Source organism: Accipiter gentilis, chromosome 8, assembly GCF_929443795.1.
Source record: "Accipiter gentilis chromosome 8, bAccGen1.1, whole genome shotgun sequence".
Lineage (NCBI taxonomy): Eukaryota > Metazoa > Chordata > Aves > Accipitriformes > Accipitridae > Astur > Astur gentilis.
The window spans coordinates 18,626,843-18,698,931 of record NC_064887.1 but is presented as its reverse complement, the minus strand read 5'-3'; the positions used below and the strand labels follow the sequence as shown (position 1 = coordinate 18,698,931).

Genomic DNA, 72,089 nt, shown 5'->3' with positions numbered 1-72,089 from the left:
TTTTCCTTGAAATGGTCATAATAAACTCAGGAAAATGTAATTCACGGATGAGGCATGATATCTAGTGTTGAAAAAAGCCTGGGTGTTCTTAATGCCTAAAAAAAGATTGTTCAGCAGCAGATCAGCTGTGTAAAAATGTGACCTCTCTAATGCTTCCAAGTTCAAAATGATTTGTTGGGTAAGTGTCATTTGAACAAGTTAAAGCTTCACAGTTTACTAAAGGATGTGTTTTGTATTCCGGTCCAAGTATGACTACACCAGAAAATGCTTTCCCTGCATCATCTGAAATACCAAATGTAAGGCAAAATTTTGCTTCAAACTTCCATGAAGAGCCAAATTCTCTCCACCCACAATAATATACAAACGACATAGTAAATCACCCTTCTGAAAACATTTCATCCGCTTTGTACTTTCAGTCCAATGTTTAAAGGCTTCTGTAAGTAAATCTCTCATTTCTTTCTGGGAGTAAAACTGCTCTGAGCTCACAGACACTTTCACCTTGAGGATCCCACAGAGAAAACTGTTTTGGGGATGGAGAGGTAAGACCATGTCCACGTGGTCCTGGGGCCCTGCTGCTGTCCCATCAGCCAGTCCCTCCAAGAGAAACATCAAAGAAAGCTTCTTCCTGCAGAGGGAAGACCTGTGCCTGGGGCGTGCTGAGGCATGATCAGACTTTTTCCAGGTAAAGGAAATTTGCTGGGGCCAGTCCTCATCCACCTTTCTTCTTTCCGACTTTGCTTCTCAGACTGGGAACGTTTCTGTCTCTTCTCTGCCTGCACAGGGACTGCTTCTACAGCCTCTAGTGAAGTCACTAGGAGCTTTCTCTGTTCGTGCTGTGGGAACAGAGGCTTTAACCACACTGCCCTGGTTACATGGACAGGTGAGCTCGGGTTTTTAACCATTAACGTGATAAAGTTGAGAAGAAGTGGGGCTAGCAAGGAGGTTGGTAAAGGGAATGGTTGTGATTTGCTCAAGATCTTGAGGTGAAGAACGGCATGAACTCGGCAGGAAGCCAGAACAAGTAACTTCATCCATGGCTCTTGTGTTGAGAAATAATCCTCAGCAGAAAACAGAGCAGTGTCCCCAGGCTCCTGTGGCTCCTACACTGAAACCAGTAGGACCATTACAGCAAGGAACGAGGTGAACAAACAACTCACTTCCCTGGGTCAGCAGATATGAGGCAGAAAACAGCTGGACGGAGCCCAGAGCTGCTCCTAGGCTATTGCCACAAGAAAATCCCCTTGTCCTGCCACTGCAGATATGCGAGAGGTTTGAAGAGGTTCACTGCTGTAGGATTAACACTCTTTAAGCACTGATTAGCTGATATCAAAGTTGTTCTAGGATTAAGCATGTATTATCCAGCCCATGAGCCATCTGATGCACTTTCAGAAAAAAAGCACCCCACCAGAGATGCCGTCTAAACGCCAGGTGTAGGTGACGTTTGTTATTATGTAGGTGTTACTAAATGATTTGGGAAGGAAAGCATCTGTAAAATTTAAATCTTATAAATTATTAGGGAGAATCAATAGGCAGGGTTTTTTTCAAAGTTAAGTAATTTCTATTATTAAATCTGCTTTTTGTGTTTTGCAACTTTGAACCAATAATTATCTTCCAGATAGACAATATAACACAACTAACAAAATACAGTCCATCAGACTGTATCATCTACCATTATTTATCTATGTTTGTGTAACAATTTCATCCTTTGATCAAATAATAGCAGATTCCACAATATGTCATTCAAGTATCCCCAGTTTATCTATAATGATTTTCCTCTTGTCAGCTCATTTCTTGAACCTTTGCTGGATCTGGTTTCAATGGTACTATAAACAATCATCATTGCATTGTAAAACTGGAAACTCTCCACTAAAATAGTGTTTTGATCTGGGTTGCCATAGTAATAAGTCTGTGCTCCCCTCTTTGGAGGCCTTGTTATATGAAGTATCTGTGATTTGCTCAGAATGGCCCCAGTTCATCTGTCAAAGTGGGTTTTTCCTTTTTTAAAATAATGATCTAGAAAATCCCATAGTGGCAACAAATATTTTACAACCATAACGAGAAACATTGTATCACTCAAGCTTTGTAAATCTATGCCATTATTGCATTAGAATAAATCACTTTCCTTAGGTATATTACTTAGAAATATGCAATTCTAATTTTAGAGTGTGTATTCAATAGGGGGTATTTATTTTTTATGTAAAGAGAATTATTAACTTTGACTTCAAAAATACATCACATGTCAGATTGTGTTTAGAGGCCCTGCAGCAAAAAGAAAAAACCTGAAATTCTTTCTTATTTCTATCAAAATACCACAAATATCCAGTCAGTTTCAGATTTAGTTACTCTATTCCATTCGTAAGTGCTGATTTTTATAATGAGATCAGATATTACCATAGATTTTACAACTGCACACTCAGATAAATGATATTCAGATTATAGACTTGTAAAAATTAGAAGCCCTGAAAATACATCAATGACACTATGAAAATATATCACTGAACATTATTTTAAATAAAAATGCTCCAGTCAGTTACAGTAATTTGATACATGAACTATGATATTTCCTCCTGCAGGAATGAGAGTAAACAAACACTACATCAACACGCCGGTGACAGACTCCATGGAAAGAAGTGAGGACGGAGATCATATTTTATCTAAGACAAATGGTTAAGTTGGTTACTTTATGTAAGTCGCTACCAGCTACAGGATTACTTCATGTAACTCACTGTCAGCTACTGCCTCATAATACCTGACAGGGGAATATTAAAATCATCAGTGGGAGAAAGTACGGAAGGTATCCATCTGTATTCAATGAATTCTAATTAAAAAGTAATTACTGTATGGTGAGGAATCTGCCAGCCCCAGCCCCCTCCCCACACATGTAACGTTAGTTAACTCTTTGGCAAACAAGGGGGAAGGCGAGCGGTGGTGCATATGCATATTTCCTTACATTTTGCCAGTGACTTAGTTCTAAGTAGCACCAGATCATGGGAAGTCTTCAGAAATAGTTTTATATCATTTTGCCAAGTGGATCCCCAGAAGACGCTGTGGGGGCAGAGGTGCTACACATCTTCTGTTATAATTGACCTGGGCTTTGAGATTTCTCTGTCATGATGTATCCCAGAATGGTGCATGACGGGAAGAAACTTGTTATTCCTCCAGCAGTGCCAAATGGACAAGATCAAGTAGGCCTGGGACTTGAAAAAAAGGAAGAAATATTGACAGATAAGTAACCACTCCAGTAAATGACAGGCAGGCACAGGAAGCTTGATTTCCTTGGGGTTCAGAGGTAATCTATTAACCTTAAAACATTTCAGTGCAAATTTAATGGTTTTTAAAAAAATGCAAAAACATAAGATGCTTAATTGAAATCATTAGGTCTGTCTTGATTTCTTTTTCTCCTTGCAAGTTAGCAGTGCGGGAAGAAAAACCCACCCGTGACCAAAAGAGCTAGAAATAGACTAAATTCGACGCAAAATATTTATTCATCGGATTATCAAAATCGTATCTGTAATGCAGTTCAAGAACATTAAAGGTGTCCTCTGAGAAGCTGTCATTTTTTATGGCATTGTGACTGGCATTGAAACACTTGTTTTGCAGTTCTTTGGATGGCAGCTCATCAACAGCCAGGGAAATGCTAGAACAAATTGACATCAATAAGGTGGGCCAGACTAATTAAGAGCAGAATTTGCCCCTTGAGACTATTGTCTCATTTAGTGTACTCAGCGCCAGTCCAGCCTGTACCAATGTAGTGGCCCAGGGCCCAGGAGGAGCGAGGTTCTCCTGGGTGCTGTGTACACACACACACGTGCTCACACATTCTACACCCCGGATGAAGTGCTACCTCTCCATGCCAGCACGGTCCAGAAGAGGAAGAATACAAGTACTCTGGATTTAGGCTCCATTATAGAAGATTTCTGTAATTTCTACTTTGATATGTTCTCATCTTTCCACTGTTTGTAGCTGGGAGTTTTCTTGCACTGAGAGGTATCCTTTTGGCCAGAAGCAGCTTCGCTGCCTTACCCAAAATTGTCGACATTTGGCCGAGACTCCAAATGGTTAAAAAAAATCATTCCTGCTCTCACCTGCACGTCCCACTGCTGAATTCCTGTATCCTGCGAGGGTCTCTGGGTCAGCCACATCCAGACTCGTGGCACGGCAGCAGCAATATTGTACATCGCCCCCGGCCCCACTAAAGAGGTTGCTGGAACAGAGAGGGAAGTGGGACGAAGAGGCCAAATTCCCTCCACCTTGCGACTCTCTAGACAGACTATATTCCTCCTACAACCCATTCACATCCTCCGTTGCAGGACCGGCATGAGGAAAAAGCTTCAAAACAATGGAACACAAAAGGAAAAAGGGGATGAATCCCCTTGACCTTGCCACTCAGTCCACCTCCAATTATTCTTAATTGACATCTTCCGTGCTACAATTTAAATCGATTACCCTTTGGTCTATCTACCCTTGAGAACAGATTATTTGTATGAATTGAACACAAAGCACAGATTATTCCCTCCTTCCTTGATGTAATTTTTTCATATTTGTTGAAGTCTGTCATACCCCCTCAGTCTTTCTTTTTCCGGGTGAAATTATGCCACTCACTCAATCTTCCCTAGTAGATTATGTTTTCCAGACCACTGGCTGTTTCTGTTGTTACCCTCTGGACGGTTTCTAATCGATCAGCCTCTTCTGGAGATTTGTTTCTTATCCTGCCATCACAACAAGCCAAATAAGGTAACAGTTGATCCTGGAAATGAGTTATGGTGATGAAAGGGGAGAGGTTTACTGTTCATTGAGGTTGACAGAGGCTCGCAAGAAAGATGATACAGGTTTGGTCCCACAGATCCATATTACCAAGCATAGGGTTTAATTCTGGAAGGATCAATACTCTCTGGCAAGACCCCAAAACATATGCTTACCATGAAGTATGGGAGTAATTAATTAAAGTTAAGGAGATACGATGTGTAGTTTCAAGCTTACATCTGAATCTGTACAGCAACAGGCACTACCGATGATATATTCAAAATAAACAAACAAACAAATCCTCCAAATACTGCTTAATATTTCCAATAATATAAAGTTCTAACTTTTTTCCTAGTTCTGCTTATACTTTAGTATAATCAAATTACATTCCCTTTTGATATTTTCTCCTGTTAAGTTACATGACACCTGATTCTCATTTATAGCAGGACTGCTTTTGGTTTGCTCTTGGTAAGTAATAGTATGTAAACTAGATGCAATAAAATATACTCCCACTTAAACGTCCCTCTACTTTGTCAGAGTGATGTAAGATAGCATTAGTGTAAATGTATGCTGGACCTCAGCTTTATAGATCCACGCTGATTTTCTAAGTTTCAGGTCTTAGCACGATCTAAAAGCAGGCGTAATTGTATTTCCAGTAAAGTGTTATTATATTCATAATGCCATAACATACATTTTCATAAAATAGTAATGTAGGTTTTTCAGTGCATCATTTGGTGGCTTTGGGAATATTAGAAAAGGTAATGTGTTGGACTTGGATTCTGAAATATGCCGTAATACCTACTCACTAATTATTATCAGGCCATCTGCAATGCTATGCAGTCAGTTTATGAGAGAGGTCTCTTGACCCATCCCGCGTTTGTCTGCTACACCCACGCTTCCCATCAGCTCAGCATGGACACCGCGTTATTCTCAGTTTTCTCATGCTGTGAGAGGTTAGGTGAGGCAAAGGCTCACGCACCAGAGTCTTACCCTATCTCCTAACTCTTTTTCTGCCCACCTAAAGTCTCCTAATTGTAACAGTGCAGAACATAATGGGAAAAGTGTATCGACTCGTTTAATTTAAAACGGGTTATGTGAACTATCTTTACAATAACTACTTGTTTCAATAATTTATAACTATGATGCTATACCTGACAAAATCATTCAGATAACTAGAGCAATGTGGACTTTAAGTTTAAAGTCAAGGTCTTCCTTGCTCATTTTAATGACTTCTCATGTGCACAAGATATTAATATTCCTGTGAGCAAACATAGCACTGACTCATTAATCAATAAGAGCTGGCTCCTCTACATAATAACAATAGCCGTACTAGATAATTAACTTTTGTTCCATTGACTTTAGTTTGTACATAATTTCCAGTGGCTGGCACTGGATAATAAAAAGGTTTGCAGCTGACAGGCACCTTTTAAAATCCTTTTTACTAGTTTAGGAAAATGATCCACACCTACTGTTATAAGTAAAATACAGCGTATGTGTCAGTGTGTGTCCGTGCCGTATTTAAAAGGAGGCAACTGACAATAAATAAAAGACCTAATAAATATTGTAAGGCTTCGGTGAGTCCTGCTGCTAAATTGTAGCATAGTGAAGGATTTGCATTTTCCTGTCATGTAAGTATAGGCAGACTAGAGATAAAGGTATGTCTACAATTAAATGAGTATTCTAGATTTCCTCAGTCCAGACTGGGATAAGAAACACAGATGTGTCTGCACCAGCTTTTTTCCTCAAAAATGTTCTTAATATTAGGGCAAGTCCAGCAAAGGTGGCAAGACCAGAAACTCTACTGTAGCCCCGAGGGACTTACTGTAGAGTGAGGTACAACGTTGTCTGTGATAGGACACAAAAGAAAAGGTGACTTTAAGTCCAATCATTTCAGTTACTCAGTTGACAAGATGGCTCCACAGACAGCTGCAGTGGCACCTTCCAGGGACCCATGGCCTACGGCACAGGGGCAGGAACAGGCAACAATGGCAGGAGGAAACTCCTAGTGCCCTGGTCCTCACAGGGAGCCACCGTGAGACACCAGGGATGGATGGCTCTTTGTACAGACCATCACTTCCATTGCTTCTATTATTAGGGATTTTTATTCAACAGAGAACTTATGAACTTATGCCTTCTTCCTTAAAATACCCCAGAACACACAAAGGGAGCCAACTTGCTGTCATTAGCAGAGCAGACTGGAGAGGGAAAAATCTACTGCAGAGAGGACTTGGAGGCTTCAAAATCTACTTTTCTTCCAAAATGAAAGTAAATTTTGGGGTCAAAAAAAGAAGTCTCTAATCACTTCAAATGCTTTCTTTCAACATTTTCTATTTTTAAATTGTCATCTAGAATACAATACAGTATTAAATAAACCACACACGAGTATTTTCAAAAGCAAAAATTCAAATACTCTATTTCATAAATATCAATCTGCCTGGCAAATCATGTATTTCTGCCACCCCCATATTTCTTTCTGACTGACACGGGATGTTGGGAAAGTCAGTCTGGCATTCTGCAGAGTTTCAGACGTGATGGAAGAGCATCTTCAGATGGAAAAAATTGTTCCACTGACTTTTCTGCAGTAGATATTTAGCTGTAGATATTAGTTCTGGAATAAACCATGCTTATAATCAGTATAACATATATACCACAGTTTTTATCTAAGGCTTACTCTATTTTTATGATAGTTTCCTTTGTGATATTGAGTGACACAGGGGCCAGACATTTGACTATGTAAATCATTGCAGTCCATTGACATTAAATGAGCTACCATGAGTTGCCCAGATGAAGATCATCCCTTAGATCTGATGTTGATAAAGCATCCCCACAAATGGGAGCATGAACCATTTGTGAAATGTTTCTGCTTTCAATTTCAAAGACCAAGATTCATACAATTCTACATTCATACAAAAAAACCCAGTCAGAAAGTGCCTTGATTAAGCCTTAATTCAAAAGCTAAAGCATGTGAAACAAAGGAGCTTCATATGACCTGCTAAGGGAAAAATGCTAGCTACTGAGTACTTATTTGCATTACACAGTATGTTCTCCAGCAGGAATAAAATGTACTGCAAGACAATGGCCCGTCAGCTTCTATATAGAAGAGAAAACATTCTTGTGTTCAAAACTGTGGAAATGTCAATATTTCAAAAGGTAGTTTTATGGTTCATTCAAGCACTGATAAGAAATCATTACACTTTTTAAGAATATTGATGATTACAGAGAGGCATTTAATGGAGGGAAAGCCTTTTTTTGCAGTTCGTTAGTTTGTGCATGTCTAATTGACTCTTCAAGACTCTTTTGCATGAGTCACTAAGCACAGTTTTAACCAGACTATTTTTGTACCAGTTATAAGCATACTTCTCCAGCTTAGAGAAATTTCCCTTCCATGTCTCCCCAATGAGTACTGTCAAGTTCTAGACAGAGTTCAATTCAGGAAATACATGAAAAAATCAGCAATTAAATCACCTTTTTTTTTTCCTACAGCAATAGGCTACCCAAGGAGCTGATTTAGTAGATTAGACATCAGGTTTGGAATATGCAGGCCTCTGGACAAAGTGGGTTCACCTCTTTGCCTATCTAGATAGGTCATGAGGATTGCTTCTGTGGCAGCTGTTAGATCCTGCTTCCTTTATTTGGGCATCAGGAGCAAGGAAAAAGGTGAAATACAATATGTGACAACTCTACCAACTCCAGTGGCACAAAGCGATGCAAAGGTACCCACTGTCCTGCCTGAAAGATCTTGCCTTCAGTGGGGTTCTGTGGGCACTCCCTCGGGAAGCTTCTCCCACTTAGCAGGCTATGGGGCTATCTAGGGCACGAAGAGGATCGCGGTACAGCGGAAAGCACATGGATAGCTGCAGATGTTGAAGGCACTGGCTGGGCTCTGCAAAACAGCATTATTAAAAATGACCTCCGAGGCTATTGCAAACTTCTGTGGTGTACAATCAACTATTAAGTCAATGAAATCACTTGTATCAAAGACATTGTGACACTGTCTGAACGTGGAAACGGAAAATAAAAAAGACAGCCCTGCATGTACATATGGTCATGGTCCAGTGCAGTGAGCGTTACTGCTTGGTTTGCTCGAGCATACCGGACAAGCTTTAGAGCTTGTTAGTTTTGCAAGAACTACAGTGGGAAAAAGAGCTGATGCATGTCTCCGTCCAAAATACAAACCAGAACCAAGGCAAATGTAAGGCAAATGTTTTGCAGGTTCAAAGTCAAGAACGACAAGAACGACTCTATGCAAAGCCTCTGTGATTACAGAAAGAAATTTCTCCCCCTGTGAATACTATTTCCCATTTTTATTCACCTCAGTTCTTGCTGCTGCCCCAGGGGACTGGAAGCAGAATTACGGGGCTCTGTGGAGAGATCCTATTCTCATGACATTTCTAGCCTCCATTTTGCTGAACCAACAGATGTGGATCATTGGGATAATACGACTCTGACGAGCACTAGAACTTTTAGTCGCTTATTGGCATCCGCAGCCTTTGGGGATTTACTCAACACTAGAAAGAAAAGTCGTGCCAGCCTTATCAGCTGGTATGCACTAGCCCTCTTTGCTCCCAGTTGGATCTGGAAGGCAACATTCACTCCCTGCTCCCGCTGGGCCCGATGTGGCTAACCACACAGCCAGGCAGGCAGCAGGGCAGCGACCCGCGGAGCAGCCATCTCTGCCTCCTCGCCAGCTTCCAGGTGGACTCGAACGCATGCAGATCCCCCGCTGATGGGGAGCTGGCTGCAGAGTCCAGGGGGTTTGGTGCCACCTGGGGTAAAGCACGTGGGGCCTGATGGGTCACCAGGCATTTTTCAAAAAGGTCCTGGACTCCAAAATTAACATGACTCCATAGCCTGGCTATGCTGAGCTTTTGTCATACTTTTTTTCTCCTAGTTCTTTACAGTAACAATGTTACATGAGATTGGCTAATAGCACCAAGTGTTTGTCCCCACATTTAGCTTGAATGAGCAAATTATTTAAAGGGAAAGAACACAGCATTATGCTTGTTGATTTTTGTACTCTCTAAACCCTTTTAAATTCAAACAGAAGCATAACGCTCCCCACCCCCAATAAAATAGCATAATTACCAAGAAAATCTGTGGTGTCTGTGGTATTATTTACTCACTGTGGTATTTTTAAACAAGCACTTTCATGGTTTCTTCCAGCTAGTAGCTCAGGCTGCAGAAAGGTTCTCTACAAACAGCAGCAGTTACTTCACTGATCTTCAAATTCCTCCTTAGAAAACTCTCCTTTGCCTCTAAAAATAAAACCCAAACCACCAGAGACACACATCTGGAGGGGTGGCATGCTTAAGACTACAGGCTATCAGGCTCTCTCTTGTCCCATCAGAGCCGAGTGTGTTTCCCTGCCCTCTCCGTGTGCTGACAGATAGGTGTAAACTCTTTGGCGCACAGAGTCTCATGCTCAGTGCCAAGCGCAAGTTGATTCCTGTCCATAAATGGGACGAGTGCTATGTTAACATGAAGAGTGATTGGAAATGTTTGGTGAACAAAGCATGGGATCCTCGTCTCTTCCAGTGCAATCTCATCACAGTGACATCAGTGAGTCATCCTGAACCAGGTAAGGAGCTGGGCCAATGCCTTCTGATGGTGATATCTGCATCACACGCATCTGCCTGCAACTGCCAACCCTGTAGCTGCTGCAGGCTGACTTTAAATGTGAAGCCTGAAGAAGCTAAACTCCTTTGCACTGCTACTTAAACCACTCCGTAATTGCTCAGGTCTGGTGGAGCAGTGCTCTGTTGTTTTATGCAGTGGAAGTGCCCCACCCAGGCACAATACCATTAATAGAGAAAACAAGATTTCTGTTAATGTGCTGCATGAGTTCTCAAGGTATCCCTTTACCCATGGACAAGGAGTATCTCTTTCTTCTGAAAAGCCACATAGATGTGTCTATATGCTGGGGGCGATCAGAGATTGCAGCCAGATTGCCTGCCTTCCTGTCTGGCTTTAAAGCATATTGGGTTAGTTTCTTACTCTGATTCACACCCTGGGGGGAAAAAAAAAAGAAAAAAATTCTCTTTCTCACTTGATTGTTGATAAAAAATTTTTAAAATAGCCTCTTATCTTTAGGCATGCATGTTGGTGTCTTCAGAAGTGTCTGTATAAAGACTGGTGTAACCTACAACCAGCTGCAGAAATGATAAATGCAGCTGTACCTTTACTTCATCAGCCGCTTTAGAACATACTGGTTGTGAAGAAAACGTAGTGCCCTCATCAGGGGGTTTAATACCCAGTTAAAAGTTTATCCAGATAATCCACACCAGGATTGGCAGCACTGTGAATTAAGGATCTGGCAGCGATGAATACTGGTTGCTCTCATAGAGGACCATTATGAGATACTGATCCCTAGATCTGCACATCTTCCACATGTGCATTAAAAATGTTCTGCTGGCAGCGTTGTGCAAATTTTTCCTTGAAGGTACTAATTCCTTCACACCCCAAAAAAGTTCCAGCCTTAACATATTCTTACAGCAACTGTTGTAGGATATTGAGGCTACCTAAAACCATTCAAGGCTTTTTCTTAACCTGCAGATACTCACTGGCAGGAAACCCACACCATGCTCTGCTGGGTTTGGATTGAAAAGAGCCCTTTTAGGGACATTCATCCTGGGAAGGGAGCCGGCTAAGTAGGAGAAGTTTATTGTCTTATTCTGACTCAGTCAATCCTTGAGACAAGGTTGTATTTTAGGAACACGATGTTAGCATTATGTTGCAAATTTTGGAAGAAACATGTAACTCCTATGACTCCCTGTGCAACAGCTTGGAAGGGACCATTCCCTACACCAAAGTGAGCCATTATTTTATTTTTGATACCTTAAAGCATGTACAAAGTACAATTTTAGGTAGAATATGCTGAAACTGAGAAAAGTATGCACATTTAAATTTTATTCTGGCTAGTTCAGTTAATCCCTGCAAAACAGAAGGACTGCAGACATTAATTTTTCATCCAGCTAGCTCTTATTGAACATATCATCACTAGTTACTTAAAATTTAATCTATTTTTAATAGAAAAATTGATACTGGAATATGAAACATGAAGTAACGCATTATTGTTCTGCAAAAGACTAAGCTTTTAAAGATAGTATTGTAGTCTGGAAACAGACTGAAAACCGTAAAAGGTTATGTCCAACATTAAAAGTAATCTACGTGTTCACCAAAGCCTAGATCATCTCAAAGCAGTAATTATTCACTGACTGTAGATACCCTTATTTTGATATTTGCTGTATGTTTAGTATTCATTACAGCAGATTATTGCAGGATTACTGCAACAAATTTTTCCTTTCAGTGAAATCTTATTTTCAGGTAATCTGAAGTTTTTTTCCCACCCCCCCTTTGCAAAATCTGCTTTCATCTACCTCCAAGCCTGACTAATTGCCAGTGACTTCAGTTTCCACAAGATTTTCACTTCTTGCATTTTATACAGGTGATATCCAAGACTCTTTTTTTTTTTTTTTCCCTGTAGTGCAATGCATACTTTTAAAATTCATAACCACTGAATGTGTGTGTGCATGAAAGCAAGAATGGCTGCTTCTCTTTCATACTACAGGGCAAACAGCCAGACTTTAAAGGCTTCATAATTAGGGACTTTACCAGATTGTAACAGAAGATGTATTTGCTTATTTTTGCTGTAAAGTCAATTATAAATATGCAAAATTCAAAGTGTGGGTGACCAGGCCACAGTTAGCAGAAATAATAAGACTACAGCCAATTAAAACAGAAAAAGGTTGAGTTCTCAGTTTTCCACCCAGTGTGTTTCTGATGCTGACACAACAACAGCTGTGAACTGCCAAAGTCATCCCAGAGAGGTGGCTCAGTCTAGCCCCTGCCAAAATGAAGGATTTGGCCTAAAAGCCAGACGTTCTTGCCACAATTTCCCACGTAGAAGAACTGACAAGATGGTGGTTCAGCGTACATTAATCCTTATACCACACTATAATTTCCTTGTAGGAATATCAGTCCCTTGAAGATGCATCTTAAACAGGAGGACAAATGATTTTACAGCATTAAAATCCTGAAATTTGTGCTTATCTTTCTAACAGGACTATCTGGGTATCTTTTTGTTAATTGAAAACCTGAAAATTGTAACTGAAACATTATAAACATTGTTCTTATTCTTCTTCTCATAATCATGACGTGAGAAACATTAAACTAGACATTTGACTTTATTGATCTTTTCATGGACTAACAGTACAGGGAGTCATTTTCTGCCTAGACTAATTAATTGATAGACTAATTCATTGATTAGGTTCTGTATAGCATACTTGGTATTGACAAACACTGAATCGTTTTCCATCAGTTGTATTAGTTTGCACCAATTACTTTGGCTGTTTCACTTAAGCAATTATGATAGCTCAAAAGCAACAATCAGATTCTCAGCTGGTGTAAATAAGGCTCGCTTTACTGAAGTCAGAGACCTGTGCTATTTTACTCAGCTTAGTTATTGGGCCTTTAAGATTTAATAATGAGGATTAAAATATCCAAAACAATAACAAGGATATCTGAGGCAAAAAACATCATGTTAGCCGAAACATTTTCATCACAGCAATGAATAGTAACCATGTTAAAGGCTTATGTACAGATGGATAACTTTGATCCTAATTTATACACAGTTTTAGAATGCTATCAGGTGCAAAGTAAGGTACCTGCACACACAAATAAACATTCTGAGTCACACAAAAGTTAGATGCTCAGTAGACTCACATTTTCCATGCATCGGTTATTGGGAAATCAGGCCCTAAGAATATCCTGCTTCCAAGCAGATACTGCCTTCCAGATATATGGAAGATAGCCCTGCCAGTTAATTATATGCAAAAATCTGTGTTTAGACACCTGTGAACTTTTATATACTCAGGATTTTAGGAGAATATAATGATTCGTGCAGGGCTTTCTCACTTCTGGATCAGTGCTGAAAAAATGTCCTGATTTGGATGCTGCTGCTCTACCTGTTGAACAGAGCCAACAAAGACACAGGGTAATCAACAAACATACTGACAGTGAAAGGAAAAGAACCATATGGGAATTTAATAACTTTGTGAATTTTCAAAAAAAGACCAAGCAAAAATAAGTAAATTGAACTGATTGTTCCCTGGATAGATTTTCCTTAACAAATTATTCTTTAGGTAACCCAAGGAGTCAACAGAGTACATGGATGTTACACGAGAAGGAGACACTGAGCTGATTTCTAAGCTTATGATAAAGAAAGTAGTTACCCTTCAGAAACAGGCAATCTTTGTCAAATTGGTCAGTGCTGACAAATGTAAGTTGATTTAAACTTTCCATTCATCTCAGGTCTGCTCCTCCTAGAGTATTATGCAAAAAATGAGTCTGTGCAGGAAGTTGTCTTTGTGCTCTGGATCTACCTCCCAGCTCTGAATAACTGAGAGTTCATTGAATACCAGCATTAGCAGTTAGTTCCTCCTTTTAAAGACCCCAATCAGTTTTTCCATCTTTGCATGCAAAGATAGAAAATGATGTACTCTCCAGGGACACCAGCAACAGAAAGAAGTCGTCAAGACTGAGAAGATTTTGCTGAGGTAGTTTCCTCACACTGTTCTAAAACCAATTACGTCCTGTGCTCTACACGCTCATGGAGACTTCCTCTTTGATGCATGGCATAGGGTAAAATAAAGTGCATGGTCTTCATTAAAATGAGTGTTGCTCCCTGGCATGATTAAAAGGAAACTCTTACGTGTGCCCTGTCAAAGACGTTCGCATTTGCCCCAAACCCATGTAGATGTCAATGTACAGGTTGTATTTGTAATGTTTTTGCTGAACACAGGAGAGCCAGAGTACCACATCATTCTGCGTATGAACTCCACGGGGAAGAAAGGCATGTGCAGGCAAAAGTGAATATGGAGAATAGAGTCAGGAAAGAATATGATCTTTCTAAAAGAATGCTTTGCGCCCTTCACACATACAGAGAACAGAGAGAGCGATTTGCAACCCAGAATTCAATGACATGTAATTAAAATCAATAGAAAATTGACATTACAAAACCAAAACAAATTAAAGCACAAATTTAATCTCTGTTTCTCGTTCTGGCATTTGAAATGGAGGATTTGCTCTGAAGATATACTGTAAATGGGCTCATACATACTGGGTATGTCTTAAGCAATCTTTCTTCATGTAGCCCAATTATCATTCCTTACATATGAAAAGGAATGATCTACTACCTTCCTGGCTGATTTGCAGTATAGAGTAACCTGGCCTGACTCTGATCACATGCCGGTTTTACACAGATGCCTCTACTTTATCATAGTGGGATTTAGTCTTTATTAGCATCCTAACAACTGAACAGCAAACACCATAACTTTATGCAAAATCAGGTCCTGTGAATACAGTAAGCCTCAGAATTCTATGACTTTTCCATTTTAAATGTTTTGGGTTTTATAAAGAGATGTAGAATATGCAAAAGCAGAATAAATCTCCTATTCTCATATTTTTCTAATTTTGATATATTACTATCTTTAGTAGTTATGTATGCTGCAGGGCAAACAAATCATTTAAAACATTATGAAACTACATTTTTCTTAGCTGAATTCATATTGTGATGCCTCTGAATGTATTGCCAAACCTCTAAAACTGCAGAACATCCAGGGAAAAGCCATGCTGATGGTGGTGGTTTTTTGTTCTGGAAACACCATCAGCTCAGAACTTCACTTGACCCAGTTGTACACTGGACAGCTCTTGTTTACATGTCAGATCAAGGGCCTTCCATTTATTACCCCATTTATTTTTTGCAGAATCAAGGATCTAAAACATATAAGGCTGATAATGGCCTTTACTTACCAGTGACTGGGTTCTCCAATTGACTCAGAGGATCTTGATAGACAGACAGACTGACCTTGACATTGTCATCACCCATACAACTGATAACCAGTTCACATCACTGCATTCTTTCAGCCCAGCTTTCCATTGCTGTTTGTCCTGGATGCAGTGAAGTCTTGTAGAGCTTCGAGAATTTTCAAATTGGTCCATCCCACCTACAGAACTGCTGAAAATAATACCTTGACAGACAGTAAAGTCTGACTAATGTCAGATACAGTATTTTGTAAATGTAGGATCACTACCATTAACTGTGTTTGTGCATTTTGAGTCAATCCATTGCGATCTTTTATAAATTACCTGGAAAATAAAAAAAAATAAAAACCCAGACAGTACTTCATACTAATTTACATCAAAATAATTCCAGAGCTGATATTTAGTACCTGCAAATTGCAGATTTTTATTTCCCACTCCAATCACGATGGGCAGACTATTCTATATTGTTTGTGCTATGACCTCTTACCTCTTTTGAAACACCTCCTCTTGACCCAGGTCAGAGATAAGACATGGGTATGTAGCATGATTGCTTCTGAATTTCTAAGGCTTTGGCCACAAGCTCACCTCCAGGAATGGACAGAAATGGCAACCACCTGTGGCACCACACTGGCAACCCATGGTCACACATTAAAACTTCTCCTTGCCAGTGTCTGATTGCCCCAGAGCAGACACTTGGATATACAGGATTGTGCTGCTGCTGCCACTGAAGAGAAAACTCAGCTGTGTGGTGTTGGAGATACTGCTGGAGGGCAGAGCTCAGCCCTGCTCCTTCTTTGCCCTCCTCCCCTTCCTATGGGATGCAGGGCTGGGCTTCTGCCTTGGCCCCAACCCCTTACTCTTGGGGTGACAACATTCAGGTTTGCTAGCCTTGCTGAGGTGCCTTGAGCCAGCTCCGGCTGTCACACGTAGTGTCTGCAACCCGTCATTTAGCCCACAGCTGTGAAGTGTAAGAGGCTAAGATTTAGAAAGTCCTACAGAGGCACCGGGTCACTTAAGTTATATCTAGTTATCTTGATATACTTTTGTTCAGGATCTGCACAGAACCACCTCACTTGCATTCACAGCAGCAGGTTTTCCTCTTACCCCAAGGAAATCTTAGGGTCCAGCTTTGTGCTCCTCACTTACAATCATGGTCATTAGAAAACTTTTTTTTTTTCTTTCTTTCTTTCCTCTGGGTAATGTCAAAACACCAAGTTTTCTTACAAACCAAGAAATTAGCTACAGAAAGTGAGATGCAACTCCAACCCTGTTCATTTCTGATTCTTGATTACCAAGATGTAACCACCAGTTGTTTCAGCAGAACTTGCAGGTCAACAAAACCACCAAATGTTTAAATCAATTACATCTCAACATATAATAGTCCTCATGCTTCAAAAATATTTCAAAAATATGCTTGGAGGCTGCCAGAAAAGCAACATGATTTGAATGTATTATTTGCTATTACAGTTTTCACGAGGAAAGTTCATTCTGCCTTCAGAGTGACAGTAAGAAACAATTACTGAAAAGGGTACACAGTTCTCTAATTTAGTTTTCAATAGTTGATGAATGAAATGGGAAGTGTTGATCACACTAGGTCACGGAACAGTCACTTTGGTAAACTTCTGCTCCCCTCTGACAAATAATACACTGAATAAGGATGGTCCTACACATAATGTTTATCCATGCAAAAGCTTGGTTTCTTATTATTGTTGAACACAGCAGAAATCTGCCTGCTCAGTCTGAGCAACTGTTTCTCAATCAATAATTAAGTAACTTTAAGGTCTAGATCTATACAAAGATATTGATATTTTCACTGAAAATGAATCAATATGAACAGGGTAAAGCATCTGAGTAAGCCTTTTTAATGGCAGTGTTTTGGCTGTGAGAAGTAAATTAATTGATTAAATGAATGGCAAATATTGGACAACCAAAGTCAGTCTTTTCACACTTTCACAAACCTTTTAAGCAATTCATTTCAATTCTTTTCTTTGTTTCCCATCTTTTTTCCAACTTTGTATTTTTTTATAGAATTTGCAGGCCTTCCTGTGAGTATGTAATGCAAGTTACATCTTTTTTATTATACATTAATAAGGAGAGTTCAGGTGAATTGAGGCAAAGCAAAAGAGCAAGCTGAGACTTATGGAAGGAAGGGAATTTTCTGGGTGATAAACTGTAAGGGATCCTGCTGGAAAGGCCACAGTGAGAGAAAGGAGATCTGCCAGGAGACTGTAAAGGAAAGATCTAGTGAGAGATGGGAAATGGTAAGGGAGAGAACAATACATCCATGCCTTTTGTTTGGTAGACAAGAAATAGTTCTGGATAGGTCTTTTCTACCATCTTCTTAAGAAACATATTCCCTGGAAATCCAAAGTAGTTGAACTAGACCCAAGGACAAAACCTTCTAGCAGTTCCCATGAAGATGCCTCAACTTAAAAAAACCTCAGGTTGCTCACACAAACTTTCTGGGCTCACAGCGCCCTGGTGCATGTGCACCAATATTGACTCATGCAAAGGCTGTGCTCACACGTGAAACCACAATTGCCCCATCTTCTCTGGGTGAATTCATAGCAGTTTGCTGAAGGTTTGGCCTTAGGGCTCAGGCCAGGGAAGTGCTGATTTTCTCCCAAGCTCTGACATTTTTACAGCTCTCTCTAGATATGGCAGCAGAAGCTCCTGGCCAGCAACCCCACTCCAATGATTCACATGACATAGTAAAGCCCCAGCAAACACTGGGGCTCCAGGGTTGCCTCTGCTTCCCTGATGGCAGGGAGCATTCTGCATCTTCTTGAAGCGGGACTGTGTGTCTGAAGAGCCACTGGTTTGAAAAACTCCCCAGCAGTGGGAAAAACACTGCAGTCTGCAGCCTGTCAGTGGAGGTCACTGAGGCTGGGTGAGTCTTTAATGCCACTGGGAATGGAGAAGCAGGAGGAGGCACCAGGGAAGAGGCCAAGAGACAGAAAAGTGACTCCTTTCTTCCACTCACCCTTCTTTCTCACATTCTGAGCTAACAAATTCAGTTCAAGGCAATGCTATTTTAACTATTGGAAGCAGGTACGGTACAGCCTTACCCAGGGCTGTCCCCAGAACGAGAAGGGAATAGACACCGAAGTTAGGGCATCTCTCTTCAGGTATATATTTACTGTGCAAAGGGAGGGGAGAAATGCAAACAGGTAAGTGGGACAGTAGAAATGCTGTCTTTATTTCTCCAAACAGTCTTCTCGTGGAAGAGACAGTTAGCTTTCTTAATCTCCCTAGCCTTTCTTTTTCTCTTCGTGTTCCCTTTTACCCTTTTCTCTGTTTTATTCAAGTTCATAGTTTTTACTATTAAGCAGTGATTTCTTTTATTGTAAAGAACCAGGTCAAAGAAACCTAAGCCTTGCACTGGCCCTTTGTGTGTATGCAGCTATCAAGTGGCAGCACAGGTTCTTGTGCCATTACTTTTGTTGCTGGTCATAGAATAATTCTCTGCTGCCCATAGCTCTTGTGAGCTATTGTTGGGACCTCAATTTTCTGAAAATATTTTTGAGTTGGGTTTTTTTATTATTATTAAATGGACACACAGTCTCATCTGTAAAGGTTGAAACTCCACTTTTCCATCTGTCTCTGCCCTTTTTGGAATTGTATATCCCCTGTGGTGTGCAGCTCAGAAGTGTTCACTTATGCACTGGTAAGAAAAAAAACAAGAAATGAAAAGAATGAATGTGTGACAGAATGGAAAATATTGAATTACAAAAATGACCTCAAAACTGCACAAAGAACTTGCATGCTACAGACAGACCCCACTTGTAAATAAATATTAATCTGCCTTGCATGTAAAATTGAAAATTAATGTTGGAGAGGGCACACAATCCACTTTTCAGTGTAAAAATATTTTCCCCTTTCTTTTTTTAATCAACATTCAGCACTTTGAAATCACATGTCCCATTTTAAGCACTTAAGATGTGGCTGGTTTGGTTATTTTTAAAAAAATCCTATTTAATATTTATGTAACAAAATCTGATGATTCCTGATGTGTTTCAGTTTTCATCATAATCTAGTATCACAATTCTAGTAAAAAAGTGTGTCTTTGTAGCTGGTTCAACATGGCACAAAAGCTGTCTAGCAGAGCAGATAGATACAACTTCCCTCCCTATCTCCAAAATGGTAAAAACCACATTGCCTGACACTGATAAAACTTTGTTATTTTCAGAGCACAACCTATGAACTAATTAGCCAGCATTTACAGCTTCCCAGACTGGCTGGAATATTATTTCTCAGACATCCAGATCTACAAGAACAGCAGGAAAGAAAATAAAAATCAAAGCAAAAAGCAGAGGGAGAAAATCTAGGTGAAACATGAGATGTTGCTTCTTAATCCTGCGCGGGGGAATTTCATCTTGCATGAGGTCTGTACCCACCCTATGCACACATCTAGATAGGGCAAGTATGAGACCCTTCTGCCCCCTTCCTAACACAGAGCCTCAGCCTTCAGCTGCAATGCTGAATTCAGAAAGGAAGGATGTTGAGTGCAGGTTATGTTCCCTTGCATTTGACCTTCCCAGATCTGTTCACATTCCCTCAGGAATATATGACATTAAGGGATTCTCCACCATGCAAGTGGCATGCTGAGAGCAAGACTGTGTGCTGCTCCTTTGCGCCACCACCCGGGCAGTCCCCACTTGTTTTTGGCTGCTGCTGAAGGCCAATACTCATTTGCAAATCCCTGCACTGCCAGTTGTCTAGGGAGCACAGGGATTACTTGCTCGTTCTCCACAGTTGGGCAAAGCGGCTGAAATTGCTGGGGCAGCTAAAACCACAGGGGCAGTTTACTGAGTACTTGCAACAGGAGTAGGTACCACCAGTAGAAATTGTACTGGTGACACATCTTGGTGCCAGCCTGTGACCTGGTCTGACTCTTGACAGGCAAAAGGTGCCAACTCCTCCAAGCACATTAGCTCAGCTGAGAAGGTCACATACATTGCAAGAAGCCCTTCCTATGTGCTCTGTGGCTGCCTGTATACAGCTCTGGTGGGACAGACCTGATATCCCTACTGAACCCTAGGGACAGCCTGAGCTCAGAGAGTTTTAACATGCCATCTCCTCTCTGCAGCAGGAAATGACTGCACCCTTCTAGGGATCTCCAAGTCCTCTTTTCTGTTTGACCCTGGCACTGCAAAGGCAGCTAAAATGCTGGAGGCTGCACAGGAAAACATAGTGGACGGTGCTCCTACATGAGGTTTGCTCCTAAGCAGGGGGATATGTGACATGTTGCACGACATAATGGGCAAAGGGCAGTTATATCCCTTTACTGTCACAAATAAGCAAGAAAGAAGGAATATGGGTAGATGTAAAGAACATGTTGAGGGGCACGAAAAAAAAAAAGTACTGCCCTGGATTCTGTCTCGACATTCTTTGACCTACCTCCATGGAGATTTCTGATCACCTCAGTTATGGCCTTCCCAGGTATATGCAGATCCTTCTCACCACCTGTCCCCCACCTTGTATGTGAACAGTATTAGCAAGGACAAATGAATTATCTGGTCATTTTTCCAGTTTTTCTTTGTGGAGAACAGAAAATAGTACAGTATAAGTGAAAAAACAATTACAGTTGTTGCAAAATTCATTAAAACAAAGCTTCACTGTACTTCAAACATGGTTCCCAGAGTTTTTAAACAGCTTTTGTTATTAGACAAATAAAATACTGTGCAGTAATCCTTTAACCCTCTTGCGCCAGATTATCAGTTATTTCAAGCAAGTGTTAAAATCTTCATCACTAGCAAAAATGAATTATGTTTTCTTTGTCAAACTTGCATCAACATGCCCATCAAGCTGAGCTGGAAAAGACTCCTTAACAGTACAGTGTAGGTACTGCTGTTTGTGATTCCAAATGCACCTGAACCTAAATTTTGCAGCTATAGTGATCTCTCTATATATATGTATCTGCAAAAGGTGTTTATTTTCAGCCAAAAGAAATTTCAGCCAATAAAATTTCATAACATAGTCCTTTCTCCTCAGTTCTATTAATTGTAAGCCTGATTCTCCCAGACAGTACTTCTAACTTCATTTGATAATCACGAATCATCGTATTTTTTCTATCTACTCTCATTTATGTGGCTTTCAAAATACTCAAGCTATTACAGCTATATAATAAAGGCTGGATTACAACAAGTAGAGTTTATCCTGTTTGGGGAAAGTAAGGTAGATTAGTTTATCTCTTCAGATGACTTTGGCCTCAATCTGTGATGAGAACAAGTTTCTCCATCATTTTTAAATACGCAATGAGACACTGATACAAAGTCCTGACACATTAATAATTTCACAAAGTATTTGGGAGAACTACAGAGATCACTCATGTACAGTTTTCTGCTTTGTAAACCATGCAGACTCGTTCATCTATAGGTTGTAGCTGTTGCTTCAGATGTGGAAAGAGTATTCTAGAAAGACAGTTCTGCCTATAAATGGGAAAGATCAAATTTCAGTAAGAACCCTTGCAGGGATTGGTGTTAATCCTTACTATAAGAATGTACTTATTTTCAGTAGTCTGTAATGGGTGAAAGAAATGGGGCATTAAGATGTCTTATGTATAGAGATATATCAAAATCTGCCCAGTTCATTTCTGTCTAACCTGAAGAAATGGACAGGCTAATACATCACATAAATTTCACTGACGAATGTCAGGACTCTGATACGATACAAACCCATAGAAAGCACCGTAAACAACATCAATCTTTCTAAAGGCAAGGCTGAGACAAAAATATTATTACCATATCCAAGGATGGAGACAGTATGTGTGCTTAATAACATAGAAGAGCCATCCCAGCCCAGTTTAGTGGGGAATCAAAACTCTTGTAAACACCTTTTTTTCCAGGATCCCTAAAGGAAATGCATTCATCTTTTATACAACCAACTAGTATTTGGCAAGAGAGAGCATGCTGGCAGTCTGGAGAAAAAGGAACACAGTTTGGGATGACAGCTGACCTGAGAGGGAGCTGCACGTGAGCAGTGTCTCTCAGGGCTTGGGGTGGTGAGCAGAGCTTGTTCCCAGAGCTGGATTCCAGTGCTGCTGTACGAACACCTCAGTCGTACCCAGGGCAAATCCCCCACCCCACAGCCAGCGGCAAACTTCACATTCTGCTGTGGAGCTCTGATTTTGTCTCATGGCCCTTAATTATCTCAATAAATAAAACATCAGTTCAGAACACCCAGCAACGCCTCGTTTCTGTTTAGTTACTGAAGAAGTACCAAACAAATCTGAATGGGCAGAGATACTGTTGACTCCGAATACTTCAGGACCAGAGAAACTGAAGTTAAATCAAACGACAACACAAATAACCATGAGGTCTGGAGAGAAGGACCAAATCATGGGGAATGATGCAGTGAAATCAGTACTCTAGAGGTACTCCATGCTACTGAGGCAAAAACTGAGTCACTTGAGTCACCAGGCTTCTGAGAATGCCCTGAGCATGATAAATCCAAAGGACTCTGAAATTCATCCTGAAAGATGGTAACAAAACTATTAGACCAGATCACCTACTCACCTACATCACTAAGAGCACAGAGATTCACAGAGCCAGAAGCTTAGATTTTGCCCTGAGATGTTGGCATACAATGAACGGTTGAAGAGTCTTGGACCAAGATGACTTGTTTCAAGTAGCCTGTGGAATACAAAGAAATAGAAACATTAAAATCAGGGAAGAAATGTCATGCTGCCCATGAGAAAATCATGAGGTGGGAATACCAGTTTGCCATTAAATTACTATTTCTGTAATAATTACTGAGCTTACTTATAATCATAGTGTGACCCAAACAAAAACATTTCTGCTTTTCAACTAAATGAAGACATACCCTGCTGTGGTAGACCTTGACAGGGGTATTTATTTCACCCAGCTTCCCTGGTATCTCTTTTGCTTCTATGAAACCCCCACTAACGTGGAATAATGGAATAGCAAAGTGATTTCCTTGGGAAAGTATAAGGCAAGAATTTACGAGAAGTTTTGAAATAAACCAAGCCCTTCTTTAGAAGATAGAACATAGGAGAGAGCTGTGTATTTGGAGGAATAAGGTCAGAAGTATTAAAAAAACTTATCCCTTATTTTAAGCTTGAAGGCATGAAGTTCTGTGTATACAGACTGTACGTAGTCTCCAGATGTTCTCAGATACTTCGTTTTGCTTTCCCATCTGTGTGGGGCCCAGTTTTGATCTCCTTTGGAGTGAATGGCAAAACTTTTACTATATTTTAGCAGAGCAGAATTAGTGTGTAGATTTTACACCAAGCTATCTGGGACAAATCCTTTACTAGAGGGTTACCTGCGAACAGGAAACTCTGCTTTTCAAATTTATTAAATCCAGCACTAAGTTTGTGGCACAGATTTGAGACTAACATGCTGTTTGATTTCTCTTAACATGACTAGATCTATGAAGCGTGCATGTGCGTCTGTGTGTCCCCTCTTGTACCCATTTCTATTGCATTTCACGTTTCTGTCAATATAGCCTCCAATATTTGAATCCACTGATAGAACAGATGCAGTAATTGCAAACAGCTGTAAAGTATTACTCATCTTGCTAATCAAAATGACTTTCTGCTAAATAAACCATGAAAAAAGCTTTTCCACCATCAGTGAAGTGGAGTGGAAATGATATAGACTGTAAAGAGTCCACCATGGAAGTAAAATCAACAGATCAAGTTTTCCTACAACAATGATTTTTTACGTGCTAATGCACATTTCCAAAATTGTTATAGAAATTTCCCTATGTTTAGAAAAATGAATTTGTGTAACGACACAAATGTTCCTCCAGGTATTTTATATGATACCTCCAGATACAGAGGAGCCTTGAAGAACTGCTTTATGCTTTCTCAGGATTCATAATCCAAGGGGCAATAATTGCCCCATATGGTTTTGCTAGATGTGCATTACACACTATATTATTTTTTAAAAAAAAATCAGAGTAATATATATCTACATCAAACGTGACAAGATGACTGTTTCTGAGCTTATGGGAAGCATGGAAGGGGCTGGTGAATCTCCAAAAAAAAGTTTGAGGAAAAAAAAAAAAAATCACTCCTAGGTAAAACTCATGGCTGATAACTTTAGTCATTCATTAGTCTGTCCCCTAATGAGAAAGCTCCTTTTCTAGCTCATTGTGCTTCAGTTATCCTATTTTCTAAGTCATATTCTTTAATTCTTAAAAATGCTATTAGAAAAGATATCATCTCTGGTTATATACTCTTCCTCTATTCCCTTATGCCACTTAAGCACTTATTGCTGTGGGCCACTCCAGTATAAAACACTCCAGAGGAAACAACTTAGCCCTGAGTTATTTCTCTCACTTCTTTGGGTCACACTGAATTAGGAAGTAAGCAATCTTCTCCCACAGCTTTCTGGTACCATAAATGACTTGCTGGGACCCTCGGCTCTTCTGTTATGAAATGCAACTAGAAGTTAAAAGGCATATAAATTACAGATGTGCTGATTTTGTGGAGCATGGTGAACTTCCTACTACCAAGTTTATATATCTGCAGAGAGGGGAAGAAGAGGGAAGACTAAATGAGATACAGATCTGATTATAGCACAGGAGCAGAAAGAGTAAATCTACTTCTTCTCTGAAGCACTAAGTTCTCCAGCACTGGACGCAGTCTGCACCAAAGGCCTCAGTAAGTTCTCTATATCAGTTGCCTTTCTGCTCCAGTTTTTGCTCTCTTTTTCCCTCCCCAGGTCTTTTTTCTTTCTCTTGACTCTTTTCTACTCTCACAGTCATCTATCCGCATTCAGTGCTGTGGCTGCAGCACTGTGACCAAGACACCCCAGGAGAAGCACTGTAGAACTTCAAACCACAGCATTGCTACCACAGGCAAAAGAGACTGTAACAGGGGACACAAGGTCACTGTCCAGGGTAACATAGTCTACAGGGTGACATAACTGTCTCTATTAAAAGGGTCACTGTAAGGCTATGATAGAGTAAAGTTATTTCTCCCATGATATTCCTCTTCTTGAGGTTGAGAGAAAGCATCAAAAGAACTGCTTAGAAAGTTTTCACCAACTCTGTGATTCATTCATTTCTCCCTCTTGCTCGGCCCACTTCCCAGACAGTCCTTTGATTTTTGAGCAAGGAATTAAAATGGAGAAAGGGGGACCATTTTATCAGAAGCTGCATCCTTCTGACAAAGCACACAGTGTACAGAGGACATTAAGGTATGTCAGCAGCAATGAACAAGGCTCAGACACCTTCACATCTCCAACTCCCCTCAAACTCTTGGTAGCAGCATGCGTAATTTTCACTTACAACATAGACATTTCCATGCTACTTAAGGTTGCACCATTTGCGGGTTTCACAGCTAGTGAGTGCATCTTCCCACAATCACTGGTAGTAGCAGTACACCTATTTTACAAACAAACAGAAGGCTACAAAGACCTTTCTGGGTCAGTGAATTGCTGTCCATTGCAGTCATCATACGATCCCTCCCAAAGAACTGAAGCTGCACCTTAAATGTATTAACTGTTTTTGTCCTCACTGCCCCAACTGGAGGCTGTTCCAGAGCCAACATTACTGCTCTGACAGATGCACCCTTCCCATTCCAAGCCCACATTTATTCATGCTTTATTTAGTCTAAGGCAACAAGGCTTAAAATTCTATGGCCTATTTTTTTGCAGGCAGCAATGCAGCAGAGCCAGGCCTAGATCTCACCCTCTCAAGAAGAAGCAGGTTTCAGAGTTTTTTATCATCTTCCCTCATGCAGGTTTTCAAGAACACCATGCACAACTCTAAAATGTCAGCACACACTTTCTAAGTCAGTGCGTAGCAGTGTGGGGTAAAGAATTTCTTTTTTCCAATTTCTCTCCATCTACAACTCTCAAAACAGTCACTGTGGCTCTTTTATTTTCCCTGCCCATTAAATAATACGTCTATCATTCTGCAGCCTCTAAGCAGTCTCCCATTGCTCTGAAAAAAATTTGCAAACTCCATTTCTCACACCTTAAAGCTCCTTTCATGGTAATACCCCCACCATTGGCCTCATTCAGGCTCTGTTCCAAATCCAGCAATTTCCTCCCTAGTATTTGGGGTTTCTCCTACTAGAAGTTTTCAAGACCTAACATCCACCTTAAAGTGTGAGAACTGAATGAACAAGCTCAAACCTTCACGGAGAAGTGTGAGATAGTATGCCCAAGAGAGGCTGAAGACTGGGAACGGAGCTTGTTACTGAGACAGAACTGGGGAGCAGGAAAAGCAAAGGACTTTCTGGGAAAATATTTCCTTTGGGAAACAATGGAAGCTCTAACGCATTTCAAAGTCTCCTCTTACTGACATTGAGAGTCCAAGACAGACTGCAAGAAATACAGGAACAGTCAGAATAAGACTGTAGTGGTCCTCATTTGGGAAGAGCTCCCTTACTGGGCAAAAAAACCCTGAGAACTTTCCTGAACTGAACAAGAAGTGAACTCTACACATTGCCAGCATGGGACCCAGGTAAAAAAAGATCACACAATATGCCCTTCACAGTCTATTAGCAATATTTGTGCTCATTACCAGCAAGATGTGTTTCACGTAAAAGAGCCACTTGGGCAGGAGGGGGCACTTGAGGTAATTAAGAATGTATTTACATTTTATAGAGCCATTGATGCCCTTATGTCCCAGGAACTGACAGTAAAAGTGTGCTCAGGGTATTTTCCCTATCAATAAATATTAAAATGGTTAACCTGCACTTGGTCTGCTAGCTGCCTGCCGTGGCTGCAAGCTGTTAGCAAGCAGTAAGAAGCAGACAAAAGGATGTGTCAGATAAGAAACCAATCTCCCAATCTACTTCTCTTTTCTCGGTAAGTTTCCATTTACTATGTTATACATTGTCTTATTTTTATGAATGTAAAATAGAATCCCAAAAATGGCAAAAGTCTCAAAATTGCGACAGTAAGGAATAAAAAGAGCTCTTGATTTAAACACACTTTTTACTAAAAAATTAGTTTGGAGTGCTCGTTCATTCATTCAGTTCTAGAACATTCCCCTATCCTTCTGAAATCATCCTCAAGTGCAAAACAGATCCAATATTATGTGTCCATTTATTTAAGTTCTGCCTGTGCCTATTCTTATTGTTGTCCCAGAGTGTTCTTGCTAGACACAAGCTCAGGAACAATAAACAGCAATCTAAACTCATCACAAAATCACCTTAAGAAAAGGAGAAACCAACAGGAATTAATCAGCTGAACAGGCAGTCTTCCACTGCAACCCTTGTTATTTAGACAAGTGCAGCTAATATACATAATGTAGCCATAAATAATTAAGTAAAATAAATTACAGCCCAACAAAGTCCACATGAAACAAGACAGGCCTCTCTGAAAGCCATGTGGGACTTACTCTGTGAAGATCAGAGTTAAAAAATGAAAGAGCATGCCTTGCATGATCTGTCTGTTGCTCTAATTTTTAAAGATGATACCTAATCATTGTAGAGACTGTTGCCTAAGAGAACCGGACCATGCTAGAGCTGAACTAAGTCATAAAACAGTATGAAAGTGAAAAATGAGAAAGAAATGAACATGTACATTTTGCATCATGCTCATGTGGTAACTCTTATTGTCATGACTCACAAACCCAACAGAAAGAAGAAACTCCACCTAGAGCTGTAAATTCTGGTCAGCTCAATTATTTCACATGTTGCGGCACGACTTAAGTTATTCAGAGCAGAGAAAGGCAGATCCCTGATGCACCCTTCTGTATTGCTGGACAGGGTGAAAATAATAAATCGGTCATTGGGATACACTGTATGTTTCCTGGATAAGGAACAGCATATTTCATATTCTTCTCTCATAGCTGCCTCTCGATGGCAGTAAATGGTTTTGCCATAGCTGTCATACCTCAGCAGAGAAGTCCTGCAAGCAAAGGAGAGTCTACTTCCACTCACTTTCACATCATCTACAAACCTTTCTTCCACGGCAGCTGATGTCCCATACCCTCCTGGCTCACAAGCAGCAACAGCTCTATGGCTTGTCAGTTTTTTAAAGACTACTGGGAGCCTTTTGCTGAAAACCATCAGGCCACATTGACCTAGACCTACTGGCAAGTCAATAGTTTGGAAATTATTCTGTTTTCCCCAGATAATTGCACTGGATCCCAGGAGTGGAGACGTGGCATTTCCAGTGCATCAGAGTGCCTTTCAGGAGAATCACATCAGGTTTTGATGTTGCTGACTGTCTGCTTCTCCCTCAAGCACTTGACATTCTTAAAAAAAAAACAACACAAAAAAACGGAAAAAGTCTTTCGATGCTCAGGTTTATAATCCATCTCCCACCTCTACTAAAAAGAGAAGTCAGCAATATCTCTATCTCTCTATCCAGAATAGGCTTTGTGACCAATGGAGTGGAGGAGCAAATGACACAGGCTTCATCTTTTCCACAGAAAGATCTGACTCCCACACCCTGCAGATTTGGGGTTTTTTACCTTGGATTAGTCTGTTGTAAAGAGCCTGTGGCTTGATCTTCAGAAGTGCAGCTCTTGCTGAAAATCAGGGCCTCTGAAAATCCAAGCCTTGATATCTCAGTGCTTTGAAAAGGACCTGCATGCAGAGAGGAAAAGAATAATGATTAACGAACTGCCTTCTAAATGTAACAACTATTACCCCAAAGTGGAGTCGTGGTGCCTGCTTGAACTGTCGGCCAGCTCCTGCCCAACTTATTTCCTGCCTGGTTGGAGGGAAGAATGCGATTTGCACAACGAACATGGTGCTTTCTGAAGATTCTTCAGTCCAAGTAAATGATCTTGCACCAGTAACAATTGTTCATCTGATGATAGCTCAAGACTGCATTGGACCCAGTAGGTGCAGCCCACAGCGAAAGGCAATATGGAGCCAACTCACCCCCTAGCAAGAGGATGGGAAAACGTTTCTGAACACAGTTCAGCATTACCTATTTTGGAGGGATGCAGAGAGAATGTTTTTCATGTATCTGCCAGTTCTGCTGGTCAGCAAGGTTGCATGGATGCAGCAGGAACCTGCCTTCTGAAGTTCCTGAAGTGGTGCTCACTCTGTGGCCACAGGTAGTAGGAAAGCCTTCCCTTATTGCACACACATACCACACGCATGGAGACTCCTGCACTTGGGGTTACATAAGGAGTCTCCCCAAAGTTTAACTGAAGGGCTCCTGTAGGACTCCTAACCCACTGCTAGCAGCAAGCATGGCTGAATCAATACCCTGCCCAATGTTTTACATGTCATGACAGTGGATATTGCAAATTATTGACAAAGGATGGAGACAAATACATAGTCACAGAGTAGTGATGAACTGGGGCTGAATAAAATGAGATCAGACTGGGAGAGGACTAGCGGGTGAGGCAGCCATTTTTAGCATGGGTATCCTGACACAGGAATATCTCTTGCTAGAGTTTCTGAAACTTGTCGTTATTCTATCTAATAATTCATGTAATGACATGGGTGAAGAGTCCTACAGAACTTATTTTTGCTAGGTACAGTAAAACTGCCAGGCTATCTGCCAGAATTTATTTCTGATTTGTTTTGAGGTTCAGGAAAACCTACCAACTGAAGATTCAAGCCATAGCTCTGTCAAAAGACATTTACATTACCCCTAAGCATTTCAATTATATGCACCAGACAGGACTGTAAATTGTAAGATATACATAGATAAATCAGATAATATGTGGCAAATAAGGCGTATAGCAGCAACATTAGCTTGCATATCAGAATCTTATAAAGCAGACACAATTAAGAGACAAGGCAAAGAAATAAATATGCTGTGAACCTTTCAAAAGGCCAACTGCATTGTGTTTATTTTAATATTGTTTAACAGTAACACTTAATAAAGAGAACATCATGATTGTGTGAACTAAATTTTCAGTCATAATAAATGCTACAAACTTAACCTCCCAAGTTTAAATAGGCTACAATGCCTTGGGAGAGATGCAAGAGAAATTATTTGATAAAGGTGACGGTTTTTCACACCTGAAAATAATGTTTTTCTTCCAGGCTCTCTTGATCAACGGTCTGTAGCCACACATTACAGATATAATCTCAAGACCTTATGGTGTATACTTGTCACTACTTGCATAACTTACTAGGGATAGAGGATCACAGAGATTTTGAACATAATTTCCCACACTACAGGAGATTAAATAGACTATGTTTGAAGAAGGCAAGAAGCAGCTACAGCCCCTGGATAACAGAAAGTAAACTTCAACCAGTTTCTGCATCATCTATTCAAGAAGTATACAGTCTTGTCTCCTACAAAATTTAGGCATATGTATCCTGTGCAGCAAGGATGCGTATTTGATTTAAACAATTAATTGCACAGGACTGGATTTCTGTTATGGCTTTCCTGGTGCAAACTAAAATCGTTACATAAATCAGCTGGAGAGTGGCAATTTTACCTATATAAAGATTGATTGAACATTCACAGCTAGAGTTTGTCCTGTTCCCCATACTCATCAATACAGAAGCAGCTGTGATCTGAAAGCTTTTCTGGGGTAAAAGGCAACACTAAAGAGCATACTGGAAGAAAACAATCACCCTATCAGAGCTATTCCCTAGATTATTCTTCAGTGCTACAGTTTCTTCTTCATCCCTCATGCTTTCTCTGATTGCTATTCATTTCCTTATTTAATGAATATTGTAATGAATACAACACAAAGATGCACTGTAGATTTTTTTTTTTTTTAATAGTATGTTTACCACTATATATCCTGAGAGGGAATATTAGGAGCTTTGTTAAATGATGCTCTCTTGTTACCCTGATAAATGTGTATTCAGTGATAGATTTAATGCGAAACCCAGTGTACATAACTCACCAACAAACCTAAATCATGCATCATCTATTTGAAAACTGTCAACCTTTTCTAACAGATAGGAAGTATTTTCCCAGTGAATCTGTTGTTTTTTATACTCTGCTCATCAGAGGTACTAGTGACATGGCAGCATTTCCTTTAACAAAAGAAAAATATACAGAGTCATATCCAAATCTTACCCAAAGAGGGAATATTTTTGTTGGCTTCAGTGGTCATTAACAAAGGCACTCAGACTGTAGGAAAGCCAAAGTATTTGTCACCTTTTAATGATTTAACTGTTTTCTTTGCTTATTGTATACATTTATTCTTACGTTAAAGCCCGGAATCCTATGCTGGTAAGCATAAGGTCACTGTCACTGGCCCAACTGGACTAGATTTATCCAGACCAAGACATTTACTGTTAAATTAACTAGAACAGTTCCTTCTGAGATGGTTCTAGTATTTTCTTTTGTTTTCAGGCATTTTTTTTTAAGTTAATACTAAAAAACCCCCTGTATTTCAAAAAAAAAAACCAAACAAAACAAAAACCCAAACCAAACCAAAAAGCTTTCCAACACTGGAATTTTTAGTTTTGAGAACATTGGAACAAAACTTCTTGATTATTACCCTTACCCAAGTTGAAAACTCATCCACATCCTTCCTTTCCCATAGAATATTTCAGTTTGGCTGCCATTTTCCAAGGAAACCGTATGGGCAAAAAAACTGTCTGCCCTGATTCAGCACGCCATCAGACCCTTTTCCAAAGGGGTTGGCTTCCTTAAAGGAACAGAAACCCAGGGGCTGGGGATTGTTCTGCCTATTGCCCTGATAGAGCATAGGTGATATATTTGCCTTAAGATCTGGATCTCTCTCATAAGGTCATTTAAGTGCCCTGACAGCTTGTTCGCTGGAGGTACATAAAGAAAGAACTGCCTGAAGCTGACCCAGAGTATAGGTTGACACACACAAGGCTTTCTTTTCTTGCTGAACACCTGTTCATGAGCACCACACAGCTCCCACAGCCTTACTGCAACTTGAAACACAAGGAATTCTTGGGATAACAAATTATGGAGTAGGATTGTGCTACCTACCACACCAGTCCTACACCCTACTCTTTGCCTCCTTCCACACTGCAGGAGATAATCTGTGCTGCTTTGCTTCTAAGAACTAGTGGTACGGTACCCACCGCCTCTCTGGTATAGCAGTGGGGTGGAAGAAGGTGGAAGAAGGGGTGAAAATGGATCTCTACAAGTTGGGGATCCCCTTCCCCCCGCTTCTGTCCACTGAATTGCTGGAGTAGTGCTGCTCTGTGCATGGAGGGTCTGGGGATGTTTGGAGAGGTGCGTGTACGGGAGAGTGTTGGTCTGGGTAGTGCCTCTGTTCCCAGACAGCAGATGAGAGGCAGATGTGTTCCTTCCCCAAACAACTAGCATTAGGAAGAAGCTCCTTGGCATGCACAAAGGGAGAGACCTGACTCTTGAGAGTCTCCTAGTGAATTTATAATGAGAAAATAATGACAAAGATTACAGTGCTGCACTTTTAAACTCAGTCTTCAGTACTTTCTCTCCCAGTGCCTATATGTGTCAGACCCAGACACAGTCCTGCCTAATAAATGTGTTAATAGTCCCTGTCCAAGATACTCAATGCTAGAGATGCTCCCAATTTAGTCAAAGACTTAGGTTACCAGGACATTTCGCTTCCTGCTATAAATGATACAGTTACTTCTTTTGGTCATTTTTAGTTCTTCAAGTGAAAGAAACAATGAGCCTAAGAGGAAATTCTATGCCTAGTCCTGAGGGCTTGACTCTAGCAGAGCTCACGCTGTCCTCAATGACTGGAGGGTTGCTGTGCATGTAAGACCTTCAGAATCTGGATCAGTACACTTAAGAACGTGCAAAACTGGTACAACGTGCCAGCTGAACAAAAAAGGTGGATCAGAGCTATTTTCATCATTAAGGACCAGGAGCTACCCTATTTTAATGCTTGTTATACCAGCTATTTTTACATCTCAGCGTCTGGATAAGACATGTCTGAAAGAGATGATTTTCAAGCAGTGTGAAATACCTCCTTAAAATTCCTTAAGTTGGTGATGCACACCCTCCAGGCACCTTTGAACATGTTGGGGAGAAATTTGCCTCTATTGAAGTCAGTGAGAGTTTTACTACCGAGTTCAATAGTGCTGCATCTTGCAGCTTTCTACTGACTTCAGTCATTCTGAGTTCTCTGGTTGGCTGTTTTATTTAAAAGGTGTTGAAAGAAAAAGACTGTCTGAAAACAATTTTTCCACCAACAAGACGATTATTGAGTTATTTTCCATTTAGACCATGCAGAAGTGTCACAACTCAGTAAAAGGTGCAGGTTCATACATTATTCCTAACATTCTTCATATTTATAATATATACAGGTTTGTAATTTGACCTTTATTATTCTAGTTATTCTATCTTATTAAGGGAAAAGGATTAATGTAATAAAAGATCCTTTGTATAGGAAGGCGTCTGTAATATTCTACCTTAACAGTCCAAATCACCACACCTTATAGGGGTAGCACTACTGTGTCTAGGTTGTATCTACTGCTGAACAAAGAACTGTTTATGTGGTTTATAATTTCTTCTGGCTTCATTGAACTTTTCTACAAGACTCATTTTAATACATTAAGAAATGGTAGTTCTGTATACATTTTTCATTAATGTACAAAACACACTAACTGTAAAATGTTTAAACTAAACAGTATTTTGTAGGATGACAGTCAGTCAAGCCCTGAAATGCTGACAAATAAGACATCTAGCGACAGACAATGAAACCATAAGTCTTTTTGACTCTGTCACACAAATAATTGGTAAGTGTTATGCTTTCATGGTTGTAGAGGAAATAATATGAGGGGGAAAAACCCAACAGGTACAGGGTCAGTGACAGCAACCTCACAGAAATACTGTAACACTGCTGACATTAATAATTAAATGTACAAGAAATCTCAATAAATATTATTTGCTAAAGAAATCTATGTCAATGGCTTTTTTGTGTGTATGCAAAGTGATTTATATCAGAGAAATGGGGAATCTGTTTTAGTCAATCTTGCTTTTTTTCTCCTCAGAGCTGTAGAATTATAAAGTGCAAATCTGCTTAAGTTGGGCTTTTTTACATTTATAAAGGGCCACACTTGATTTAGCAATACTATTTTTATGTGTAATGACATAGACACATTTATTATACATTCTGCTAATCTTCAGACTTGCATTTTGACAGGATTAGGAATTTATACAATATGTAGACTTTAGGCTGCACAGTAAGACTGAAGCACTTCAATACATTTGGTTTTTTGCAAGCTAAGACTGAGTATTTGAAACAATCATTTTGTGTTTCCTGCTTTCTGAACAATGAACCACAGTAATCCTTCTGATGGTAATCATACTATTTTCTGTTTAAGATTACATTTTGTTTGTACATTTATAGTGTCACTTAAAACAAAATCCAGCAGGTTTTCTTTTTAGGTATCTTTCAAGAGGAACAGAAGTGAATATTTTAAGAAAATGACATAGAAACTGAGTTTTCTAAAAGGTACATACTTCCCAGTATGTATTTTATAAATATTTAAATGAAAGATGATCAGAAATGTATAAATAATTGTTAACACTTTAGGATCTGTTACTGTATTCTACAGCTTAATAATAGATTTCCATACTGAAGGGATTAAAGGACTTACATTTGGTGAATGCAGAAACTGTTCTGTTTTTTCTTTTTCCTATACAGCAGGTTGCATTACTGTTTTTGACACACAGACTGGTTAAATATGATATTCCCATCTACAGAAGGTATATAGTGGAAATTGACAAAATTATTCCATTAAAATATTAATGCAGAAATTCACAACATTGGAAATGTACAACAGCTTATTTTCAGTCTTAATAATGAGAAACTTGTTATTCATTTGCATGAGAATGGCAATTTAGCGTGGCAATAGAGAGCTCCAACTGCATCCCTGCAGTTTATTGCCTTAGGTTTGCAAACTGCTTTAACAGCCATCAGCCAAGAAATGTACATGTCATCTGCAAATCACAAATCACAGATCTTGACTCGAGTGATTGCACAGGGAGAAGTGCTGAAGGGTTCATAGTGGCCAGAACAAGACTTAAAAGTGATGTGAAATAGGGAGCAAAAAGGGCTGCAATTGCCTTGGAGCCTAAAATAGACTGAGCTTCAATGCCATGGAAAAAATCACCAGCTTCTCCATCATTTCTTTAAAGGTCAGAATTTTTGTAGGTGGATTGGGAGTGCAGTGGATTGCAGATGCGTTTAACAGCAGGGTATTTTCCGCTGCCATGACCAGTTAAGGAAGATTTTCAAAAACACATCTGCTGGTAAACAGTTTGGCCCTACTCTGGGTCATCTGCCTTATCTGTGCTCATTGCTGCATGAATTCTTACCTGGATAAAGTCCCAAACCTCACATCAGTCAAAGTTAGGCTTTCAGTACAGTCCATTACATTTTTTAGAGAGGTACCTCCGTGGCTTTCAGTTTTATGATGTGGGTCTGCTTCTTCACAAATGTATGAAGCACACTGGCAGTAGAGAGACAAAGCTTGCTCCTTCCCACTTCCTGTTCACGTTTCACTCGTCAGAAGGCAGACCACAACATGAAAGAATAAATGAAGGGAAAACAGACGACTTAAAGAATAACAAGGACTCAGGGAGAGGATTTCTCTGTGCTGTGAAAGGAGGCGGTTTCCGATACCATTTTGCATCATTTCAGACCACTAATATTATGCAGAAATTGATTTAACAGGAATTCAAACACAAATTGCCTACAAAGCGATCTAGAAGGCAGTAAAACCATTTTACTTTTCAGTCTCCCTCACTCTGCAGGTGACTAGATGCCCCTGCTTTAAGATTTCTCTTCCTCCACTCTGTTATAATAGAATCTGAAGTCCTGTTTGGAACTTGAGAGGTTAAAAAACAATCTTTGTTATTAAATGGGTGAACCAAAATGCCATTAAATAGACAAAGACCTTTGCGGATTCAGTTTTATGCTGGGGAGTGTCTGCACTTTACAAATATTTGTATGGTACTTAAATATCTCTAAGTAATTTAACTTCTCTAAATGTTTATTAATCCATGGTGAGCACACTGGATCTTCTTCTGGGATCAAGATATGAATTTATAAGAAGTGTTAAGTATTTAGATAGTTTCAAACAGATTTCAGAGCATTTGTAACATCTGGGGAATGATTTCTACTTGGCTATTCTACTGATAACTTAAGAGAGAAATGTAGACAGTTCAACCAGTTGAGATTCTTTGTACTAGTGGCAGCTGAGCCTGCTTGGCTAATGGCTATTACGAAGAGGGTATTATCTCCTTTGGAGTTAGTTCCCCCCCCCACCTTGACCTCTGCCACCTAAATTACACCATACAGATATAAACTTCTTAATTTCTGTAAGAGAAATAGAGAAAATCTCCACCAAAAGCACGTGCCGTAGGAAGAGCTGAAAATTCTTCCTGACATACTCTCCTGTGAGCTGAGACATCGGAGAGCCTCAGAAAGCAAAATTAACTTAGGCAGTGAAAAGATAACAGCGCTTTTCATTAAATGCTCTGCTTCGGTTTTGAAAAGACATGTAGCTGGGGCAGCCTACACCTATGCAATCACTACACCTAACTCACGCAGCCTGCAGTTGTGTCTTCCAAAATAGCTCTCACAGTGCATCCGAAAAGATGTCTGCACATTTATTATTTGAAGGTTATGCTGTTCACACCTTGGACTTGAATTTGCAGTTTAAAAAGAACAATGCCATATTTTTGTTCAGTTTTTATCTCACCTTGTGTTCACCTCCAGTGGCAGCTGCTTTTTCTACTACAACCCATCACCAAGTGGCTTATAACGTCAGTCAAAGCCAATAGGTAGCTCAGAGGACCAAGCATTAGTTTTTAACCTAACTGGCAAGCACTGGAGAAAAAAACAGAGGAAAGGGAGAATGGGAAGAAACCAGAGTCCACAGGCACTGGTACTTCAGCACTTCATAGGAAACTTTACCCCAACAGCCTGAAGCCATCATTTCTCTGATACAGTCCAGTTTTGCAGCTCAACCACAGTTTCAGACCTCCTTGCCAGTTTTAAGTGTCCTGCATTTTTTAACAGATGCTGCTGCCACACTGAGGAAGAGCTGTGATTGTACATTATTATATTCCCTCCTTTTGTTTTCACTTACTGAACCTAGAGAGATCTTCTTCCCCTTTTTTCAACTCATCTGACTTCTAAGTCTTCTTAACAGAAAAATAGAAATTTGTGTTGCTTCTGGTTTTGCAGTAAAGCTATTTGTGATGATCATAAGCCCATGAGCCAAGGATGACTTTCCCACATAGCTCTTACTAAAGCAAATCTCCTTTGCTTTATCTGGCCATACTCGCCAGCTCTTCTCCACTGACCTATCACGAGTCCTGAGGGGAGCACACAGGATGTTCAGTGGGGTGGGAAAAGAACTGATGTTCTCCTTGTAGAGGCAGTTTTCCTCACATCCTTTGGCTGTGCTGTGGGTCTCTTTACAGCACAGAAAGTTCTCTGCACCTGTACAGGGAAACAGGAACAGAGAAAAGAGAGCTGGAAGAGCTGATAAAAAAATGTCACAGACATGGGGTAAGAAATGGAGGTAGGGATGGTTGCATCCCAACAATCGAATGGGGCTGATGAGCCCTCACTGACATACGAAAGTAGGAATACTATGGTTCCAACTAACAGCCAGTGGCTGACCATAGCCTGGTCACTGTGAAGACTTCCTAAATCTTTTAGAGTATTTGCATGTGTATTTTCCAGCTCAGTCAAATGGGTTTCTGAGGAGAGAATAATACAGTGTGAAATCAGTCCCACTGCAATTCAGATCTGATGGCACTTCTGAACCTTTGCTTTGCTTCTCCCTCTCTTTTTCAATCTCCTCCTGGCGCAGCCATCCAACTCCCCCTCAGCATGCTCATTTATTAACAAGGGAAGGCAGTTCATGTCATGATTTCTTGTTCCTGATTTAAACTAGATGGTTCCAAAGGGATAACAGTATCAATAACAATATCAATTGGTGACCCCCCTGTGCTTGAAGAAGGATAGATGTGAGAGGGCAACCTATAAGAAGGTCTGCAATTACTGGGAAAAACAGATGGATGGAATATCTAAGTCTGCTGCTCTTTTCTTCTTTCCCTTCCAACAATTATCTAAGGCAGCTACTGAGACCCAACTGCTAAGGATCCATGCAAGTATCTGCTGTGCTTGTCTGATCAATGATTCAATAGGCAAAGAGGGGCCTTTTTTCCATGCTCATCTTTGATTTCTGCACAGAACTATGCTAAGCTTGTGTTTCTCAGATGAAAGCAAGTGATACAGTTTATGCTAAAATGACAAAACAATTTGAAAGTGAATGTGTATAACGGAGAGAAGAACTTAAGCACATGGTTGACATTATTACGTTTATTTCTCAGTGAGACCTGTCTTTTCGTGACACTAATCAAAAAACTGGGTCACCTCACAATGGTAATTTCTTAGGAATCTTGAAATTCGTGAGTCAATTTGATCCCTTTTTAGCTGAACATTCACTAAGCACAGCAAGGCTGGTGGAGCTCAGCTAGCTCATCAGACTTGTCATCGACTATATGTGAAGAGTTTATATCCTTAATGGGATCAAAGGTTTTATCAGTGATCCTTCGTAAATGTAAACAGATGAAATATTTTTCTATCAGCATTGATTCCACACCTGACATTTCTTCTGTTGATCAGTTAATGGTTATTGTCCGTTATAAAATCAGAGACAAGGAAGGTTTATTACTTTCTTAACAACCAAGAACCATGCCAAAGAACATCCCCCATCCCCCCTTGTTTGAATCCAGCTTGCAACAACTGAATATTAATAACATCATTTGCCATTGCCAAGGACAGATTTAAAATAATGCTAGTCTGGACATTATGAGGAACTTTTCAAAATATTGCATGATGTTTTAAAATGCAGATCTCCCATTAAAGTCAAATAGAAGTCAGTCAGCTAAAATCCTAGTCATTCTTCAGAAATTTAGAACTAGAAAGGTCTCCAGACAAGGATTTGTGAAATTAAAGCATAGGCAGAGAGTGCCATGCACTTAGCCTTTATTGTCAACACAAAATTATGCTCTTCTTTAGAGTCCTTTAGTGTTAACTCTGAACATTCCCCTGCAGATCTATGCAATTGAGAATATTCCTGGGAACATGACACATTTATGAAACACGGCTACAGATATCAATGAATTAATGCTCATCATATTCTTCAGCTGTGGAATATTACCCTTGTTTGGCATAAGGAGGAACTAAGTGTGAAAGTGACTTGCCTGCAGTATTAAAAAATTGTAGGGATGGAGAAAACCAATCCCATTTCAGTGAATTATTTTCGGGGGGGGGTGGGGTGGGGGGGGTGGGGGAACGAACTATAAAAAGAACCAGTTCTGGAAATAAATCATACTATTATAGGATGTAGTACAATTGTATTAAAAAGGAAAAAATGGTTCAAACCTTATAAAAACAAAGGAGAGAAATATTTCATTCAACCTTGAGTGAAGGGTTTTTTAGAAAACTTTGATTCACCACAGATATTAAAAAAAAAAAAAAAAAATCGCTCTGAACTGCATAAATTACTGGCTGCAGGAGTGACCAAACCTGGAAATATGGCAAATAGTATCAGTTTAAAAAGAAGAAAGGACATTTTAACCTAGATAGGATCAGACCAGTTTCTCTGGGCAGAGCATGAGTAACTCAGGTTCATGTGAGTCAGAGCCACAAAGGTAGAAGTGAGCCTCTGGGCTTAATATGCAAGAGTTGATCCCTTGTCCCTAAATCAGCATCAGCACTGACAGCTGGATCACCAGGAGTATGTCTACACAGCACAATACAGGTTGTCCAGAGATACTGAGAGAGCACTGACCCAGGACTGGGATGGTGCCAGGTAAGTCTCACAGCTGATCGGGGGCAGCCTTATTAGGCTGGGCAAAGCAAGAGCCATTCAGAGACACTCACCTGCAGCAAGAGTCATTCAGAGCCAGCTGGTGGTTCTCTGCACAGAAGCACATTTTGCTGTGCAGACCTTTCCTGCAGAAATTACCAGTAATCCTTTGTGTTGTATTCTACAATTTCTGAGTCCTGTGAAAGAACATTGCATACTTAGCGTATCTCAGATTTGCATTTTGCTCTGCTCTGTTTATTTTCCTAAAGCAATTCCCATCAAAATCTTCATCCATGCTAGTCTGAAAGTACCCAAACCTGCCTGACCTTAGGTGCTAAAGAAACACCCCCTGGAAACTGATATTGTGGTAGGAATGAGCCAGCAAGTCAATAGAATGAGAAATAAAGCTGTATTGTCATCACTGAGCTGATGTACAGAAGTGAAAAATAGAACATGAATCAAAACGAGACTGAGGTCAACATATTATTAGAGATCAGATTATCATCAATGTTAAATTTGAATTCAGAGGAAGTTAACACTCGTCTCACAGAGCCAACGTAAAGAAAGTAGCTCTCCCCCAAATCTCTAGTTGAGATCCTCTACTGATGGCCTGACTGTACAAACACTTACTGCACGTACTGATGACTAATGCAGATAATATCTCTGACAGAGAGTGTTTCCCCATCTGATGACTAAACATGGACTATTGCAGGAACAGGTCTCAGCACTGCAAAACCCTCAGAGCAGACTCTGCCTTCTTCCTCAGGCACATTGCATCCTGATGGTTTTATGCGTTAAGTAGAATAAACAAGAAGAAAGGCTTCACAGTTTGTCTTACCAGGTTGTTAACTGAACATATGTATCAACATTTCTTCACTAACAAGTATCCTTCTAATTCAATGCTTTAGAACTAAGAGCCATAGCCCAGAAAGCCTAAATGAGCAATGTTTTTCTCACTTCTGCCTTGCAGGAATGCCAGCAATAAGACTGCCTTGGAATGCTCAGACTGCACAACTCCAGCATATGACCTGTTCCAGGGAAACTACTGCATCCTTGGTTACAAGATGGGAAATTTCAATTACTACTTTGGGCACATTTTCAAAACAGCAAAACTTAATCCAGAGTTTCACTGTGGACTCTTTTTACTGAGAAGTAACTGGATATAAAAACTTGTCCTGTTTTCTCCCCCTCCTGCTAAACAGCCTAACTTCTGAGGTGGTCACACTCCTTTGCTTGCTTTCCTTCTGACTGCATGTCTTTTCTATTCTTGCAACCCAGCAGACTGACCTTCAAGGGCGTGGCCACTGCTATCTCCCTTGACTGCTACACCAGAAGCGAGCACCACCTTTACTCCATCATGGAGCCATCTTCTGAGAAGGCATGCTTATCTAGTCACCTGCACTGGGAGGACTCCAGGTTCTGTAGATACCGTGTATGGAAGAGACTAATGGGAGCACAGGTCATTAAAATGCTCCAGCCCATTTCTCTATGAGGTTCATCTCCCTGCCATCTTTAGATGGTGTGTTTCTGTTACAGTTAATCAGATTGTAAAAGTCTTGAGGGATAAGAAATTATTTCATTATGCTCAAAAGTGACTATGGCTTTGATGAAGTCACTGGTCATATGCACTGCCTAGTGCTGGTGACTGCTTTTCAAGGAGGATATCAAAAAGCTGGACATTTTACTCCTTCCTTAAAGGAGGAAAACACAGTTTCCATTGACACACTCCTGGATCATACTGCGTTTATGCACAGTTATTAAAAATGCATCAGGTTCTAGTAATGATCTAGAAAAAAATATATAGTTAAAACCAGCTCTCTGATAGAGTAAGTTATAACAAAATCTAATATCCAGAAAAAGCTAGATGAATTCTGGTTTGAAAAAAGATGTATATTTTAAACAGTGAAGGACATTAGTTTACCATGGTGTTAGTTGAGATGACTTTGTCCTGAGCCATTTTTTTGTCAAAACTGGATCTTTTTTTTTCCAAATCTGTGCTAACAGAGGGGCAGCTCAGCAAGATAATTCATTAGAACAATGCATCCAACCCACAACTCATTTTGGTGGCCGCCTTTCTCCAGGGATGGACTTATTTATGCACTTGTGCTATGCACAGATAAACCAGGTATTCTGAGAAACTCCATGCCCAATCTGCATTCAGACTACAGCTGATCTTTGCACAGATGGACTGTAATGGCTATTTTGCTGGGAAAGGGCCAGACCACACTGTCACCCTTTGTGACTACACTGATTGGTCATTACAGCTCTGTCTCAAGATCAGTCTCTCAGGTACAGTGAGTCAAGGCATCGCTGGGCATCGAAAAATTTTGTAGACACTTTTGAGCATAAAGTCTTAGCACTAGAGCACGAGATGAGGGTTACACTATCTATTCACCTCATGGAGGTGTTTGAAAATAAATCACTGTTTGTGATTACTCAGACACTAAGTTATTCAAGGATTAGTTTTCCTGATTTAAGTTGTTTAATGAGACATGATAAATTACAGAATCTGAGACAGCCAGCCAAAATCCCACCTTGAGTAATAAAAGGATTGAAGTTTCATCTGCAGAAGATTATGTTTGACCTTACAACAAATGTGGTTTTACACATTCTTTTTCCAGTCCTGCTTTTTCCATGACATTATTCTTCCCTTTTAACCCTCTCCCAAGCTAGGACCAGGCTGTCCTATGTGAGTCAGGAGCCACGTAGGACACTCATATTTATGCAACTATGAAATTCCAGTCAAAACACAGGAGTAACCATTAATATGAATACCAAAATCACACAGCGCTGGCATCCATGTATTTACCATGCCCCACATCAGAAGAGCTAATGGTTATAGCACCACTGCTCTGAGTGACAGCAAGCACAACACATTTTTCATCTCATATACCACAGTTACCTCCCAAAGAGCTGTAGATGTGTTTGTGGGGATGCAGTGATACACAAGGCGTGCTGGGGAATGGGGATACAGTGGACGGTCTACTCAGCCGCACATGAGGCCAAATTCCCAAAGTTTTATATTGGCTAAAATGCTGGTGGCTTGAAGGAGAACATGAACAGCACTAAGATCTCAAACACCTTGTGCTTCAGGACTCCGCCACCATGGAACCTCAACAGAGTGATTGAACTCTGACTCCAGGACTCAAGTTCAGAACTGCAGGGTTTTGTATACAGACATCCAGGAACATGCTAGGCCTGAAACCCAGCAAGGCAACAATAAGCAAGCACAGTCCCAACTGAATGAGACAGTGAAATCCTAGTAAAGTTCAGAAACAGGTGCTTTGTCCATTATTAAATCAAGGAGATATGTAGTTTTTCTAATGATTGATAGTGCTTAGGAAGTAGGCATTGAAAGTGAGGGTCATCTCTTGCAATGGCCAACATGTCTGTGCATATGCAGCTAATGGCAAAGGAACATTGCAGATCACTGCTTGACTATGGGACTGAAAGTCTATGAACCCTTGTAATGCTCTAGGGAGTTCACAGTCAAGCTCTTCTTCAATACATGCCCCTGTGCTGGCTGCAGAACTGCTAGTTCTGAAGCATCAGTTCCCCCAAGTGGTAAAGCTGCACTGGGGAGTTGGGAGATAAGCCATGTAAGGCTGCATGCAAGTAGTTAGCTCACAGACACACCAGAGCTGACTCCAACACAGAGGAAAAATGAGAGAAAGACTGATAAAGGCTAGAGAAGAAGTGCAGAAACTTTGTAATATCTAATAACAAGACTTGCAACCCTTGGCACTGTGAAGGGAGTGGGAGAGATGTCTACAAGGCTAAGACTGCTGCAAATGAAAGAAGGTGCACCTATTAGCAAGGTGATACCAAAACACCTGATTTTCTAATGTAAGCCTTGTGTACTAGGAACTTTCTATGTTAAATTCACTTAATTGTAACATCCATGTCCAAAAAAATATGCAATCTTAGGGGAAAAGTTAGGGAAAAATACTTCTGCTATTGCAAGTTTTTCCTCTCTCAGCTTTGTTTCCTCAATTTTTTAATTTGGCAATATCGAGTGAGATCAGGAGACACATGTGCATATCAGCAAAAGGTTGTGTCAAAGGCAAAAAAATTGATGAATTGCCTAGTTATGTACATTTGAAACCTGCTAGATGCGGGAAGAAGTAAGATTAACAGTGTCCTGATGAAAAGAAAGATAAGAGAGCACCAGAGAAAGACAGAGAGCATATATAACATTCAGAAAAGGGTGACAGTAATTTCATTAGAGCACTGGAAAAAATATACCAAAAAATCAGTAGACTGCTCAACCTACTCTATCAGTTTCTCGTCAGCATTGACCTCAATAAATTCTTGCAACTCCACATGACTGTTTCTTTTCTGAAGTACAGTCATCATCTCCTGACCCCTTCTTTAATGTAGTTACTTTTGAAGTAGATAAAAAAGTACAAAAATGTGCTTTCAAAAAGGCAAGATAAACACATTGCCAAATTGAGCACTGGAGACTTGACTGCTTCCTAGCTTAGTGCAAGGAAAGAATGTGATTTACCAGGAAGTCAATAACTTCAGAGAACTCCCAGAGAAAAGTTAAAAAAAAAAAAAAAACACAAAAAAAAAACCAAAAAAAACAAAAACAAAAAAAAAAAACCAAAAAAACCGCAGCATATGCAAATAAATACCTTTATATTGGCATAGCATTCCACTTCAGTTCAGGTAAACATCTGACTGCAAGCAAAACAGTCTTATCTGTAGCTCACTGCTTTGAAAATCAAGCTGCAAATCACTCAAGAACATTTGCTTTTCACCTTTCTCTCATAAGATTTCAAATTCTTTGATTGAGCTGGGCAAGAAAAATTGTCAGAGAGGGCTCCTACACACACTTTTTTTCTACTTTCTCTTCCCTATCTCAGCTGAAATCACAAGGTGTAGATACTGTAAAAAAATACAAGTAGAAATCATTAACTTTTTTAACTTAAAAACTAAACCCCAGTTTCTCCAACCAGCAAGTGGATTGGAATTTGGTTTATGTTTTGACCATAAGCCCAATGTTATGCAACTTTATCTGTCCATATTCACCCAAAGTTCTAGAAAACGTTCCATGATTAAATAGGTTACTTTGGCAAGACCAAACAAATTGAATAACTGCAACATACACACACAACTTGGTACTGCCTAAGCAGCTGACAGGTAGCTGAGACTTGCTTTTTTGTCACTAGTTTGGGAGCTAGTTTTGTCCTCATAATGATACTGACTTTTCTGTGAATTCATTTGTTTCTCACATCATCAGTATTTCGCTTAGTAGCCCATAGCAGAGACAGAGAATCTCAAAAGTGCTACAGAAACACAGAACTAAGGCATTTTGGTTATTTTACTACATAGTCCCATGGAAAACATCTCTGCGATTAGCAGACAGACATATGACACTTACAGATGTGTCACCCGCAGACTTTTCTGTGCAGCTCACTTCCAATAACTCAGTCATGGCTATACTCCGCAAGATAAAACTCACACTTCCAGACAGGGCATGCCAGCTCTGTAGGTTTTGGCCACCACTGGTGCAACACACAGCATAGATGGGCCCAGACGAAGCATTTACTGGCACTTCAGATACATAGAGATGTTTCGAAGGCAGCTGTCAGATTTTGCATGTGTGTGGGATGTCAGGAAAAAGTGGGTTGGTGTCAGTCAAATTAGCTTGTCCATCAGTCTTTTAGGAAATACACTGAGAAGCCTAAAACAAGATGTTGAAAGAGATGGTGTTATTTCTTCTGTGAAATGAGGGGATGTTTTATGTAGCAAATCTGACAATGAATTTCCAACATGAAAGAATCCGCTTACTACATCTTAGCTACCTTACTTGATCCAAGGTTTTAGAATAACCTGAGAGTGTCAATCAGGAAGAAAACAATATAAAAAGCCCTGATAAAAACTCAGAAGTTCTATCAAGCAAAGTCAAATGAAAGCAACCAGAAGGATCAACATATCAAGTTATCTTTTTTTTTTTCTTCCATCACCTGCTGCAGCTCTTCCTCTACACTGGTGGCTCTAATTTGACAAGTGAAAAAAACCCAAACAAACAAAAAAAATCACTGTTGAATCTCAGCTCATTTGCAGAAACCCACCAGTCCACCTGTGTCCACTGCTTATTCACATGTAGAAACCAATGAAGTAAAATAGCATCAAAAGGGTAACTTGCTTCTCTTGGACACAGTAGGAAGGAGGTAGGGATGGGTATTTACTCCTTTCGGCAGAAAGCACCTCACTTGTTGTCCTAACTCCTACTTCTTTCCACTAAGCATGCTCCTAAAAAGCCATCCAGCCAAGATATCTACATTTAAAAGGTGTATCATTCCTCTGCAGTAAGCTCATCCTTGAAATAAATATGATCTGCCCTCAGTTTCACTGGTAGTAACATTTAAATCTTTTCCTCCTAGTGTCAGCTGGCATCATACTTGCACTGCAGGTACAAATGATGCTTACAGCCAATGAGAGACCATAAATACAGAAAAATGGAGAATGACTGATAGTTTTGACAGATAAAAATGGAGAACTTCCACACAGGATATGTTGAAGCTGCTGGAGATATTGATATAACTTGTGACACTTAGAATAATGACAGCAGTGTAATGTCAGTCTCAATAAGAAGCTAAAAAGTCTAAAGATATAAGAGCATGAATTTCAAGACATCCTGCTATTGTTTAAATGCCCTGTTTTGCCGGCATGTCAGATGACAGAATAAAAGGTTGACCACAGCAAACTTATTTCCCAGTAGTTCTACCGAGCTCCTTAACCACCAGGAGCAATCTCTCCACTTCCAACTTGGAAAAGGAAGTAATAACCAACATTTAGGCCACTCCACATTTCACCAGAAGTCTCCGGAGTTTTATTAATATTTCCTGCCACCACCTAATTAGATCCTGTGCTTAAAAAGCTAGTTTCATCCATATCAGTACGGAAAGAACATTTTAGCAAAGCTTTGTTGTTGTACATTTTCTCTTGGGTTGCAGAAAGATGGAAACTTTATTTGTCATAATGTAGTGATCTTACTGTTCCAAAAAATATTTTCATAGGAGGACACAGAAGCACTTGGGGAACTTGTTGAAATAAGACAACTTTTCAGTTCTTGTAGTGGCACATCTGTACTTCATTCACCAGCACAAAGTAAAACACTACTAAATACCAAGCAAAGAGTGCTCATTTGTGTTCAGATCAACAAATAAAAATAGCAGTTGTTTTTAACTACTACAGATCCCTGGATGACTCTTCAGTTTATTTACAGTCTCTCATGACTGCACTTTCCTTGTATGTCTCGCATCCCAAACTTCGAGCATGACATGAAAAAAACCAAACATGCTCTTCTTGCTGGGTCTGGTATCCACCTATTCACATCAAACCTCACTTGCAATTGCCAGAGCAACTTCCAGAGCAAGGTGCTATTCAGCCCAACTGGGGGGTGCTGGAGCTCTCATGAATCACTGCTGGCAGCAAGCATGAAAGAGGTAGGACCTTACCGGTGAGTTTAAACTGCTAGGATTCAGATATATTGTCATAGGACACTGGGAGGCTCTCTGACCACAGTTTCCTTGTGCAGAATACAGAAAAAATAATTTTTTTGCAAATAAAATAATGCTACCACTTTTACAAAACACTTAAGCTTTGATTGTTCAGATCAAAGATTAAACTCTCTCCAAGCTTTCATTTATATTTGTTGTCTTTAGGAAAGTAAAGCAAATGGCAATAAAGAGCACTTACTTAATGCACTGATTCAGCCAGGAGGCCTCAGTCAATCTGAGTAAAGCCTTAACTAAGTTAACACCGAATAGTGCGTTTGGATCAGGGGCTTATACACCTGTTCTTGAATGGTATGTTTAATTTACAACTTCCCTGTAATCTGCAGAATTATCTTAAATTGCCCATTAGAAAGGTTAATGTTTAAAATTTAAAATAACTATTAAATTCAAAAATCCACAAAAAAAAATCCTTCCTCTTTCATTGGATAATAATTTTAATAAGAAATTAAACCACCATAATGCCACCAGTTATTCCATAAGACTTCTCTTGTATTATTCAGCCCACACTCATCTTTCAGTCCTTTTGTGCTGGTTAACTGTAATACAGTCTATCATTCCCCTCATCTAATCCTTTTTTGACACCTATCTTAACTTTCAAAATAAAGCATTATAAGAAAGAACTATTTAGTCTACTAACATAAGCACAACCTTTTTTCCTTTGAAAATTGCACCACTTATATCTACAGTACCTTGCAGGAAACCTGAAGTATAAAGTTTGGGAACACTGGTTTCCCAAGGTCACAACATACCATTGGTTAAAAAAAATAATATACATGCCTATGAGTGCATTAACAACTGTGCCCACTTGCCAACCTGTTTAAGGTTACAAGCAAAGAGAAACGCAACCGTGGTCTTTCACCTTACCACAACCTTAGAGTTTAGCTTTAAATCATTTCTGAGGAAAGGCTTCCTGCAGACTTTTCACTTAAGTAGTTGTAACTACAACTGCAAAACACTGTTGACTGGTGGACTCCAGAGACTTGTTCATTACCTGTCATTAAATGTTTTAAAGTTTGCATAATTGATCTAGCCAATAAGTCATCATTGATTTATAGGGGTCTGTGCTGAAGAGTTGCTTGTTAAAAATTCATAACACTGGTATGTGTCTTTACAATCCATTAGCTGTTTACGTACCCACAGTCCTAAGATTGATTGACCTTGGACTGAGATTCTCATGGACTCTGCTTTTTTCTTTTTTTTAAACTTTTTTTTTAATCATATTTTTTTACACAAGTCCACAGTATAGAAAAGCAATACTTCAGCCTTCTCCCTTGACAGCTATACTTTGATTTTTTTCCTCTCCATCAAAACTGAAACTTTACTTGAAATGATGAATAAATAAAGCATACTCCATAAACAGCTTTCCACTATTATTTAAGCTTGCGAGCTGTGCTCTGTTAGTCTCCTTTCCCCACCATCAGATTCAAGTGTGTAAATGTTCTAAAAGGCTTTGAATGTTTTATGATGATTTCAGGGAATGATGGAGTAATAGCTGAAGAGCGAAGCTATTAGTTTTAATATTTATATTGAGTGCTCTGAAACATTAATGTGACAGGATGTAAGATCAGAGCAGCGGGACATATTTACTTCACAACCACTGCCACGTGGCAAAAATATTTATTTTCTGAAGCTCCGAGGCCAAGTTTTTTTCACAAGAATTTAAAGTTCAGATTGACATATATATTAGCTTTTCCTGAACTTTGTATTTATTTTCAGGAACTAAAGATTGGTTACTGTTTTGGATACAACTTACTTCATTTAGGTAGGACCCAAACGTAATGAGGTTGGCAGTGCATCATGGTCTCTTTACAGAAGTTTTCGAAAGCTGATATTAATTTACCAATTCATCTCTCCCTGTCTGCTGTGTCTGCTTCCCAAAGAGCACCTTAGAGAAAAGAAAAACAGTGATTTGTTAATAAAGAAATGGGAAGGGCTCAAGAACAGAATCATCGTTAAAAGGTTGTTTCATATTGTCTTCCAATATTTCATGCATGAAGTAAACCAACCCTGTAAATGTCTAAAGTCATTGTGCTTGGTTCTTCTGTTCAAACTAGCAAACATATTAAGGTAAGTGATCTTAATTACCAAGGGTCAAACAGTGCTCACCCCACTTGTGTGGTTCTCATAGTCTTCAGTGAACAAGTAAAGGAAGCAAGATGAGATCCCTAGGGAGAAATCTTCCTATCAGATTTGCAGAGTGGATCTGATATAAGTGGAACAAATGATGACTTATTGCTGCTACATTATGAAAATGTGATTTCTCCAGATGCTTCCATGCTCTGTGCAAGGATTCCATAGGCTGACACCACCATCAGGAAGCAGTTCACAGATCTCCAGCAGGAGAAACAGTTGAGTCTATTGGGTACATTTTAGCCAGATGTAACAAACGTTATGTTGGACTACGTCAAACAGGCTTACAAGAACAATAGTGCTAGGCAGAAAATAGCAGGCTTACAAGAACAATAGTGCTAGGCAGAAAATGGAGCATACTCTTCAGTGAGGCATAAAGAGGTAGCCTTAGCTGAAAAAGAGAGGTTACCAGTTTATTATTACATTGTTCACCAGAGTCCTCTTTATACACCCTTCCATACAGTCATGGTGTGCAGGGGTCTTACATGGACTGGAGGGCTGGGGGGGGGAGGGGGGAAAAAAGTCACAGAAACACTCAATTGCAAAGTTGACTAGAATGGTTTGTCATGTGCTTTCCCAACCTTACCTTTCCAGGAAGACAAAGCAAGCTATCCAAAGGTCTTAGTCATCTCTCAAACATTTCATTAGCCTAAATAATTTCTGACTTAGTCCTTGGTGACCTCCTTTCCAAGCTATCTTCCAAACCATCCCCACAACAGAAGTAGCCAATAGAGATGTTCACCAGAGCATCCTTGAGTCAGTTCCAATAGGGCAGAACATGCAGCATTTTCTTCTCAAAGTATATTTCACTGTCCTTCATGTCTAATGACATATAAATGTCAGTTTATCCTCCACCATTGTTTTGAATAATTGAGTCAATCCCCTATGTTTTACAGACATCTATAGCTACAAGTCACCAGTCTTTGTCTTTCCCACATCTGCTTCTCTTCTTAACTTCTGTTGTTTAGGAGGCATTTCTAAATACAATTCTTCTCATTATTAGCTGAATCATATGGTGCAGAAATTAATAGACTAGAATTTTTAAACATACTTAAGAGGAAAAACAAACACACTACTTGCACCCATGTGTACAGCTACTCTACAACTTCTCGGTCCTCCTTGTAACCATCAGAGAAAATTTAGAAGTGTTTGCTTCCACTTCTCTGTACAGAAACAGTCTTTCAAGAGTGTTAGAGGAGACTTTCTATAAGGAAAAAAAATATTAGAAGTTAGCATAGCAAGCATAAGGAGGACGATTTACATCACTGAATATGTGGGAGTCACATTCTGACCCATGTCTGCTACAGCGTTTTTGAAAGGCAGAAGGAAAATGATGAAGTCAAGGTGTTTGCTACCTATCAGGACAACCACCCTTGCAGAACTCCATTAAAACACATTGTCCACCAAGGCAGTTCTTCACCTTGTAACAGAGCAGACATCACCACCGCAGTGTACAAAAGGGTAAAGAAAAGAGCAGCAGCTGCTATTCTAGCACTGAGACCAAAGCAGAGGCCAAGAGAAAGACAGGCTGTGATGAAATCAGCACCCTGTTTTCTGCTAGGGATATTCCTTGGGACCAGAGTATGGCACTACACAGTCTACAACAGCACCCAAAGACTCGGTCTTCTCCTCCCAAAAGAAGACATTTCCAGCAGAAAAAAGATTTGACCTACAGTCTCCTATGGCAAGGGGTTTCCACACGTGCTGGAATCACAAATGATACAATTTTCTCAGCAGGACGTTCACTGACAACTACTGACTCAAATATGCCAATTTTAATTTACAAACTTCATGTTCAGCAACATTTTCCACTTGGAACATGGTGAGAAGTGCTCATCACCATACAAAGTCTCTGTCTGGGGTGTTGAGGGAAATGAGCGCAATTTTAGCTAAAATGGGTCAAATTAATCCCTGCTATTACTCCAATGGTATTGTTTGAGCTACACAAGTGATAAATTTTGTCCAGTGTGGTTAATGGGGTCATTGTTAAAAATTCTGCTTAAAAGAACTTGCTTATTTGTTGGGGTTTTTTTTCATATAGATGAGCATTACATAGCCCAAATCAGAAGTAATCTTTTGTTATTTACTACACAACTAGCTAGCAGTGATATGCACAACAGAGTACTGGCATGTCCCTAATTATCAGGAATGTGACTTGGTAGAGTCTATGAGATATACAAATTGTGACAAGTTTGCTTTCAGAGTGTAAACTTTTAAAAACCACCATAAAGACCCCCATAAAAATATGACTTTGACTAGAAAAAGATGTAAGCTGCATAATGGCTACATGGGTATTTTTCCTTAGAGATCAGGAGAAATATGACAAGTATGACTGCTATTATAGTTATATAGCATATTCCATTTAGCAGCGATATAGCAGAACTGTGAAAGCATATCCTAAGGTATTTTCACTTCATGCATTTGACATTGATATTAGTTATTGCATTTAAGATACATTGGGCTGTTTATTGCTGACTGTTTCCCCTCACTGAGAACGTTAACCACAGCAGAGGAATATTTGATGTTACAAATTATTTAGCTTGCTACTCTTCATTTTCCTTTTAGTATGCAATTATTTGTTTGGTTTCACTGAGCAAATGAAATTTCAAGGGCATTTCAAGGAAAATAAATAAAGTACAACCCAAAAGGGTTTTTTTTTGTTTGTATTCAGGAACAGCACTGAATCATGCATATGTATGAATCAACAAAATCAGGTTAGCTAAGAAATTGGAAATTGCACTCCACACTAGAGCATTTTTCTTGCTCTAGAGATCTTTGCTATGGATTTGAAGGACTAATAAAAAATCAGCAGCATGACTGGAACAGATGTTTTTTATGGACTCGGCTTGTTAATAGTCTTTTTAGCTTCTCCTAAGGACTTAAACCAAGTTCCTCACTTGTCCTGAATATCTGAGATGATGTTAACATTGTCCAAAATGTACACTAACAAGCAGCAGTGAAAAGCTAAGGTCTTACACATGGTTATGAATAAAAATTCAAAACATTGCTGTGAATGTGATGAAACCCTGAAGCGGGCAATGTTACAAAACAAAAAACCAAACTTATTGACTGTATCAAACCCATATAGTGTCATTCTCTTGAAGGGAAGATAGGTTGGTAAAATACTTCTATGAACTGTACTACATGTAATGTAAAAACAAGGGCTCATTACAACTGAAGAAATTCCCCGTATATTTAAATCATGGTTCACTTCTGTATACGAGAACTGAAACAAAATGAGATAGAACCTCAACCAGTGTAAAATAGCCAGGCTTTATTGGCTCCAGTGGCACTGTGTCAATTTATATTTGCCATACAGTCTTTGTGTTCTCATTCTAGTTAGTGAATTTCTGCAGGTAGAAAAGAGAAATGAGATTAATTGGGAAAAACAGAAATCAGAGTCTGTGTCACAGATGTTTCCCTGGGCAAGTAATACTTCGTTTACTCTGTTGCTGTTGTAATCACTCATTTTTCTGCAATTTCTTATGTTCTTCCACAAACTCATACCTGCCAAATACTATATGAGTTGTTCATTATGCCAGGCTCTGAAAAGGAAGGAATCACCCTAGGACTTGCCATTTTATCACACCTTTTAGCTAAGACTCCAGAACAGCGGTGCTAAACAGTAACACCCAGACATAGGAGTGATCCCTTCAAATCCCACTCACTGGGTTAAGAAACTGCAGAGGCACAATTTCCTTCTCAGGCTTAGAGAAGGAGGAGAAAGGGAAGCTCCAAATTGATTAAGGAGCACTTGGTTAAATGGTACTTGAAATATTTCACAATTCCAGCTTGTTGCCTTTTTTTTTTTTTTTTTTAAATACAGGGGCACCAAGCCATTACTGGCATTGAACATTGAGTATCCTAATATCGTTGCTCTGTCAGGTAAAGAGATACACCTTCTTTGACTTCAGCCAAGTGATGCTCAAGCTCAAACACATGGGATTTCTTTCAGTAAGGATGGATTACCTTTTCTCTACATGTAAACCATTCTCTGAGAAACCTACGGGAGAGAGAAAAATAGCTTTTTCCTTGACAAGTGACTTAAACTCAGCTGCAAAATAAGGACAACTATGTCCACTGTCTTCCCAAGTTTTATTGTGAATGTTGTTCATACTCTTCTCTTAGAGGTGTTCTTGACACTCCTGGGAGTATTCCCACAGGAAGGATTTGGAATTGGCCTGGTTCTTCTCTCATGAATTGTCCTAAAGCCTGTGGTAGACAGGTGCCCCTTGGGGGGGAGGGAGGGGTGTCTACTGAAGCCTGTCTTTTAACCCATTTATATTAGTAGCTGAGGCGACTGGGAAGTTTGCTATTGTGCATATCTATCCTCATAAGTGTTTGCTAGTTGCCACTGTCATTTATATACTTAGAACATCCAACTTTGGTTTGTGAGAGCTTTGGTTTGTAAATAGCTTGAATTTGGAATATTTGATGAAACGCTTCCCACAAACGGCTGCATAAAAATCTGAAAAAATACCAGTTATTGGTATTGTTCCAGTCTGATTCAGTAAACCCAAAGTAACCTCATGGACTCTCCCAGATTTATGCAATTTGACACAAGAATTTGAGCCCACTCATCCTAGGCTATGGACTGTTTCCATACAAAAAGCATTGAAAAAGGAGAAAATGCCCTCATTCAAATTCTACGCATTAATTGTCTACTTGCAGGCTCTTTGATACAAATTTTAAACACAATAACCTGCTGCTTCTATTATCTCCTGACTTGTAACTGCTTAAGTCAGCAACCTGAATGCTTTAGTATATAACTCATTTAAAAAACAAAACAAACAAACAAACAAACCAAACAAAACCCAGACAAGACAAAAAGCAAAGGAGAAACAGGTATGACAAATGCACATATGTTTCCTGAGTCCCTCCACAAATTCAAATTCCTCAGGCCCGTGAAAACATTTGCAAGAAACAGTCAGAGCTGAATTTTTCACAAGTGCTGTACACAATGGGCAAACGCTCACTGAAGGGAACCAACTACCACCAAAATGCAGAAGGTTTTAGGGAAGCTGTCCTGTAACATAGCCTGCAACCTAACTGCTGTGCTGCCTTTGGACTCCCAACTCTTGGTTTTTGGGAAAGAAGTGAGCATCCAAGAAGTTCTGATTGATTGTTAACAGGAAACTATCCCACAGAACAGAATTCCTCTTTGGATTCACATTTTAGTAACATTTAACTGAATGAAAATATAAAATCTTTTCTAATTAGCGGGCCATAACATGATTTTCTGGGCAGCACCTTTTGTACTCCACCCCCCCCCCCCCTCTTACGCTGCTTCACTTTTCTCAGATCATAGTTACAATCAACAATCTTTGGCTTATTTCTGCTCTACCCTGGTTTTTTTCCTGACACTACAATAAATCTAGACAGTTGTTGTAGCTCCTTTCCCTGTTAATGTGGAACTTGGAAAAATAGCCTTGACCTGAGCTGGAATAACCCCTTGTTAAGATTTTATACCAGACAAAACTGCTATTTGGTCTCATTTAAATAACGATAAGAACTGTTTCCTTATAGCTGACCAGGAGAGACCCCAGCACATATTCCTCTTTTATAACACTGAAAGTGTTAGTGAGACCTGCTGATTATCTGATAAGAACACAATTAATTTGTGCCCAGACTCATTAATCTTTCTTAATACACATCAGCCCATTACATTTGATCCATGACCTCTGTCCCCAGTCTTGCATGAAAAACTCCCAGGATCAGAATCACATCATGATTTGGCATGGAGCCACCAGCTCCAGCAGTTGACTGCAAAATGCTTCAAAGCCATCAGCAATGGCAGCTGCTGTATTTATGTGCACATGCCCGAATGATAAGTTCACAGCTCCTAAGACACACTGAAAGAAGTTGGCCATTCAAAAGCCTGAATCCCATTAGAAATACAGCTGTGTCCCTATTTAGATCCAATAATTACTCATCTTTACTCTCACTTCTGTTCCCACAAGACACAAGTGTCATTTGGGGTGCTGGGACACTCTAGGGAAATACTTTCCCCATGGCTTTTGTAAATAATATTTGATTTGACGTTAATAAATGTGCAGCAATGCTTTGAAACCAATGGCCCTTTCACATATGGACATTCCTGGATGGAGGAACAGAGAATCTAGTTAAAAGTCACTCATTGCAGTATACCTGGGTCCTTCCTGCTATAACAATTATCTCAAGACAGGGAGGTGTCATTTTTTTTAAAAGTTCAGGCATTTAGATTGATTATATCACCTGGCTTAATAGTGGACATGAACACAGGCCTTTCAGTGCTTTCTGGCAGCCATCAGGTTACTCTCCCATCCATAATTAGCAAGGAAAGTACAAAGGCTCACCTTATTAGTACTCCTAGAAAATAAATGCGCATAAGAACAAGCAGCAAATCTGTGATAGCACATCTACAACCTCCTCATCCTGATATATGCAATATTTTTTAATTGAAGCAAGCATTTCTAAGCTGAATTCTTTAACAATTGGCACCCCAGACCCTTCCTTGTCATCAGCCAATGTTCACTGGTAGGAGAGAGGTAAGCACTGAATCTGAGAACGACAGAAGTTGAACGATCACAGAAAAAACTCTATGCAATTTTTTTAAATGCCATGTTTGATGCCAAATGTCAAAGTTTTAGTTAATGTGAATTTAATTAAAGCGTTCTTGCCCAGTTACATCTAACTCATTTTTGTCACCAATACAGTTTGTGAAAAACACAGAGTCATTCGCTATATGACAGTAGTCTAAATTGCATCACTCAAAAGGAATAGTATACCTTTTCCTGGTTAGCTGATGATGTTTCATTTTGTGCTTAACATATGAAAGCCACAATCCTGCCACACCAATAACATATGCAGCCAGTGGCTTTAGTGGGGGTTCTTCTGAGGGGTTTTCTGTGAGTTTTAGCTCTGTGCATGGCTTTTTACCTTCTCTTGTCTTTCTTCAACCCATGGAAAGAGATAGAAAGCCTTGCAATATAACTGCCAAAGACAGACCACAGACATAAAGTATGTGGTATTTCAAATACAAGTAACATTTTCTAAAGTTTCTACAGAGCAACTTATATTACATATTGATTTATCTGCAACCACAGTATTTCCTGATCATGTCCTAGCAAGCAAATACTTGTTTTATTCTTATTAAAATGTCAAACAGGGTCTTAATCTTATCAAAGTGATTATACTGCAACTTTGAATTACTCTGCAAAAAAAACCATTCATTCATTAATCACTCACTCATGCAATGAAGAAGGTGGTGAGATTGTCAGATACTTACCATGCCTGACGGGCTAATTGTGAAGGGACACAGCTCAGCTGCTTGCCAGCTGCCCAGCATGGTAACTCTCAAGGGGAAGGAAGGGAAGAAAATTTCTCATCTCTGCTCTCCCCCAACAGCGGCCTTTTCACATCTTCAGAAGCCACGTAATCTGTGAAGATGCAGACTAAACTGATACATTCCCACATCTCCAGCATGAGGACGATGAGAGCTATGTCTCCCCCTTCCCCCTCTGTCCACAGACATCAGATTGTGGTCCATCATCTTTAGATGCTTGTTTCTAAGGAAAGAATAAAGCATGAGGGAATACATGCGGTTATCTTTCCAAGCTTCACTGCAGGCACTGTGGAAAGATTGCCCACTCCTCTGCTGGGAGCTTTCTCCAGCTTTAAACAGATCCCTACCATACAGACTGCCAGGCTAGGATCATGAGGAAATCTGGTTTTTAAAAGAGCAGAACTCACGCAGGGATTGTCATAAATGCCACAGAATAAGCAAATTTGGACTCAACTGTCAACCTTATTGCCAGATTGTCAGAAGATCTGAATCAGGAGAATAATTTAAATGTCAAATCAAGACACTGCTAAAGCAGATTCCTGTGATTTACCATGTTGTTCAGAGATAACATGACCTCAGGGTAAAGAGAAAAGCTGGCTGAAAAAAAAGTCTGTTTTTCAGGGGCTTGTGGAACTTTTTGTTGTAAATTCACCAAAGTAACTGGAATGTGTAGGTTTTTTCTCAGGGAAAAAGCACAATGGTACTATGACAGAGACTTCTCCAAAGGGGCTTTGGATCTCATCCAGATATACTTGCCTTGACAGATAATTGCTATTGTGAAAATTAATAAACTAGCTTTTGGGAAGTGCTCTGAAACACTTGGGAAGGAGAAGGTCAAAATGCCAATTATTGTTATTTTTAAATGAAATGTTTTACATGGAACGATGGACATATCATAATGCTGCTGGTATTAGTGTGGACCATTGCAGCATTTTTTATAAAGCTTGGACTGGGAACGTGGAGACTAAAAGACAAACACATATTTATAACAATAAGCCTTTCTCAATCTCTATCATTGTGTTGATATTCACAACTTCAGGGAGGATTTTGCCTGAATAAGGACTGCAGAATAATGCCCATGTTGAGAAAACCATATGAACTGAACTGGGAAAAAAAAAAAAATCCAGGTTAGGAGCTGTCATTCTGAAACTCATTTTCCCCACCATGAAGATGAACTCTTATTACCTGTGAATGTGGAATTCAAATACTATTTTCAAGTTTTAAATGTAGGTAACACTTTACATTATGTGTCAGTGTGGTACCAATTACAGCATAATTCTGATATTGTAAATCTATTGAGAGAGAGGACTGAGCCAAGAAGTTCTGTAGTAGCCCAAACTTCAAATAAAGTTCAAAAAGATTTCAATCTGCTCTTCTTATACAAGCCCATATTTAGTAACCTGGGACACTTAGTTCCTTGGAAATAAGCACATTACGTTTTTAATATAACAAACTTAAACACCTTGCACTTTTTTTTCTTTCTCATCCTTTTTATGGGTGAAAATGAGATCCTCATCTACCCACTTTCACACTTTAGTAGCTATTGCGTAATTTCTTTACCCCTAATAAGGAAAGTCTGCATCCCCTGTTACAGTGTTCTGCAAAGAGCATAGTCTGGGCAAGGGGAAGATGAATGTTGTCCTGGTTCCACAACTGAACTGTCCTCTGTCACTGTGTGAAGCCAGCTATTTCTCTGGCTGACCTATAGTGCTGTAGCTACAGTGACAGCTCTTCAGCTAGCCTGCTTTTGACTAGGACCGTATCTAGCCCTCAGAAAGAGTCAAAAATAGATATGATGATATCAGGGAAGCTGCTTTAAAGAAAAGAAAGCAAGGCTGTGGCTTAATCCCCAAGAGAAAATCTTACAGGATTTAACATTAAAGTACAACATTGCTGTAGGTATCTAACTATTCTTTAGTACTAAGATATATCGCTAATTTAGAAGCAGATGGCAATGAGCACCATATTTTTCATGAAAACAGGTAGATTTTAATAGTCTTCAGAGTAGCAATTAGGACATAAAGCCATTTCCAATGCTCAGTGAGGGCAATGGAGAGATTCTGACACTGGTCCATTGAGGGGCTGCTCCTTCCTGCCTACTAAAAGCCCAGATACAGACCCTGGACCTTACCTGTAGAGCAATAGGGCGCCAGGTCTGAGCTGCATCTTTGCTGTGAAAACATAACAGACAAATAGGTCTAAGCTATTGAACCATACAAGTTATGCTGTTCTTAAGGAAAGGAAACCAACAATCTACATTTACACAACAAAATAAAGTCAAGTCTCCTATGATATATTTCAGCTAGATATGGAAGCTTGGAGTCTGTTTGTTGGACTGTGCTTTTAACCAGAATACTAAATCCCAGTGAACAGGAAATATTATCCATGCAAGTGATTCAGTATTATTTAATTAGGTGCACTAGACTATTTTCCTCCCAGTGAATGGAGCTGGTATACTGGTATCTGCCATTAACACTAAACGGGGCTTACACACGTAAAATCCCTACGGCTTTGACAGGGAAAAAAAGCCTTTCAGTTTCATAAATAATGGATCTGTAGCAAAATTAGCATTTCATGAAAAATTTGAAAAACTAGAATGAAAATATAATACAATTTCTATTTTATGTGTCCCTGTTTGCCAGTGCATAGTGTGATCCAACACACAGGTCATCTCCTGTATGTCTACTACATAATCACATCAAAAATTCTCTCAGTTATCTGCAGACTCAACTACTCACCTATGACCAATGTCCTCTGTGCATTATGATAGTAAAAGTGCCCTTCTCCTACCAGAGCACTGTGGCACTGGGTTAATTTTCTGGTGTATGAATATTTCTGTGATATTTTTTATTGAATTGTAATAAATGCCATGACTTTTCTACCGTGAAGTGTTTCTTTTTCTGTGTATGTTATGTGACATGCTTACACACAAGTAAATAATGGTTTCTCTGCAGGTACAAATACAAGCAACTCTTGCCTGTTCTATTCCAATAAATATTCATATGGAAAAAGCTATAAGCCTAGGCTATTAAGCATGCACACTGCAGACTGTACAGTACACTAAGTAAATACACACCTATTCATGACATCAAACATTTTTACCTCCCAGTCAGCTCATTTCATCCTCAATGCTTTCCAGGGTGACGAACATAGGCAGCGATCTCCACCCATTTTAGCTGTACTCCACACTAAACCTGGCTGCATTTGAATCATCCAGAGGTCTGCCATGAACCTTGGTGGAACAAGGATTGCAGCTTGTTTCTTTTGTAACAAGATGCTGAAGATCTCACCTAAGCCAAGACTTCTCTATGAATTTGCCCATTACGATTAGGAACAGAGCAATGATTAGCCCTGCTAACTCCCATGAAAATCTCCAGACAAGGCCTGTACATGGTGGTGTGATAAAAAAGGGCAAGATATCATTCACATGTGAAGACGAGTGGGAAAATGATTTTAGCAGGCCCACCCACAAATGGTAAGACACTGCCTTTCCCTTCTTTTCAGGATTCTGTATCTCAATCCCATGGCTTTAAAATGTGAAGCAAAACCTATTAACATGGGCTTTGTGTTTCCAATGGAATAGAAGTTGTAATGCCAGCGGGAAATCAAATTCCGAGAGTCATGTTTTTCGGTTGTTCCATATTCTGAGCCTAAATTTTGCTATAGTTTTTCTCTTTTTCTTCCTCAGTGAGTAAATACACATCAAAAGCAGCTAGCTGCAGATTAATTCTGCAGCCCAGGCATACTTACAAATCAGTATTTTTGGTCAGGAAGAAAACAAACAACAATGACTTATTAATTTATAAGCATAAACTCATTGAACGCACTGAGACAGAAGGAAGAAGTTACAAATGCTCTTACCCACACTCTTATTCTGTAACTCCTACCATTAGCAATTCTGCTCAACTGTCCTTTTCCATATTAAAAGAATTTTAGTATGGAAAATATTTATGGACATATTTAAGGATTTTTTTTAATTCTACCTTTTAAATTGTACTTTTTTCTATGTTTTTGCTGTTTTGATGCTATAAACTTGAATATCAAACAGGGGTCATGGTTATATTATTTGATTCTTGATGTCATTATTTGGCTTATCTTTAAAATGAAAAAATGGTTTCTGTTTTCCCAATGGATCAAACAAACAAGCTGGGAAGTCAAAGGAGAAAGATAACATCCCCCCCTTAGGTTGAGCAATGTGATTCGTATTTCCTCCTTCCAGCTTGCTGCCTATAGGAGCATCTGTCAACGCTGAGTCAGCACCTTCCCGGGAAAAACTCATAAACAAGTTAGAAGACATTTCATTTTGTCATCTACCTCGGCACATTGGATTAGTATGCAAATAAGACAGCACAAGAACAGACCACAGCAGCAGTGCTAATGCTCTAAGTGATCTTTCAGTGTAATTAGAATTTGTTTCATCACACTAATTTGACATGGCAAATTAGTGAAGCTAAGATAAGGGGGTTTAGTAGAGCCAAGGCGCTGGTATGTACACAGAAACTTGCCAGTAAGTCCATTTGCACATGGGAGTTTTGTAACATTGCAGAGAAGTGACAATTAGTAAAAGCTCTAGAAAATATCAGTTTGTTTTATTTTTAATCTGGTAACTTGATAGGTTATATTTTCTTCTACTGCTATCTTATAATAGCGGTTTAGAGATCTTAGCCTCTCCGCTGTTGAGAAATCTTTCAAGACTTACGATAAGCTACATGGTACTACAATTATACAAGTTTAGTCAAGTCTGGCCCGGTGGTACACAGCAACATGCTGCGTTATCACGTGGGAATTCAAGGGGCAACTTCACAATTTCTGTTTCACAGAATGAGCTAGCTGAAAGCCATTCCATGGCGACAGCAAAACTCGGGACAATGGTTGGCTTCTTTTCTGCACCCTCCTGCCCCAGGTTGTGCAAGCTCAGGTGTCCTGAACCAGAAATGAAAACTGGTCTCTATTGCTGCAAAGTAGTTCTGAAACTCAAGATTTTAAGGATGGCTGCAGCAGGCAGGAGTCTGGCACAGGTCTGAGGGAAGACCTGGTTAAGATAGAGGACTTGTCCAGCTTACAGGGAAATAAAATCTTTAACTTTCTGATTAATATTTGAGACTGTTCATAGTTTTCCTAAACCATTTACCCCTAATATTAGGGTAAATAAGTTACCTGACCTTTGATGCAACACACTGTTCATTTGGACCTGCTGAGATCATCAGCCAAATGAGAGCATCTAGCTAGAGATGTGATGACACATCTCTCTCAGCTGAATCACAAGCCCACACACCACTCCCTAGAGATGCAGCTTCCTTTTGCATCTCACACTCCCCAAGGGAAAAGGGCTGCATAAGCCAAAGAGGGGCTGCCTTAAAATGTGGTCTACAGATCTGAGACAGAATTCTTATTCTGTGCTTCTTTGTGTTTTAACTGATTCAGAATAATGTCTGTAGATATAATAATGTCAGTTGTTTATAAAATTTGCATCATATAATGAGATGCTAAGATGGGGTTTATTACTTGGAACTTCTAAGAATAATGGAGTAGAGAAAGATATATCTACATAGGCATATTTAATCTGATTATCTGTTCACTGATAGGATAATGACCTATTCTTTCAGTTACATACTTTGGATTCCTTCTATAATTTGACACAGTCCTGACAATATTTGTCTTCAGGAAATGCCAAAGGAGCCAGTCTATTTGGCAGTTAAAAGGAGAAAAATGGTACTCAAAACCAAAGCAAGTTCCTAGGCAATGTGGAAATCCTCACTATGGAGCCCGAACAGAATTCAGAAAGGATCAAGCAGAATAGCCAGAAATGCAAGCTGCCCTTCAAATGAGGAGACATACATTGGTATCTTCAAGTTTTGCACATCCCAGAGTGTTAACATCCAAAGCACCAAAACACAATAGACGCTAGCCAAAGTCAACCAAAGCAACTCTAGAGACCCGGGGTATCAACCTTTTCTTTCCTTTTCAGATCAGGATGTGGTATCTTTGGGAGGAACATCTGACAAGAACACCAAACCCTTCAAAACTCAGAGGTTTTTGGGGTCCAGTTGAAAAGTTGCCTGTAACTACACTCCAGGAAGAAGGCAAAGGAATTCCCCTCCAGAGAAAACTAATTCCTCCTCCCAGAATCACCTTCTGCAACGTTTGTTTTGCTGAGAATTAGGTCTCATGCCCCATAAATTTGAAAGGATGAGGAATTCCTTAGGACCTGCACCCGAGGTACAGCCAAGCAGAATAGCACTGAGAAAGAAAGGTGCTTTTGTGTTCACTCGTACTCAGAGAACCCTTCTTGATTTTAAATGTGGGCTACCTATTATTTTATAAGGATTTTCAAGGCCTATTTTTAACATTTTTGGTCTCTTCTCATTATAGGAATCACTTGCTAAGGAAAAAGATTAGCATTTTGATTCTTTATCCCCAGAGAAGCTTGGCCAAACAGGTACTCGCACACAGAGGCAGACAGAATCTGTTATTTACGATAAAAATAAGCTATCACCTGCTTCTGAAGGTAATCAGATACTGTTCATATTTCAAAGCTCAAAAAATTAATACTAATGCCTGTTTTGAAGATGTTTAAAAGAAATCTAATTACAATATCACTAGAAGTCATGGAGACATGATGGGAGAAAATACTATTCATCATAATATGTGCCATAAAAATGCCTTTTTTAAAGACAGAGGAAAAGGCCATACTGTAGGGAATATTTCATGGCTAGTGGGAGGGTTAAATAAACAAATGATAATAACACCAATCAGACCTCTTTGCTTAAAGCCTGCAGAGTCAATCTGCTTCTGACTGTGGAGCTACCAACCAGCAAAGGCAAACTAATTAGACACAGTCAAACACTTAGGCAATCACACCTTGTGAATATAAGCGTCTTCCTGTCATTTGGCAAGTCTCTCAGCTGCCTCTGAGCGTGAGACAACAAATCCCCTGCAAACAAGTTCCTCACTCTCCCTGTTAGTGAGATCTAACAGAGCACAATGGCTGGAGGTGAAAGGTGGCAGTCTAGTCAGGTAATGACATCGTCTTGAACAGCCCACATTAAAATAGTGGCACTTGTTTAGACTAGCCTATTTGCACCTACCTGCAGAGGGCCTTTTTAATGTAATTATTAGCCTCTGCAGCCCTGCTTAGGATTTGAAAATATCATTCATTTTCATCTTGCTTCAACTACTGCTGCTATCTCCTATTCAATCCCAGTCACCTCATCTCCCCACAAGTAAGTGTAGAAACAGAAGCAGATGAGAAGAGTTGAATTAACAAGAAACAAGTTGGCAGGTGAGCTGTGTGACACAACAATAAAAAAAAAGCTAAAAGATTTGACAATATATTCTAATCACTACCTGACTGTAGCAGAGCTGCAGACATTGAAATAGCTTTCTGGGGAAAAGAGAAAAGACAGCAGGAGAATGGTCTAAAACCTCTTGTGCAAAACTCAAGGGCAGGAACCAATCCTTATGATCCTTCGAACAAATATGTAATTACTATCTCGTACAGTCCACTGACTGACTATTATCCACTGCTGTTGTTTCACATGGGCACCACTGATACAGCTGGGAGCAGTCTGAGGAGTATCAAGAAGGATTACAGAATCATGGGAGCGGCAGTAAGGGACTCTGGAGCGCAGGTAGTTTTTTCATCAATCTTCCCTGTCAAAGGGAAGGGGTTGGAAAGGGCCAGTCAAATCTGGCGAGTCAACAAATGGTTTCGGGACTGGTGCCACAACCAGGGCTTTGGCTACTTAGACCATGGGACTCACTTTGAGAAACCTGATCTACTGGGGGCTGATGGGGTCCATCTGTCAGAGAAGGGGAAGAGCATCTTCAGTCATAGGCTTGCCAAGCTGGTGAAAAGGGCATTAAACTAAAGTTGCCAAGGCTGGGGAAACTCAATCCCTCCCACTCCTACCAGTTTGATGCCAGTGCCAGCAATAGATGCCCAGAGCCTGGAGAGGGATCACAGGTCAGCAGGAGAGCACCTGAACAGCAACACAAAGGAATTCCAGTCAGTAAGTCAGCTTCATCGGGGGCCAAACTTCAATGCCTCTATGCAAACACACGTAGCATGGGGAATAAACAAGAGAGACTTGCACACACCTGCAGGGCTATGGTCTTATTGCCATCACAGAGACGTGGTGGGATGGAAGGATACAGGCTCTTCAGGAAGGACAGGCAGGGGAGATGAGGAGGGGGTGTCACCCTCTATGTCAATGGCCAGCTGGAGTGCACGAAGCTCTGCCCGGGGATGGATGAGGAGCCAACTGAGAGCTTATGGGTCAGGATTAAAGGGAGGGCAGGGACAGGTGACATTGTAATGGGGGTCTGCTACAGGCTACCTGACCAGGAAGACTGAGCGGATGAGGCCCTCTGTAGACAGATAGGAGCAGCCTTATGTTCTCAAGCCCTGGTCCTCACGGGGTACTTCAACCACCCTGATACCTGTTGGAGGGACAGCATGGCAGGGCATAAGCAATCCAGGAGGTTCCTGCAATGCATTGATGGTAACTTCCTTCTCCAAGTGATGGAGGAGCCAACGAGGAAAGGTGATATACTGGACCTCGTTCTCACCAACAAGGAGGGGCTGGTGGGGAATGTGAAGCTCAAGGGCAGCCTTGACTGCAGTGACCATGAAGCAGTGGAGTCCAAGCTTCTTAGGGCAGCGGGGAGGGTGCACAGCAAGCTTGCTACCTTGGACTTCAGGAGGGAAGACTTTGGCCTCTTCAGGGATCTGCTCAGTAGAGTACCATGGGATAAAGCCCTGGAGGGAAGAGGGGCCCAAGAAAGCTGGTTAATATTCAAGGGTCACCTTCTCCAAGCTCAGGAGCGATAGGAGCGATGCATCCCAGCAAAGAGGAAGTGAGGCAAAAATGCCAGGAAGCCTGCATGGATGAACGAGGAACTCCTAGACAAACTCAAACACAAAAAGGAAGCCTACAGAGGGTGGAAGCAATAGCCTTGGAGGAACATAGAGAAATTGTCCAAGGAGCCAGAAAGCAGGTTAGGAAAGCTAAAGCCCTGACAGAATTAAATCTGGCCAGGGACATCAAGGTTAACAAGAAAAGCTTCTATAGGTACGCTGGTGATAAAAGGAAGACTAGGGAAAATGTAGGCCCTGTCTGGAAGGAAATGGGAGACTTGGTTACCCAGGACATGGAGAAGGCTGAGGTACGCAACAACCTTTTTTTGCCTCAGTCTTCACCAGCAAGTGCTCCAGCCACACCACCCAAGATGCAGAAGGCAAAGGCAGGGACTGGGAGAATAACGAACCGCCCACCATAGAAGATCAGGTTTGAGACCATCTAAGGAACCTGAAGCTGCACAAGTCCATGGGACCTGATGAGATGCGTCCACGGGTCCTGAGGGAACTGGCAGATGAAGTGGCTAAGCCACTAGCCATCATATTTGAGAAGTTATGGCAGTCCAGGAAAGTTCCCACTGACTGGAAAAGGGGAAACATAACTCCCGTTTTTAAAAAGGGGAAAAAAAGAAGACCTGCAGAACTACAGGCCAGTCAGTCTCACCCCTGTGCCCAGCAAGATCATGGAGCAGATCCTCCTGGAAACTACACTAAGGAACATGGAAAATAAGGAGGTGATTGGTGATGGCCTACATGGCTTCACTAAGGTCAAATCGTGCCTGACAAATTTGGTGGCGTTCTGAGATGGGGTTACAGCATTGGTGGATAAGGGAAGAGCAACTGACATCATCTACCTGGATTTGCCCAAAGTATTTCACACTGTCCTGCATGACATCCTTGCCTCTAAATGGGAGAGACATGGATTTGATGGATGGACCACTCAGTGGATAAGGAATTGGCTGGATGGTTGCGCTCCGAGTTGCGGTCAACGGCTTAATGTCCAAGTGGAGAGCAGTGATGAGTTATGCCCCTCAGGGGCCAGTATCGGGACCGGTGCTGTTTAACATCTTTGTCAGCGACATGGACAATGGGATTGAGGGCACCCTCGGCAAGTTTGCCGACAACACCAAGCTGTGTGGTGCGGTCAACACGCTGGAGGAAAGGGATGCCATCCAGAGGGACTCTGACAGGCTTGAAAGGTGGACCCATGCGAACCTCATGAAGATCCACAAGGCCAAGTGCAAGGTCTTGCACATGGGTCAGGGCAATCTCAAGCACAAACATAGGCTGGGCAGTGAGTGGATTGAGAGCAGCCCTGTGGAGGAGGACTCAAGAGCGTTGGTTGACGAGAAGCTCAACATGAGCTGGCAATGTGCGTTTGCAGCTGAGAAAGCCACTTGTATCCTGGGCTGCATCAAAAGAAGTGTGACCAGCCGGTCAAGGAGGTGATTCTCCCCCTCTACTCCACCCTTGTGAGACCCCACCTGGAGTACTGCATTCAGCTCTGGTGTCCCCAACATAAGGACATGGACCTGCTGGTGCGAGTCCAAAAGAGGGCCACAAAGATGATCAGAGAACTGGAGCACCTCTCCTATGAGGACAGGCTGAAAGAGTTGGGGGTGTTCAGCCTGGAGAAGAGAAGGCTCCAAGGAGACCTTATAGCAGCCTTCCAGTACCTAAAGGGGGCCTACAAAAAAGCCAGAGAGGGACTTTTTACAGGGGCATGTAGTCAGGACAAAGGGTAATGGCTTTAAACTGAAAGACAGTAGCTTTAGATTAGATGTAAGGAAGAAGTTCTTCACTGTGAGGGTGATGAGGCACTGGAACAGGTTGCCCCAAGAAGTTGTGGATGCCCTATCCCTGCAATTGTTCATGGCCAAGTTGGATGGGGCTTTGAGCAACCTGGTCTAGTGGAAGGTGTCCTGGCCCATGGCAGCGGGGTTGGAACTACATGATCTTTAAGGTCCTTTCCAACCCAAACTATTCTATGATTCTATTTTCTCAGGATTTTACTAATCATTATTGACTAAATATGACAAGAAGTACAGTCATAAGAAGTGAGAAGTTACCACCACCCAATTCTAGCCTGAGAGACCCAGACACACAGCTGACTGCAGAAGGCACAAGCCCATATGAAGAAACTGTGCAGCCACAGACCAAAGCTTCCATCCAGTTTCCTAATAAAAGCGCATGTTGCACTGGAGAGGTGAAGTGAGTAATCTTACCTTCCTGTGTCCTCATTCATGAAAGGTCCAGCAGAAGCTCTCGGAGTATCTCAGAGCATAAGTGCAGCATTTGCCAGATGAGAGGGGTAGGATGCATTTCAAGAGCATTCCAGAAGTATATGGCCAGTGACAGTCAAAAAGCTGGGGAAAAGAGGGACTGGTCCAAGTAGAGAAGCTGTAACATCCATTTCCTCTTGCCAGGGAAGCACAGACCTGTCCAGTGTGAGTCCACTGTTCTGGGGAAGTGCTACAAAGCCAAAAACTGGATGAAAGATACATGGAGGAGGAAAAAGGGTAATTTCTGTTTCCTTTGTAAAGAGAGTAATTTCAACCTATTTTAAAGTGATGTCAACAAGGAATAAATGATTTAGTTCTTGCCTTGTCTAGCATCAGTCTTCTCACAGAAATGACATCTTGTTTACAAGATCAGTGCTAATTCCTGATAAGGACAAGGCTCTCAAACAGCCTGTATGGGAAGTTTGCTCAGTGTGATGTTTTGCCTTTTGGTACAGTTACTCTGGGTTCTATTATTTACCTTGCAAATATATCACAAGTTGTATAAGTGAAGATAATTTCTCTACCTTTGTGCTGACAAGCTAATCAGATTAACATCTCCAACATGCAGCAGTTTCACAGATTACTGTTGTAGTGTAGGTTACCATCTCAACTGGTGCCACTGCCCAGCTTCCCATGCTGAAGGAGTGCCAGAATCATAGTATGTCCCAAGCATTGCTGATACGTACTTTGTTTGTTTGTTTGTAGTTTTTTTTTCCTCCATCTGGCTATGATGGATGAGGGTCCTGTAACTACACTTGTTCTGTAAACTGATATTATGCATCTGACCTAAAATGACAGCTGGAATCAGGGCCACACTTAGAGATGATCATGCCCAACACAAAAATATAAGCGAGTTCTGGAGGGTGCCAGCCCTGGGTCAGTCTCAGCTTATTTGTCAATCTGCCAGTTCACTGCTCCTCACTGCTCTGCTTCCCTGACTAGCAGAAGGCACTGCTTTCAGGGGTAGTAAATGCAGCATGTTGAGAGACAAGCAGTTGGCAGGAGTCCTTATGACAGGGGTGGCAAAAGCAAGACAGGTAGCCAGATGGATCTGGTGTGGCCCAAGGCAAGCACTGAAGCAAAGGGGTGAATCAAAATCAAAGGGTTACTGTACCCTGATGGGAATCTCTGATTATAGTGACACTGCACAGGCAAACTATGTACACTGCCTTATACTCTTATCTGTGCTCTGGCGCTACTGCAGTGTCTTGGGCAAATCCTGTGCAGTGACATTCTAAGTCATTTTATATTGCTACTATTATTGCTACTCATGTCAGTTTGTCTCTGATCAGTCCATCCTCCCTTTTCCACTTGGTCTCACTTTGAGACTTGGGGGGATTATTAGTATTCACTGATCCTCCAGGCTCTGTATTAATTTGCTTTTAAACATTTGTACCAATTCCACAAGAAATCAGGGCCTATACAAACTAAACGTATTGATTAGAAGAGAAGCATGTTTTGCAGACAGAAGTACGATCTTTCATTAGACTAGCTGATTTAAGTGGGGAATATGGGCAAGCTCTCCAGCCATTGTATCCTTAAGCTAGCTATGATACCCTGAGACACTGCAGCTCCTATTACTGCAATATGCCTATTGAAAAAGAACATTGTAAATGAAGTTGAAGAATTAAGTTTGAAATTTTTAAGACTAAGAGGCTGAAAATAATTCATTTGGTCTGTATAAATTATTCAGTGGTATTGCACCACTAATACTTGTTTATTTATACTTATTTATACCCACAGATACACAAACACACCCACCCCAACACACTGTTACTTAGCTAAATATTTTAATTGTATAAAATATTAAGTGATGAATACAGTATTATCTTGCACATAACATGACCTTACTTTTCAAGCAAAGGTGACAGGGTATTGGAGCATCAGTCTGTGTGTGAATCTCTGTAATGACACGCCACACCATGAGAAGCAGCTGCCTCACGATACTGAAACAGCCTTTGCTCAGAGAAGTCTGTCAAAATTGGGATGTGACTGATCCCTACACCTGTAACTATTGTCCTCTCTATATTGCATTTCATTTTGCAGCACATTTCATATTTGCACCTAGAGGGTCCTCACTTGCAGGTTTAGCTAGGATTTAGAGGACAGGCTAAAGGAGACCTGCCCTTTTGGAAAGCCAGTGACAAAACCATTAAAAGCACAATTATCTGCAAAATGGAAGAGACATTGTCCATCCCTTTGGCCACAGGACTAAAGTAGGGGTACTGGAGAAAATGAAGGAACCAGGATTTTGCCGCAGCTGTTCACCCAGACTCTTCCCACGTTTCCCTTCAGCCACCAGCCCTGAATAAAGACAGAAGGGACGTTCATGGAACAACTAGCTTCCTCAGAAGACAGACATCTCCTGGACCTGGCACCAGCTGTCAGGATGTCCAAACAACAAAATTTGTTCTCTTTCATTTTCTTGCAAATAGTGTTTTAAAGAAAACCATGTTCAAAGAAGGAAATATTCCCACAATAAGGAGCAAGCAAGGAGACGGCTCAAACAAGACCTGAGGCAAATTAAAGCCCAATTTAACTTTTGCTCAATAACTTCACTTTATTGGGATGAATCATTTATGTGGTGAAAAACTTCAGCTTACTACACTAGAAAACTCAATTAATAGTCAAAGTGCTTAGAGAATAGGGAAGTGGAAGCATGGAGGTAAAACTCCAGTTACCAAGCTAAGAAGCAGAAGTAAAAGCCTTTTGACACAGAGCATTAAGAAATATCGACGATGAAATGGGAAGAGTTCCCCCTCAGTCCACAGCAGAAAGAATTCTTGCACAGGGGAGTTGGTGAACAATAAGGGATAATAAATGCAGGTGCAGGACTCGGGAATGACTTGTAGCACACTGTGCCATTGCAGGTGGGCCTCAAATGATGAGCCAAAGGCCACACAGGAAGCCTGTAGTGGAACAGGAACAAGACTGTCAGTGCCCCAGCTGCCCCACTGGCAGAGTCATCACCCTCACTGCCTCCCTACATAGATCAGAAAGAGGGTTTGCCTGCCTGTTCCTTGGATTATGGAAAGGATGTTTTATCTTGGCTTGCAGACACACTTTCCTGATTGCTCAGTGCTGTTAGCGTAAGGAGCCTTTGTGACTGGGTGTGCTTCTTAGGGGTTGCTCTGTCTCTGCTTTCTAGGCAGAAGGTACCAAAGTATTCAGAACAGCAGCGTAAAAGGACAATCACAGCCTTGCCTTTACCACCAAGAGGTGAGAAGACAGAAAAAACCTCCAACATTTTTCACATCACCCATTGCTTTTCTTTTGGACCTGTGTGTAACTACACCAATACCTCTTAAATATATTGGAAAATAAGTCACATTTATCACAGTATCAGACATCGCTTTTCCTCAGTTGTGAAGAATCCAACCGATCAGCGTGAGAATCAAGTTGTGGGGCAGGAGCAGTTTGTGAATTACAGCTTTTTCAAAAGGGAATGGAGGGAGTGAGCACTTTTGTTCTCCAGCAAACTTAAACTTAGCAGCAGAAACCAAGTCCATAACTAAATTTTTCTGCTGGCTGCCTTGTTTGCTTCTTAAATGTAGAGGAAGGAATATTAGGTTCAAGTAGTAGCCACAGGAAAAGGGAAAGTGAGTAGCTGAGATTGAATGATAGCTTGATTGCTGTGGTCTCTCAGGTTTTATCACAATTAGAATAGGTTTAACCCTTCAAAATCTGGTCACTTCTCATCTGTGGTAGGAAAACTGCTTTGTTAGAA

The 72,089-nt window shown here is 40.3% G+C and overlaps 2 long non-coding RNA genes across 2 annotated transcripts; both read right to left on the bottom strand.

The window, feature by feature from the left end:
* Positions 1-23,084: 23,084 nt before the first annotated feature.
* On the bottom strand, positions 23,085-35,920 carry LOC126042028 (uncharacterized). Its single transcript, XR_007507043.1, has 3 exons — positions 35,721-35,920; positions 28,969-29,083; positions 23,085-23,198 (listed from the first exon to the last, which is right to left on the bottom strand). It is a non-coding gene; the product is annotated as an uncharacterized LOC126042028 (long non-coding RNA).
* A 1,855-nt stretch (positions 35,921-37,775) lies between these two features.
* On the bottom strand, positions 37,776-45,116 carry LOC126042212 (uncharacterized). Its single transcript, XR_007507077.1, has 3 exons — positions 44,875-45,116; positions 40,312-40,434; positions 37,776-37,854 (listed from the first exon to the last, which is right to left on the bottom strand). It is a non-coding gene; the product is annotated as an uncharacterized LOC126042212 (long non-coding RNA).
* Positions 45,117-72,089: the final 26,973 nt, after the last annotated feature.